This window comes from Cryptotermes secundus, unplaced genomic scaffold, assembly GCF_002891405.2.
Source record: "Cryptotermes secundus unplaced genomic scaffold, Csec_1.0 scaffold468, whole genome shotgun sequence".
Lineage (NCBI taxonomy): Eukaryota > Metazoa > Arthropoda > Insecta > Blattodea > Kalotermitidae > Cryptotermes > Cryptotermes secundus.
The window spans coordinates 1,465,983-1,535,965 of NW_019721526.1; the positions used below are offsets into that span (position 1 = coordinate 1,465,983).

Genomic DNA, 69,983 nt, shown 5'->3' on the forward strand with positions numbered 1-69,983 from the left:
GGTTGCACTGCCTAAGGGTTGGAGTTCGAGTCCCGTTACAGGGAGAAATTGTCTCCTCTCTGCGTCATCCATGCTGGTTCTGAGGCCCACCCGCTTCCTATGCAATGGATATCGGGGGATTTCCCTGGGGCTAAAACGACCGGAACGTGAAGCACACCATTCTTCTCCTACTAATGCCGAGGTTAAGGATATGTGGATCTGTACATCCACTCCCCCATTCGATTTCATTACGGTGTGCTTAATTAGTTAAGTACAGGGACAAATTTACGTTTTCCACAATAGTTGTAGTCTGAAATACGTGTATGTTGCTCTAGTGACCAGTTTCATGTCCAGTGCAATGCTGAAATCACATTGTGATTAACAAACATTTACGGTAACGGTGCTTCAATTATAAATGTCTATTGGATATATCCTATATCAGTGATCCAAATATTACTAAATTGAGGTAAGCTTGGACACCAGCAGCGTGTCCGTCGAGTCCCGAAATCAAAACCCGACCGTCACTTGTCTCGCAAGAAGTTATAAAGTTTCCGGCCGATGTTTGCTATGACTGGTCAGTCAGAAGATTTAAATACCGTTTAAATAACTATTTTTCCACCAGGCGGTTCAAGCACCGGAGGTCAGAACGAATATGCAACGAGGAAGCGACGCGTCAGAGAGAGAGAGAGAGGGTCTCAATGCGACAGAGGCAGAGACGAGCGCTGTTCTCGTGTCGGTACAAACACAAAGAACAGTCGGCTCTCTTGATCAGCTTAAAAAGGTTTTAATTGCTTGAACAAATCCCTTAGGTGCATCGTTACGCCTGGAAACGCGTAAGCAGCAGAACAGATTGCATTAGGTAAGCGGCAGCTAATTGTGGGAATTCTCTGCCTAAAATAATTCAACTTAAGACAAATAAGCAAGGAAATCGCAAAGGACAGTCATTAAGCATCTACATTAAAGAACTTCACTTCGATGAATATGGTTTTTTCCGAAAACTCAGTAAGAGCAGACCCCGCTAAGATTTACTGTACAACTGAATCTTGGTTTCAACTTCCCACAGTAATGTCCTGTACAGACGCTTCTTGCGAGCTTCCGTAACGAGCTTGTTTTTTTACGGTGAGGAGTTGTTAGTCCCACGCCCAACCTCCAAGCTGGAGGACCACTCCTTCTCGGCTGTCCGCGACTGCTTATTCAACATATTCGCAGCATCCCTCCGTAACCAGAGGGTGTCTCCTCCATCCGCAACCTGAGGACGCGTCATGCCGTGGCGACAAGGGACCCACCTAATATGGGAGAGAACAGGAATGCATGTAGGATATTGGTGGGAAAGAGACCACTAGGAAGACCAAGGCGTGGGTGGGTGGGTGGACAATGTTAAAATAAATCTTAGAGAGAGATAGAATGGGATGGTATGAATTGGATTGATCTGGCTCAGGATGGGAACCAGTGGATGGCTCTTTTGGACACGGTAATGAACCTTTGGGTTCCATAAAATGCTGAAACGTTCTTGAGCAGCTGAAAAATTGGCGACTTCTCAGGAAGGATTCAGCTCCATGAGTGATCTACCTTACCAGTTTTCATTAAGCTTTAAAAGTTTTTCAGACAGAATTCAGTAACTACTTCACAGATATAAAAACTCGTCGGTGGAAGTCTGAACAATTGATGAGATGAATATTGCAAATTAGTTAAATTAGGTATGAAACGTAAACGTAAAGTTTTACCTGTAATTAATAAAGCACCGCTCCATGAAGACTTATGATGTTGTGTAGGTAAACCTCTATACGTGAATACTTGGTTTCGCGCCCCGGACTTTGTACCTTCAGGTGAAAATCTCCCGCTAACCATTGGTTAGAATGGATTCCTAACCTGGTTAGAAAGCCATGATGAAGAGAAAGCTCTCTACGAAACCTGGGAATCTAAGTTCAGTTCGCCGGTCATCAAACCCCTATCCTTGTCATTGAGATGACACAGCCAAGCCAACTTAGGTTTTCTCGCGTAGTGAAATTCCTTAGATTTATAAGAATATTATGTTATAATGTTACAGTTTATTTAAAATAACCAAATTGCCAAAGAAATTGTCGCACTAAAGGAGCGACAGACGGAGAGTTTCATGGAGGTAGGTCTAGGCCCAAATGAGGGCTGTAGCGCCAATGAAAAAAATAAGGAGCGACAGTGCTAACAAACGAATACTGTAGCGGACATATACAGGCCTATGTGTGTTTTGTGAGCAAAATGCGTGCTCTTAGCTACAGGTATGTCTATTTGGCTTCAAATGGCACATAGAACTTTTCCAACCAACCACATAAAGTCTGAAGTTTGAAGTGAAAAATATAACTACGGACCTTTACCCTAGCCAACGTTTGAGTGGAGTGCACGCGGTAGTGTAGTTGGGTGAGGCATTAGGCTACAAACCGGAAGGTAGCGAGTTCTATTCCCGATGAGGTCATTGGATTTTTTTTTTCAATTTATCTAATCCTTCCAGCCACACTATGGCTCTGGAGTTGACTCAGCCTCTAACAGAAATGAGTAGCAGGAATCTTCCAGGGCAGTAAAGGGCAGTAAAGGGCGGCAGGCGCGTAAGGCTGACAACTCACCGTCAACTGTGTGCCGATTGTTTAGATAATGTGGGACCCTCCACATATCACAAACCTATGGGCCTTCACGGCCTGTTATAGGGATAGCTTTGCCCTCTTTAGTACTTCTGCAAGATGTCGTGTCTGCTGAACTGTACTTACAAACTTGACTCATTGCATAAAATTTCATGTCAATAATTGCCAGAAATTGGACAGAAACAAAAAGTAAATTTTGCAAAAGAATCCAAGACTAACTTCCTCGAATATAATAAAAATTTATTCCAATGTATAGAGTATAATATAAGATTCTCGAAATGAATTGTTAGTTCCATCCCACATGAAGAATATGACTTGGAGTACAGTGACGAATGTTATTAAATAATGAAAGTGTAAAACCTAGCATTTCTGTTGCTAACTCGTCACAGGTACGAATTTCAACCTCCAGATCTATTATATTTATTGATTTTTCCTCAGCCCCTTCAGATGATGGCCGAGGTAATACTTTGAAATGGGACACGAAAAATTCCTCCTCCATTCTGAATGGCTTTTACACTATCCCCCTACACTTTTACATATTTACAAGACCGATGCGAATTTGGTAGACTATGTTTCCTTGGACACATAACAGGTAATTACTCTGACTTTAGTTCTTATCTGTCGTTTCCTTTTTAAGGAATATACACCTGTAGCTCTTACGTGCCTGTTATATGAAGAATTGTTCTCAGAACTCATCCATTCTGAGACCCCCCCTTTTGATATATTGACATGTATACCTATTGCTAGGCAATGACTCTGTGAACACATTCCCGCGCGAGCCAATCCGCGCGGCAATAGGAAGTCTATTGCTAGGCAACGGCACGGTAAACACTCCTCAACAACACAGGATTTTTCTGCGTGGTCTGTGCAAAGTGGTTGAAAGTCGTGTTCGGAAGTATAGAAGAGTAAAGGAGAGTAGTCGGAGGCGAAGGGTCGAGTTTCGGAAAGCCAGCCTGTCGGAGTATGAGGAACTGAATCGAGTTGAGTCGAGTCTTCGGCAGTGGCAGCTGCAGAATAATAAGGGGAAGAAAATTAAGCTGTGAAGAGAAGACTTCATATGTGCTGTAGTACAGTGACATTTGGAGTGTGAAGTGCCAGCGAGACTGTGATAAAACCGTTGCCAGGATACGACTAGTGAAGCCTGAGAACCCTAATGCGTGTGTAACGGTGAACTGGAAAGCGTGTAGAATAGCAATAGCGCTGTATTGCCTGTAGTCTCGATTTGTGTGAATGTATAAGGTTCAATAAAACCAATCCAAACCCCGTCTTCTAAGTCACACCTTCGAGGAGTGAAAATATAATCAGAAGAATGTTTAAGATTATTCAATCTAGAAAAAATTACTTAAAGTGTGGTAATCAGTTTCAAAATATAATTATTAATATGTCTTTCTGATGTCGTGAAGCAATTTCTTATTAGATTGTACCCGTGTGTTTACAAATTAATTCAGTCTTTTAACATTAAAATTAATTTAGCATTTCCTTTATCGTCCCATTGTCTGCTGTCCTCTTAGAAAGCTTCGTGGGGTTTTGGGGTCCGTGGTCCCGACTTTGGGAAATGCTAATGCAGAGTAAAACTCGAAAAACATCGTCAGAATCACCAAGCACAAACTGGATATTACTAGCAGACCTGTGGCCGAAGTAGACTGCAATTAATTACCAAGTTCATGACTGTATAAGATGCCGTTTTGTATGAAGTAAGCCTGTATGTTAGCCAACTGGGAATACAAGGACGGAGGCCACTGATCTGTGCGTCTTTATCTGAGTGAACATGTGTTCTGTTCCCGCCTCTATAGGTGGATGCATCATATTACAATTTTTCTTTGCACGCGACTCAACACTGCGGTATGCAGCGCACAGGCACAAACGCATCTGCAATGCAGAGCAATCCACATACACTGTACGTACATCGCGAGCAATAAATTTGTCTTCATCCTCTGATCAAACAGCCTGTCAGCAACTTCGTTCATTTAAATCTCTATACATCGGGGGGGATTCGAGATGCATCGTTTCCACTTCAGGTATACGTATAAGCAGATATACGGTAAGTCCATTTGGAAAACAACGCCTCTATGCATGATGCTTCACAAGCAACAATATAGTCACCACGTATACTGAGAACGTTAAATTCAGGTTACAGGGGTGTTTAGGTACTAAACCAAAACATACAAGCCTAAGAAATAGAAATTAAGGAACAGGATGAAGAAAATTACAGAATGAGAAATTTCATTCACTTATTTGTCGTTTGTTTAGCGCCGTAGTCAGTACCTCAGGATATGTAGCACCGAATGATTAGATGATCGTAAATAACGAACGTTAGAAAGGATGTGAAAGGAAGCGGTCATATTCTAAGTAACGGTACTATCCCGGTATTTGCCTGGAAGAAAACAACACATGCCTAGATCTTGTAGAAATAGGTTATTACGGTGTACGTTAAATTCAACTGTCTCATGATTGTGTCTAAATGTAGGGTTGCTTATACACGGTAATGAGTCTTTGGATTCCAAAAATTGTTGGGTTCTTTCGACCAGCTGAGCAACCTTCAAGGAAGACATTTATCACGGAGGTTCTAAGATAGCCAACCCTTAATTTAGTTGAGTACTTAATCAGTTATTCAACTAGGTAACAAGGCTAGTCAATTAGCTAATCATTTTTTTTTTGCTTGTGGCGCTACAGCCCCAATTTGGGCCTAGGCCTACCTCCATGAAACTTTCCGTTTCACTTCGGTTTACTAGACATTACACATACGGAAGGATTCCTCGGGCGAGTGAGCAGCTCGTCGCAAGGCCTCTACCTGTAGACAAACACAGAAAAACGCACACAAACATCCATGCCCTGAGTGGGATTCGAACCCACAATCTCGGTTTCCGAGCGAACGAAGACAGTGCATGTCTTAGACCGCTCGGCTACCGTGACCGGCAATCATTTACTTAGTTATCCCAAATAAATTTCCGATAAAAAATATTACTTACTTACTTATGGAGCTGAATCCTTCTTGAGGAGAAGCCAAATCTGCAGCTACTCAAGAATTTCCCAGCATTTTATTGAACCCGAAGGTTCATTACCGTGTTCACAAGAGCTCTCCAATGGCCCCTATCCTGAGCCAGATCAATTCAATCCATACCATCCCATTCTATCTCTAAGGTCCATTTTTACATTGTCCACCCACTTACGGCATGGTCTTTCCAGTGGTTTTTTTCTTCTGGCTTTCCCACCAATATCCTATATGCATTCCTCTTCTCCCCCATTCGTGCTACATGCCCTGTAGTAAAATTAAATCAAAACCGGTATGTAATTGTGCCAGGTAAGACATGGAAAGTAATTTGTTCTGCGCTTTCCTTTCTGTGGTTGGTAAGTAGCAGAGGAAAATCGCCTAATGTCGTCCAGTAATTATACGAATTGGTGAAAAAGTGCATACACTCACCACTTATTTAAGAAAACTTGGCACATTACAAGTTTCAGGGTCCTTTTTCTTATTTACAAAAATGAGTGCCTTGGCGACATTACGAACCTGGGTCTCCCAATATTGCCCACCTCCAAAAGTACTTCGAAACTAATATTTATAGTCATAGCAGTTACAAAATTAATTTTCAAGCATCGTTTTTAATAGTATGGAAATTTAACAAAAGAGATGAAAATGCATAAAAAAGATAAAATCGATGAAACTTTATAATGCGGAAAAAATAAAATTGTTTAAATTAAAAGCATGTAAAGTCTGACCATACCGAAAACTAAAATTTGAAAGTAATTCCATATAAATCCTTCTGGATGCCGAGAATGTCACTGCAGGTAAACCGAGTCCAGTCTTCACTTTCGCCTCCACACTCCTCAAGGCGTCATTAGCAATATTTAGTGCAGCGCACCCATTTCTCTCCTCCCCGATCCCCTGAGAAGATATGTCCACACTGCAAACATTGTCCTCACTGAAATCATTACAATTTCTTCCAGTTATGATCTTGGTATACTGAACATTTCCGAAGCCTTCAGTAAGCCCATCCTCTTATCTTGGACTGCTTTAACTGCCCTCATCATTAATTCTGTTCCTCACACTTTGCATTTGCACTATTTGACCACATTTAGGGGAAAACAAAAATAATTTTCAAAGTTTTGCGTGAACAGCGTGGATTCCTAATACCTTCCAATGAACTATATGAGTACTGAGATATAGCAAGTGGATGATTGTGTGAACCGCACACATTGAAGCCATCGCTAGCCAATCACAGGCTAGGAACTATCCACTGCTAAGCAAAGGTTTAGTAAACATGTTTCCTCAGAGATGATTTCCTTGAATAAAAAGTTTGTGTTGATAGTACAGTAGCACAATTGGAAATTACCCATCATCTTGTTTTTATCTAAAAAAACATCGTCCTGTTTATTTTTCAAAGAATTACGTTTCGGAGACGGGATTCTCTCTTCATCTTCAGGTAAAATTACTGCGTTTGGCCCAATCCATCCTTAGGTAAAACCTACAGCTCAACTACAGGTATCACTGCTAAGCAACGACTGGAAATCGCGTCTCCGTGGAAGCAGTTCAGCAGAACGAGGTAACAGAAAGGCACACCCAGATGTGCACTACACGGTCGGGGCGAAAGCTTCTTAAGGAAGGCCCCCACCGGGATCAGATGGGGAACCTGACTTGAGCCTACTTACGTCTTCTTCAACCAGCCTACCTGCAATCGGAAACTCCTGCCTTCAAATCTTCAACCGAAGTAAGTCTCTGTGTTCTCGTAAGAATTCGCATAGAAGTATAAGAAGTGGTTGTCTCTTCATAAATCGACATCGCACACGTTAGTAGGAACCTCTTTCGGAAACAACATGGCGCCCACTTTACGGGAAAAACTTTATTGTAATTGGCCAATAAGTACTATAATGTAACTAAGTATATGTAAGAAGCTACCTATGCTTTAATATGTCTAATATACAAAATCAAACGTTATTTGTATGCTTCAAATTCTTTGCCTGAAAAATTTCTTATATTCGCTGTAAGTCCTCTTCTAACAATAGAAGTAGCTACGCTGATTCACAATACGACCAAAAATATAGAAAAAAAAAAATTCACTTGGAATCGACAAATTGCACCACAACGGAAGAAGAAGACAATGGAGAAAGGAACTAGGAGATTGTGATGATGCTAGCGACTTCCCTACAGTTACTTTGAAACAGCAGTTGCATATGTTAAGGCAAATATTGGCACTCAAATAAACGGAGACAATATAAATGATTACTTTCATGTAACAACATAAATATGTTAATACTCTTGGATTCGTTAAGGGGCACGCGGTAGCGTAGTTGCTTGAGGCACTATGCTACAAGCAGGAAGGTCGCGGGTTCAAGGTCCGATGAGGTGATTGGATCTTTTTCAGTTGGCCTATTCCTAACTATGATCCTGGGGTCGACTCAGCCTCTAACAGAAATGAATACCAGGAATTAAGTAAATACTTTCTCCTGGGGAATAAAGCGCGGCTGGCGCGTAAGGGTGACAACCTTACCGCCATTTTTGAGCCGATTGTCTAGGTAATGTGGGAGTCTCGACGTCTCACAACCCTATGGACCTTCACGGCCTGTTACAGGGATAGTTTTACTTACTCTTTTTTACTGGATTCGTTAAACAAGGAGCTTAGGACACACAGACTAGTGAGAGCAGGAAGAAAATCAAATTACTAGTGAGATTTCAGATTTTCAAGTCGGCAAATTATACAGATTACCACATTCTGGGGCGTCACGCTCTATAAGCACCTATAGGACTGCACAGCGTAATGTTACAGAAAGCTGTACTCTCAATAAATAATTAATTAAATGCACCGGGGATTTCCTTTACAAGTTAAAGTGTCTCTGCAACAGAGAAATATATCTCCTTTCATAGTAAAGGTCATAGTAAAGCGTTAGACTATCAAGTAACTTACTAGATCATACATTAAGTATCCAATTAATTGAGAATTAAGTGACTAATAACACAGAATAAGTAGGGGTTCTATATGGTCTATCTCGAGCTGCCAGAAGAACTTGAGGCTATGACAGTCAGCTGTACAACTGGCGCTGCATAACGGATCTTCTGCCACGAACTTCACTGACCCCAGAACGTAACTTACACCGCGGTTTATGTAGATTGAAATGTAGTTATGTGGAATTTATCGCATAAGCACAGAGAAAATATATTCGACACGTAGGTCTGTTAGGTTCTACACACGTTTTCTTGTTATCTGCCCATCAGCTGTTACTTTAAACATATTCACCGTAATGATGGGTTAATGTAACGGTAACTGCTTATACTTTTATTCGGGAGATGATCTATTCGCATCTCAGCCGAGACACGTGCATTTTGTTGTTTTCCTCAGTCCCTCCAAGAAAATGTCTGGAGATTACTCCGATTCAGCCACGACCACCGCCTCCCAAGGAAACGCTACATAAACTAGTTCAAATCTCATAAAATCATTTCCAGTGGCTGTATTTGGAATATTGTTCTGTGGTCAGATATCTCCGAACTCATGATATTTATATCTATACGTACAATAAGATAATGCGTCCGTCTATTTCTTCTCTATACGTCTGCATACAACTACATAAACTTCGACCAAATTTCGATTGATTTGGACGCTGTAACCACAAAACAGTTTCACATAAACTGTCCGAAATTTTAGAAACCCCAAAAGAAGACTTTCTTCCTTATTGCTCGCAAAATATTCCTCCTAATTTCCTGAGATATTCTTCCTTTGTGATCTTTCTCGGCGACTAAACCTCCTCTGAGATGCATCACGTCTCACCGTCCCGCAGGGGATACAGGGGGACAAAGTGGGTTGGAGTGCGAAGCTAACTGCTCACCTCCATCTCGTGGTCTATGACTACGCGTAACTGATTCGCCCTCCATCCCCTTGTACTCCTCCGTGACCTGCTCTTTCTTTACGGCCAACCTTAATCCGGCACTGAGCATGCGAATGGGACCTGAAGCAAGCAAAGAAACCGGCCAGGCCTGTATCGTTGAGTATTTCTTCATTTATCAGGCAGCAACTTCAGCTGCATCGCTGTTATTCTATACAAGCTCGCTTGTAGATTATTCAAACTAACTACCTGTATTTGCTACATTCCTTTTTCGAAGTCTGCATTATGTTTGTACCGTACGCCGTACGTGGAATAGTAATGTGATGTTAAACATGGTGGATAAATATGGTTACAGGATCCTACAGGTCAAGGGTTCGCAAAACAACTCTTCCTCCTCCGCCTCCCTCTTCTGAATCAATAAGCTGCAGTAACCTCTCTGCGATTTCCTCTGTTCCTAAATATGAATTGTTAGATTCTGTCATAATAGTTGAACCGCTTGTTACTAGTTGACAAGGCTGGGTTTATCAGCTTTAAAGACAATTTAGTTCACGTTTTAAACGTATAGTTCAAATAACTAACATTTGGTACAAGATATTTCTTCAACAGCTAGGAGTTCGCTGGTTGATCCTTTGATCAAAATAAATTCCCTCCTTGCGGAACCCGAAGGTCCCTCACAAAAGCAGCATATGGCAACGTGTCTTGATCCACATCAAGCAAATTCAGACCGCGATGAAATATATCTTTAAGAAATGCTATATTTTAATTAGTAGATCAGGCACATCTGGAGAAAGAGAAGGATGAAGAAGATCAGTTGGACCGATTATGTGAGAAATGAAGAAGTGTTAATTAGAGTCAGTGAGCAGAGGAATATCCTACACGAGATAAGAAAACGGAAGGCTAATTGGATTGGTCATATTTTACGCAGAAACTGCCTTCTAAAAGAAGTTATCGAAGGAAAGATAGAGGGGCGGATAGAAGTGACAAGAAGACGAGGAAGAAGACGTAAGAAGATGCTGGATGACCTTGGGGACAGAAGAGGATACTGTCATTTGAAGGAGAAAGCTCTAGATCGCATTAAGTGGAGGAATTGTTTTGGAAGAGACTGTGGACCTGTCGTCTTGACAGATTACTGATGATCATGATGATATTTTAATTCTTTAAATTACGATGGTTATCACAAGTACCAAATGCTTTATCATTCGAAATCTCACATCTTTACCACAGATAGCATTTTTGGTAAGGTAAAAGTAAAGTTGTCTCTGTGCTTAACTAATTAAACACTGAGCCATGAAGGCTTATGAGGGAGTCGATGTATACATTCATAATTTCTTCATCTCGGTTGTCCACCACAAATCCCACTTGACCAGACCCGGGATCGGACCCGGGCCGCCGCGGTGGGAAGCCAGCGACTAACAGCTTGAGCAATAGCGCGGCCTTTTTACTATTACACTTAGATCCATAATTAGACAAGTAACCAGCACCGCACATTGGCAGAGCTTCAGGGTTAACAGGGTGACGCGTCTGAAACAAAGCATCTTCCCTCTCTCTTTTCCCTACCTATTTTTTTCTCTGCGTTCCTTTATTCTATTCTTCTTTCCTTACTTTTTTTTTTAATCTTTGTCTTCGCTTTTCTCTTCTTCTAATTCTTTGTCTGTCTTTCTATCTTGAACCACTTTACCGGAATGCTAGTACTTATTGCCCCTTCTGCACCTCTGGTGTTTAAATTAACTGCTACGGCTTAGTTATATTCCGGTCTGAGTTCGAATACCACGCACAGTGGCTACGTGTCAATTAAGGCAGTCTTCTTAATTTATATAAGACACGTGTTGAGGTGCGGTCAGAGACGGTTGCAGTTTGTTATAAGCAGACGGAAGGAAAGACTGGACCCTAACCTACTCCACCCTGTTCAGTATTGTGAATACAGGAGATTTTAATCAAAGTAACAGAGAGAGAGAATCATTATTTATGTGTAGAAATATTCTGTTTTAGAATTGTAAAGTTCTTGGTTAGGTTGAAAACAGAACATCAACTTCCGTTCTTCTGACGTATCAAGTTTTACATCTACCTCACGCATCTAATAGATGTGGTCAAGGAGTTCATGTATGATAAACATGACTATCAATATAAGATGTTCCTTCCCCCCCACCTTGGCACTACAGCCCCAGTGGGCCTACGCCTACCTCCATGAACGTCTCCGTTTACTTCGGTTTTTCTAGATCTTACACATTCTGTAGGACTCCTTGGGCGGGTGATCAGTTCGCCGCAAGGCCTTTACCTGTACACAAATATCCATGCCCTGAATGGGATTCTAACCCACGATCCCGGCTTCCGAGTGAGGGAAGACCGTGCACGCCTTAGACCGTTCGGCTACCGTGACCGGCAAAGGATGTTCCTTCAAGTAAAAATTCCTGAATATCCAAAGAAAAAAAGTTTTCCTGGAAATAAGGAATTATAGTTTTTGCTGTAAAACTAGTTGCGTAAAGACCAACAGGGAAAATACGTGAGCAGATAGGGGAACGGAATTTTGTTCGGTTACTTAGTTATGAGTGTGTTACTAGCCGATAACGGCCTGTAGCATCGAATGGTGTACGGTAAAGTAACTGTAAATGTTGATTTAAGGAAGATGTTGGGAGGAATCATCCATGACCTTTCTCAGTGCAGGCCTCTTGTCAAGGAGTTTCAGGAACTGAGAGAAACCAGAGAAAAGTCTGAGTGCTCTGCAGTTTGAGGTATACCTACATCATCCTTTCGCTTAATTCCATCGAAAATCGCCCACTTAACTGATAAAGTGAATTCCAACGACACACGAACCGAACTTAGAATTTCAATGTTGAAATGAATGACAGAATTCTGTGAGCTAAATGAAATTCGTATTACTGATTGTAAAGTTTAAGTTGTCGCTGTACCACATTAAGCATCGTCACATTGAGAAGTGCGGGAGAGTGCAAATGTAGTTTCAAGTTTGATTTGTTTCATTTTGGTCCGTCACAGCGGGCCAAGAAATCATAACGGACAATATTAAAAATCTCCCTACTCAAGTTACATAGGAGGCACAACATCGACCACCTTGAAGAGAGACGACAGGGGTTATTGACACGAACCGTATGGTTTATGTATTTTAATTTTTAACAAAGTTTTTAAAACTTTAAAACAACTTTAAATATTTCTATAACCAGAAAGGCTGCTGTGAGTGATAGATGGAACATTGTGTACTTGGACATTACATGTGTATTTGATATGACAACTGTTGTGATAGTGGTTTCTAAAAAGTGTTTGGTGCCTCTGAAGATGATCCAAATGGATCGAAACGTGTAAGGCTAGTGAATCATCTAGTGAGAAAACTGAAATAGTCACATTGGACGGACTTGTCTTTCGTAATTGTAGTTTGAAGTGTTCTCAATCATGACAACAGATGATGATGTATGATTACCTTTAACGCCTCAGCCGTTTTACTCAGAAGAAAAAATTATCCATAAGCCAAAGGACAATTGATGGGCCCTATAGCCTACCAGGACGCAGCAATAAAGAGAAAAATACCAAGCTGGAAATCGAATCCCTGCCGTCCAGCTTTGTTGCCTGGTTACTCCACTAACTGAGTTTCCCCTGATTCGGAATCCATTTTTATGTATTCCGTTGCGTGAAAATTTTGCAGTAGGTTAGGCTGCATAATCTCGTTATATAATAGCGTTTCATGGGACCGACTACACAACAGTTGTATCAACGAAGGAACAGTGTCTTAACGTACAGGCATTCGTTTATTTAGCAAATGCGTCGCTACATGAGTTGACCCTTACGAGGTCATCATCAAGCGAATCTACAGAAATGTGATCTTAGCCACTGAATTGTATTTCCTAATATAGATCCACATTATTGTACGTATATTTTACCATTTCTTTAACAAATACATATTTTTTAAAATATAATTTAACAAATACTAAATTAAAAAAAGAAGTCTAAAAATTAAAATTAAATTAAAATTAAATTTAAAGTATGGTTCAGATTAATAGTAATATAATTTTAATCTTAAAATTAATTACACGAATTATACTTTCATTTTAATGATTAAATTTAAATTAGAAATAGAAACCGGGTTAGCGTAGTCTGTATAACGGGTAGCTGCGGGCTGGACGACAGAGAGGTCGGAGTTCGGGTCCCGATAGGGTCAACAATTTTCACTTCTACACTTCGTCCAGACCGGATCTGGGGTCCACCCAACCTCCTATACAATGGGCACTGACGGCCGCGGCGTCAAGTTGACCACTCACCTCCAGCTAGTGTCGAGGTCAAGAGAATATGGATCTATATATCCACTCGCCCATACGTCCTCATGGCGTAGTGCTCTATTAGTTAAGCACAGGGACAACTTCACTTTCTAAATTAGAAATTCAACGTGAATTTTACAAGATAAAAACGGCGATCCCTTCGCATACAACTCAATATTACAACTATATTTGGAAAGCGAAAACATCCAGAAGTGACATAAAGAAAGCACTTAGGAGTTCACCACACGAAGCTTAGGTATGGTGAAGAAGTAAACAAATTCGACAGAGACGCCTAGAAAGGGCCCCCTTGCATTTTTCGACCTATTTTTTTTTTTAATTCGCTTAGTGGGGGGTGGAGTCCAGCTGGATCCACTCGGCACGGCGGCCACTGATTAGCCTCTTGTACCTGACCCTGGATATTACGATGATGGAGAATTTGGAGGAATGAAGTTTGGCAGGGGAAACCGAAGTACTCCGAGAAAACCCGCCCCAGCTCCACTTTGTCCACAACAAATCCCACTTGACCAGACCCGGGATCGAATCCGGGCCGCCGCTGTGGGAAGCCAGCGACTAACCGCTTGAGCTATGGCGCGGCCTCCTGCTTCGACCTAAGCCTCAGTACCTGACAGCGACAATAAGAAACCCCGACAAACCTAAAACTTCTAGGTTTTATATAATTTGAAATAAATTCTTAAAATCAAATTATAAATTGAGTAAATGATTTTAAGTCTAAAATTATATCAATATTAATATTAATGAAAAACATATTTTTATTTAACTTAATTTAATTTTAATTTTTAATCTTAATTTTTTAAAAACTGTATATTTATTAGATTATATTTAAAACAAGGGTATATTCGCTAAACAAATAGTAAAACATTAAGAAATCCAATTCAGTTTCTAAGATCACATTTCTATAAATTCGCCTGATGATGACATTGTAATGGTCGAAACATACGGCGACGCCTTTGCCAAATATCCCAATGCTCGTATGTTAGTATCGTCTTTATTAGTTGATATAATTGTTGTTCAGACGGTCCCATAAAACGCCATTACATTATACACAACAAGATGCATCCCATGAGAACTTCGGTACGGTTGCACTTGAAATGAACTACGTGACACATGGGGCAGTGTTTTGGTTCACCCTGCGCATCACCGTCTCTCCGATGCTACACAACCCTTGAAGAGCGCTGCGGACCGGTCGTACTGTCTCGGTCCTTGGCCGGTAACTTTTAGTTTTGTTCTCTTTTGTACATATCGATGTGTCTGTTTTCATAATTTAAGAGGAGAGAAAGCTTCTATTGCATTGGTATGTGTAAAGGACAAATTCAGGATGTTGTCAATTATGTTCTAGTTTCATAAGCTCCATTCGTCTTCGGGGTGATATACTTGATCGGTCGCTATCCAGCAGACAGCTGCGACAATTCTGCTGTCAGCTCATCTTGAGCAATCGACAATCGATCAGCCTCCTTTTTGCTGCAGATTCTGCTGTTTGAAATGCAACGAAGCTCTGACTTGCAATTCAGTTTCAGATATTAAATGCGAGGCATATTCAGTACCGTCCAGTTAGGTTACTCTCTCCATATCTAATGACGGTCGTTCTTCTTCTCTTCCCCCCCCCTCCATCCCTTTAGCTATTTTTTTCCTTATCGTCCACTTTTTTCATTCTCTATGGACTCTCTTTTTATTCGTTCATGCTCATATTCCTTCCATTTTACCTTCTTCTTCCTTTCTTATCCTTTTCTTTCCGTTTAGTTCTAAAGTTCCTCATCCTTTTTAGCTTCAATCTTTTCTTTATCCCTCTTAATATCAGTGTCACTCCATTCTTTCTTCCCTTAATTATTTGTCACTTCCTTTTTCTACTTCTACAACATTTATTCTTTCAGTTCTTTCCTTCCTTTTCCCTTCCCGTTCATCATTATTTCTTAATGTTTTATCCTTCCTTTTATCAGTAAATAATTAGCTTCTTTCGTTAGTTATTCGTATGTTCAGACCGCATATCCTTTCTTTCTTCCTGACACTGATCAGTTCCAACCCATCTTTGATGATGTCGGCTTGGCTAGAATAGCACCATCCCAGCTACACATTTCTCTACCTTCCGATAGGAATGCTGATATTGTGGAGGAATTTGATTTATTCGGGTTGGGCGCCACTGCAAGTTGTGCTTACAGAATCAGCGGAAGCTGACTAAGGATGTAGATACGGTAAACTTTCGGGGATGGTGTGTGTGAGATTCAGGGTACGGATGTAGGAATTCACCAAAAGACAATGAGTTAATTCACCTTATCTTTGTTCAGATGTAATTTCCTGTTTCTTACACTACCACAGGATGCAGTAACCTGTTTTCTTTAATTATGCGTAATTAAAGACAAACTTCGTTCGTTGATTTCAATAATTACATTTACTTAATTAATATTTATGCCCTTTCAAGTAACTGAGCTAACTCAATGGAGCTGAGCCTTTCTTGAGAAACCATCATTTATTCAGTTACTAAAATTTTTCCAACTTTTATGGAACCGTAAATTTCATTAACGTGTTCGCAGAGTCCTGCATTGGGCCTTATTCTGAGCCAGATCAATCCAGTCCATAATGCTCCATCCTATTTATTTAAGATCCAGTTTAATATTAGTCACCCACTTTTTTTTTCCCCCTGTGGCGCTACAGCCCCAATTTGGGCCTAGGCCTACCTCCATGAAACTCTCCGTTTCACTTCGGTTTACTAGATCTTACACATTTGGTAGGACTCCTTGGGCGAGTGATCAGCTCGTCGCAAGGCCTCTACCTGTAGACAAACATAGAAAAACGCAGACAAACATCCATGCCGTAAGTGGGATTCGAACCCACGATCCCGGCTTCCGAGCGAGCGAAGACAGTGCATGCCTTAGACCGCTCGGCTACCGTGACCGGCTTAGTCACCCACTTACACCTATGGAATCCTAGTGAACCCTTTACTTCTGGCTTTCCCACCAAAATTCTATACGCAGTCCTGTTATCCCCTTCATTCGTACTACGTGTCCTGCCCATCTCATCCTCCTTAATATTCCCAGTCTAGTTTTACTTGACAAAGACTACAAGTTATGAAATTCCCCATTGTAGAATTCTCTCAAACCTCTTATTGCTTCATCCCATTAGTTTGAAGAAGTTACTAAACAAAATTCGGTGAAACTAAATAAAAATTTAGAATTCCTTTACAAATTATTCAGACTGCTGAGCGTCCGGTGATCACGTCCATATATTAGAAAAGGTTGATGAGACGTGACAAGCTCGGACACAGCTCCCACCCTAGCACATAAGAAACTTCTCCCAGGTGCTGTTTTATGCACGCAATTCCATTTCTCATTGAGACGTCTGAAGAAGCAAGCTGCATCGCAAGGTTCCTTCCGTAGTGCTCATTTCTGACCTGTCTTTTCGCTGACTTGTGTAGGCGTGTCCTTTCCCCTGTACCCGAAACAAAATCAGAACTGCAGGCTTCTTGGCACCGCCACATTCTGAATTCTCTACACCAAAACACCGTACTGCATGACCAAGCCAATGGAATGCGATATCATTTATTCACAACAAATTTTACCTAATATCGAAATATGAATTCTTAAATTTAAAGTAACGATAAACAAGTATAAATAAAATTATCAATCATCTAATTAAACAAATTCAATCGAAAAGCGCCAGGAATGAACATCGTCTTTATTTCTTTCTCTTTTTGTTGGGGCACACGATAGCATAGTTGGTTGAGGCACTATGCTACAAGTCAAATGGTCGCGGGTTCGAGTCACGATGAGGTGGATTTTTTCAATTGACCTAATCCTTCCAACCGCACTATGGCCCTGGTGTCGACTCAACCTCTAACATGACTACCAAGAACCTTCCTGGGGATAAAGGGCGGCCGGCGCGTAGGGCTGGCAACCTTAACGCCATCTATGAGCCGATTGCCTAAATAATGTTAGGCCCTCAACGTCTCACAACCGTACCTGCCTCCATGGCCTGCTACAGGGATAGCTTTACCTTTTCCCTCTCTATTACTCAATTTCTTTCTATGCTTACTTTCATTTTGATTCCTTCCATTATTTGTTAATATTTTAGCCTTTATCTTTTCTATACTATTCCATCCTCACTTTCTTCATTTCTTAACCTTTTTATTTCTTCTCTTCTTTCTTTTTACCTTTATTTCTTTCTTACTTTCTTCCTTCCTACTTTTCTTCACATTGAAATTTCTTCTCTGGTTCTATTTCTTCCTTCAGTCCCAGTACTTCAAGAAGCTGCCCTCCTCACAGCCTTCTGTGAAAGTTTATTCGCCATACCAAATCGTCTCGATAGTTCTAGTCCGTTCATACCACCAACTTTGTTTCATCCGTAGATTTCTCGCAGCCTTGACTCCATAATGCAACACACATAGCACATTTGCGTTGTGTATTGCCTGTATTACTGGCGCTTTCATTATTTTTGACAGATTCTGCATTAGCGTATCGGAACTAATCATACGCAATACGTTCCCCTAACACTGGTACTTTGATTAACGTGTTAACATTTCAGAATAACGTATGTCGTGAAGGTAACGATAAGAAAAAATCTCTTCGTAACTGAAAACAAAAAACTCGACGATATATAGCTTCGATACCGAGAGCGTCGTTACATAACAAGCCTAATGAGACACCTGAAGATTTTCTGTTAATGGCTCAAGTATCCTATTATCAGCCTAACAACTGAGTCTTCAGTGTATCTGGCAGGCTACGGGTCTTACTTCATTTAATTATGCTGTAGTTAAATAGCATAGAACTGTAGGATGTTTAATGAAAAATAAATCGGGGAAAATGTGGAAGGAGGCGACAGTGCCTTAATTTTAAGATATTTTTCCAGAATTTGACCTGAGAAACATTAGAATAATCGGTTTGTGCCTATCAAGATTCGAACAGGGAACCTCCAGGATGCTAGTCAAGGCGTTATGAATTGAGGCAAATAGCTCGGACCGTGGGTTTCAGGACAGTCTGCAGGTGGTAATGATATACTTAAGCCAGATATTTGCGAATTTCTGTGTTTCGCTCAGTTTGTCTGGTCCTAACATGGAAATGGGACCGCACAATGAGGAGTTTCATAACTTGTACTCTTCTCCTAGTGTAATTAGAATGATCAAGTAAAAGAGGGTGAGATGGGCAGGGCATGTAGCACCAATGGGGAAGAATAGAACTGCATATAGGATATTGGTGGGAAAGCCAGAAAGAAGGAGACCACTGGGAAGACCAAGGCCTAATTGGGTGGACAATATTGAAATGAATCTTAGAGAGATTGGATGGGATGTTATGGATTTGATTGATCTGGCTCAGGATAGGGACCAATGGAGGGCTCTTTTGAACTCTGTAATGAACCTTCGGGTTCCATAAAATTCTTGAATGGCTGCACAATTGGCGGCTTCTCAACAAGGGCTCAGCTCCATAAGTAAGTAACTAACATGGAGAAGAGAACGTTTTGCAGAGATTCGCGCCATAACCTTCCAGCCATTGTTCAGCCGCCTTAATGACATGTATACCGTCTCACACGTGACTACTGAAGATGCAGATCATTCAAGAAGATTAGAAGGAAATTTGGGGTTGCGATTAGACATTTTACTCGACGACAAAGAGCGAAGGAAGAAGTTTACCTCACAATAATGAACTTTTTATGTGTTTGAGTGGAACACTAGAATCACAGATCACGTCTTCTTTCAAGCATTTGAGATGCGTTTTATAAGTTCAGTTAGAAAAAGAGATATCCTTTCTTTGAAATTCAAATTCAAAGAGAACTTTGTGTGAACGGAAAATAATTCATGATCATTACTAACGGCGCCACACCCAATAACTCTTGCTGTTGCAGCTATTGGACTTACGGTGCCACAGCTGCTAGTATAATCAGTAAGAATACGAAGCCATAAAATGGACTGGGTGAGGATCAACATTTTTCAGCTTGCTTGTTTTCTCTAACTTCTACAGGAGCATTTTTGAGGTTACTGTGATTTCTACGCTATTTATTCTCCTTCCAGATGAGCAGCCTGCTTGTTCAGCTTCAGAATTAATTCAAAGTGAATTTTGTTTTTGGAAAGTTATTTCTGGCGCTTTCAGTATTGGAGACAATAATTTTGACGCTGCGGAAAGAAGAAGAAAGTGCAAGAATGTACCAAAATGAGATAACTGCAACACCAAAATCTCCTTAAAAAGGATAAAGTAAATAGCAGATTACATCCCGAAGCACAACACTCTTCCAACAGCGATGTAATAAAATTTTGAGTTAAATACGTTACAACGTAAACATCGAAAATTATTTCCCTCTACCCTGAAAAGTTGGCCTTGAAAACTTAACCTTCTTTGCCGCCACGCCACGAACACAGCGAGGAATGGTAGAATAACTAGGAAATGATAAATTGGAAAAGATTTCAAACGAAGCTGTCGTGGCTTAATTGAGGTAACATTTCCCTTGAGAGACTTACTAAACCAACGAAAACCTTACCCAGGAAAGTCAGCGTCCTGGCCGAGATTCGAACAAAAACCTACCGTAAGATTGAGGCTTTCGCGGCTGTAACTATGAAGAAAGCAGTCTTCTGGGATATGGTCCCATGTAGATGTGGTGTTAACCGACATTTCGGATGAACGTATCTCCTCCATCTTCAGGGTAGAAAGAAAAATAAGAAAATCCACAAGCGAAGAAACAGTGAGAACAGGTGCAAGCAGACTAATGTCAGAAATAAACTCAGCTATATGAAAGCAGGAACGGAAGGGACAGGTCTACATGGAAAATCAGCGGAGAGGGGGAGGGGAAGGGTCTGGGACAGGAGCAAGGTTAGAGCAGGTATAGGATATTGTGTCGGGGAGGCGAGACGTTCCTCCGAAACGTCGGTTAATACCACATCTACATGGCGCCACATCCCAGAAGACTGCTTTCTTCAAAGAATCTCCCAATTACATATCCAGAGTGTAATCGCCAGATCAACGTGTTCAGTTTGAAGATAGTGTAACAGTCTACAAATGGTAACAGAACATAATAAGGGCTTCATCTCACCTAAAGGCCTATCATTACAAGGTAACTTAAATAGGGAAATGTTTTGTACATAGTAGGACGTCTTGGCTAGGAGTTCATTCCTCCTCAAGGCCCATAATTTTACAAGGCAGATTAGATAGTTAAGGTATTGCACACATGACAAGGCACCTTGAGAAGTTCTTCCTAAGGCAAAGCCCTTGCCACTACATAGAAACTACATTGCATAATCTGTACCTGATAAGCGACTTATGTTAGGGGTTAATACCACTGCAAGGTTCATATACTAAATGGTAACGCAAAGTAAAGAAATTTTCTGGAACTGTTGAACTTAGGTATGGGTTCAAACCACAACAATGTCCATGCCTTCACAATGTAAAGTTATATGCATAGCAGAACAGTTTAAATATGGGTTCGAACTACAACAATGTCCATGCCTTTACAATGTAATGTTACATATATAGCAGAACAATTTAGATATGGGCTCAAACTACAACAGTGTCCATGCCTTTACAATGTAAAGTTATATGCATAGCAGAACAGTTTAAATATGGGTTCGAACTACAACAATGTCCATGCCTTTACGATGTAATGTTACAGATATAGCAGAAAAGTTTATATATGGGCTCAAACTACAATGCCCATGCGATTACAATGTAATATTTTATACATAACAGAACGGGTTCATACCACCGCAAGCTCCGTTGAATTTAAAGGCAACTAATGACCTAGAAATATTGTAGTCCTATGATGAATTCGAGGTCTCACAGCAGTGATTATGAAAGTTGGTTCAAATTTAGAAGGAACCTTGTGCCACCATCATCAGGGTGGAAGAAACAGTCAGCAGGAAGCACACGGTAAGCACTACACCACACGGCGATACAGCAGAGGATAATAGCCTTCGTTTTAGTCCTATGTTCCATATAAAATTAACAGTTTCACCCTTTGTGGACAGAGTCATTTCTCATCGCAGTCCAGCGGGTTAGGACACCGTGTACTTTGGTAGGCATGCACAATATATCGGAGGAATCTTCTGCCCTAACAACAGAGTAGAAATGCTTCTGTTCCCGCTTTGGAATGTTGCTACCTCCTTACCGGAAAACTTACTTACTTACTTATTCATGGAGCTGAGCCCTTCTTGAGAAGCCGCCAGTTGTGCAGCTACTCAAGAACTTCTAAATATTTTATGGAAACCAAAGGTTCGTTACCATGTTCACAAGAGCCCTCCACCGGTCCCTATCCCCAGCCAGATCTATCCAATCCATCCCATCCCATCCTATCTCTCTAAGATCCATATTAATATTGTCCACCCCCGTACTCCTTGGTCTTCCCATGGTCTCTTTCCTTCTGGCCCTCCCACCAATATCCTATATGCATTCCTCGTCTCCATATTCGTGCTACATGCCCTACCAATCTCATTCTCCTTGACTTGATCATTCTAATTATAATTCGAGAAGAGTACAAGTTATGAAGCTCCTCATTATGCATTTTTCTCCAACCTCCTGTCACTTCATCTCTCTTCGGTCCAAATATTCTCAACACCCTGTTCTCGAATACCCTCAGTCTATGTTCCTCCCTTAATGTCAGAGACCAAGTTTCACACCCATACAGAACCACAGGCAAAATTATAGTTTTGTATATTCTAATTTTTATGTTTTTGGACAACAGACGAGAAGACAAAAGGCTCTGGACTGAATGGTAGCAAGCATTACCCGAGTTCAGTCTCCTCTTAATTTCCTCCTGAATCAGGTTTGGATTTGTTATCATCGTTCCCAAACATCTGAACTGTGCCACATTTTCAAGACATCTGTTTCCTATCTTTATGTCATGATTTTGCCCTGCATTTTGGTGACGAGACAGTAACATATACTTAGTTTTCTCTGTGTCCTTATTGGACAACACGGTTTAATAATATTGAAGAGAAAAACACGAAAGTTCACGGCGGTGAAAAATTCAGATCCTATAAACAAAATTACATTTAACTGCGTTTATTTTCTAAGACCTACTATATTTTTAAAATTTTGGAAATTGTTTATTTCTGTCTCTGCATAATTTTAGCAATAATAATGCACATATACTTGCTATAAATGATACGGCATTATTATATACTTAAAAAGTATAAAAATGATTTTCATTTCTCGTTTTGCAGAAGACAGAAATGTGAAGCAGGTACCAAATGACAGGCTACATCCTCAAGCCTTCACAAATGTTCCACGTTTTCTCTTTGCATAAAGTAGCAGATGTTCTGCAGGTATTCTTCCCCTCTCCTCTCTCTCCTCATAAGCCAGCCCTCGTGCGCTTGTTACACGGCTCATGTCTTCAACGTTTCAATGCACTTCAGCATAGCAGCATAGAGGCGGCTCCTTTTCGAACAGCCGTGAGCAGGTTTGCCCAGCAGCAACGCATGTGCCCAGTACGAGTGTGCAACCAGCTACCAGATACATACTACTGCCACCTCTCTGGGTTTGGGACGTGTTACAGGAAACAATTTTACTGTCGAGATCAAATCCCACCTGAACCGAGGTAGTGAGTCTCCTGATTTTCACGAATCACTGATTCCGCCGGTTAATCATATAAACCAAATAACTGATATATTTACTTGTAATATTTCCTTCGTTATAAATTTAATTTCCTCCCCCCGAGCTAGTAACATAAGATTGTGGTAAGACTGGCATGCTCTGTTCATCTGGAGATCCGTAATAAAGGAGGTTAAGCTGCTGAAAGGTTCAGCTGCACTAGACAATTTGAAGGCTAAGGGTCAGACGAAATGTAACAATCAGTCTTGTAGGTCGAGGATTTGGTTGAGGCTAATAAACTCAGCTCTAATAAAAATTAATAAACTTAAAAAATGTCTGATGATGATTTAGGGAAACGGCTAACGAAAATGCATGAAAGTGTGAAGGCAAAGGGAAAGAGAACAAGAGAATATGCAAGTCAGAAAGAAAACCAAGTTCCTTACGGAACCGTAGAGCCAAAGATTATGTCGGTAATATTAAGTCCAATTTAAACATAAGTTTATTTTCCTTATGTGCTATACAAATTTGGAAAACTGGTCTATCCAACAAAGCATTAAGATGCCATTTTGTTCTTACCCCTGTTTGAATATTAATATCGAAGTATCTACAGATTGTGTTTGCAGAATTTTGCAATAGACTTAATGAAAAGTCTCATTTGAATATAATAACGAAAAAATGCGGGTGATAGAACAATTACTTTTCAAAATAATAAGAAAAGAGACTTTTCTACTAATCTGAAATTGTGTACAACACACTACGTACATATACAAAATGATTCAGCGCGGCCTATTCGTCATATAGAAATATTTTCCACTCTCTTAAGTTACGAGTAGAACAGGCCTTTATATTTTCATCTTCGAAATATCAGATGATGACAGGGAACATTCAATGATCATAAAATTCTGAACAAATATATGCATTATACTGTAGTTCCTGGAATGAACATTAAAGAATTAATTAAGCACGGAACCCAAGAGAACCGTTTCAGTCCAGGGGGTTACTGCACTAAAAAAATTGAAAATGTGGTCTCTGGTTTCACAAGATAAAATTCGAGCAGCCTTCCGAAATGGAAAAGAAGTTTTCGAGCCGTAAACCAAAGGAAGGAGAGTTCTAATAAAAAAGGATTCCATAATGATTTTTTTTAATTTTACGTATAATATCAATTTTTAACATTCAAAGCGTGAAATAAGTTTCTGTGCAATAAATCAACTCGAGTAAAAAAATCTGGTTATTTACAAATGACTAGATATGTTCTAGACAGAGAAATACTGAGTTGTTTTTTTTTTTAATTTGTCCATTACTCGACATTCAGAATTATAGATATTTTCTATGAAACTTGCCTGAGTTCTTTTCAAATCCATAGATTCTTTCGTTTATATTTTTTATAAAAATCTCCTTATTACGCCAGTTCTTATCTCGGAAGACAATGAAAGTTCTTAGCTTCAGTATGACAAAGCAATAATAACACCGAATTATTATAGAAGAAATAGACGATTTCAACGTTATATAGAACCAAACAGTTAAACAGGTGGATATGTAACATTTGCAGCAGCATAGACGAGCATAGATTTTGGATGAAAGGTTTTGCAACTGCAGCTTTTCGTAAAGTCAGCATCCCGTGAGCGCCCATTGCGACATTATGCAGAATGGTAGACGAGTATATGTTCCGATGTGTTTGGAACGAATTGGATTTTCTTATTGAAGTCTGTCGGGTGACAAAACGCTCACACATAGAACATTTGTTAATTAAATCCATTTTTTTTTTCTGTGGCGCTACAGCCCCAATTTGGGCCTAGGCCTACCTCCATGAAACTCTCCGTTTCACTTCGGTTTACTAGATCTTACACATACCGTAGGACTCCGTGGGCGAGTGATCAGCTCGTCGCAAGGCCTCTACCTGTAGACAAACACAGAAAAACGCACACAAACATCCATGCCCAGAGTGGGATTCGAACCCACAATCCCGGCTTCCGAGCGAGCGAAGACAGTGCACGCCTTTGACCGCTCGGTTACCGTGACCCGCAATTAAATCCAATTACCAATCCAAACCCCTTGTCTCATCACTTAACACGTGACAATATTATAGAAATGATAACCCGATCTCGGCAACGGTACAAACTCAGAGCTGTGCTGTGAGAACGAGTCCAAGTAGCGAGTTCCTGTAAATGAAGAACTGGTAGAAATTTAGAAGAAAACAGTTACGATTTATTTCAAGTTGTACTGTCCCATCATTTGAGTGATACTAAAGGCAACATGGAATAACCATAGGATAACCGGCCGCTGGAAATGAATCAAAGCCGAAAATACCATAATACACAACAGAAGTGCTTACTTAACATCTTGTGTGGTATAGGGCCTGGTTAGAAACGCCTCATCACTCCATGAGTTGTCATAGTGTGATGTCTAACCTACAGGCCTGTTTTAGACTACGTCGCTTATAATCAAAAGATGAACGAATTACTTATTACTTGTAATGATCCAGAACACTTCACTCAAGTATAGTCTCCGACCCGATGCAACCGTTCGGCGCAATACAAGCACGACACGCCCGAGATAAATGAATCTATGGCACGGTCAGTTAAGCGAATCCGAGAGACTGAGAGTCTGGTAGGGAAGAATATCCTCCTCACGGAATTCTGAAGAACCATCGGCTCCAACCAACTTCCTACAGAATGGATACTGGGGGAGCCCATTTGTGGGGTAAAGCAACTGAAGCTCGAAAGCTACACCCCATCCCCGTTGCCAAGATGTGCTTGCATAGCAAAGATACTTTGTCGTCTCCTATACACTTGGAAACCTGAGATTTAGACAAAGACGAAGCTCTGACACGTGGGTTATTACGGCGATGAAGAGGAGTATTAGCGTCTTAGGGGTTGTGATGCCGTGTAGTCTGGTAGAAAAACATCAACATTTCGGAGGTACTTTTTGCCTGTACTACTGGTGTGTGTATGGCCTGACAGGAAGTTGTCACAGTTTCGGAGGAACTTGCTGACCCTTCTCAGGATATGCTGAAGATGGGGACAGCAGATATTTCCGGAACTCTGCTGCTTTTATTTCAGACTATACGGTGTCACTTCTCAGAAGACGCTAATCTTCGAATGGGAAAATTTTTCCGTCTACAAACATAAAGCTTTCAAAGTGGTTATACGAGGTCATGCACAGAAACAGCAGAGGTGCTGTATGTGACGTCAGACCTCACCTGCTAATTAAAAGGAAATTGTGCGCCGCACCCACCAGTTGGTGCTGCTGATGGCCGTTGGATAAAGGTGTCTGCACTCACGTGCGCAGGGATTCTCCCGAGCTACGTAGAAACAGTTGTGTGTGTCTAAACTATTAGCAGTATGAATACGCTAGTCTGAACGGAACTGCACATGTATCCTTAGGCTTGTCGCGTATTTGTCATGACGTCCGTACAGTGTCTGTAATGTTTGTAGAGGCCCATAGGTAACTCTTTTGCCGGTTTGAGGGGCCATTCTATGTTTTCAAATGGGGTGCAACAAAGTGTAATTAACTCTCCAAATGAAGGTTAACAACTAAGTTTCCATTTTTACGCCTAAAAGTAACTGGTTAACAGATGGCGTCACTTCAGCACTTCACTTAGTAAAGTATTGACAAGCTGGTCACGGTAGCCGAGGGGTCTGAAGCACGTACTGTCTTCGCTCGCTCGGAAGACGGGATCGTGGGTTCGAACCCCACATAAGGCATATATATTGGTATGTGTATGTGTTTATTCTGTGTTTGTGTTGTCCTGTGTTTAGGTAGAGGCCTTGCGACGAGCTTATCGCTCGTCCAAGTAGTCCTACCACCTGTAAAATGATCATGAAACTGAGAAATCAGAAGCCTTGGTCTAAGGGGGTTGTAGAGCCGGTGAAAAATAGTACTGACAAATTGGATATGCAGATCAGAAGGGGAAACTGGAAATAGGGCATGGATATAAGTTGAGCCGAAGAAATCAAATTTCATGTCTTAATTGTTTGCCTTCATATTAACTAACTAGATAATTCAATATATTTCTTAGGAGATAATTAATCAAGATAATTCCCAGTTTCATGGAATCCGAAGGTTTATTACCATATTCACAAAGCCACATATTGAGCCATTTGAATCCAGTCTACCTTCTCATGTAATAAAAATCCTAACATTTGCTGTACTCGCAGTCTCTCGCATAAATGGCTTGATCATTTCCTTCCATACAAGGCAGAGTTTTTGTTCAAGACTGGGCATGTCGCGTATGCTCCTGAGCATGTTCATATTTAGTGTGGATTACTGCATAACTGACAATAGGCCCGCAGTGCAGATGTTTCTGGAACTTCGACTGATGTATCCGCGTTCGAATTAAAAGCATAGTTTCACGGTGACTTTACATCAGGTCCAACGTACGCTGAGGAAAGTTGTCGGGAACAGAATACTAATCGGCTAGCGCACTATGTAGCACGGTTGATGTGTACCAGCGCTAACTGCATTCCTGAGACTTCGTCAGTTGAATAGAACGTCTCCAGACGCTTTTTAAAGCTTTTACTACAGAGTGACAATCATAGCATTTGATCACGTTTAGTAAAAGAGACATTGTAATACCGTGGTAGGGCGTTGTTTGGAAACTGCCCTGTTTCTTTAATGGACTGCGAAGTTGTACAGACTAACCGGGACAATGCCTCAGCTCCGAGTGTCAGAATCCACTTATGGGAGCTGGGGATCATAATAATTAAATCCACATGAACTTTTTAACAAACGATAGTGATATGCCTAGTTAGTCAATGTGTTTAAACAGAATTTAATTTCACTAGACATTCTAAGAGGACTGGAGGCCAGCGAGATAGGCAGTAAGTTGTCCTTGTTTGTCACGCGTGCAAAACATATCATCTGCTATATTCTATTTTTACATAGTACTGAGGTCAATAATTCTTGGAGCTTTACTTCTACGCCCGCACACTTAATCATGTCCTCGTACTTAGGGAAACGATGGTATAGTGGGATTTGTGGACAAAGTGGCGCTGGGGCGGGTTTTCTCCGAGTACTTCGATTTCCTCTGCCAATCTTCATTCCGCCAAATTCTCCATCATCATAATCACTCGGGGAAGGCTACAATAGGCCAATCAGTGGCCGCCGTGCCGAGTGGACCCAGTTGGACTCCACCCCCACTAAGCGAATTTTAGGGAAACGATAGTTACAAAATAAATAGATTGTTCGCCTGTTAATTTCATCGCATTTGAAATGTCACCAAATTCAAAATTTTCTAAAAATTTAAGAGTTCATGACATAAGATGGGTACTTTTAAGTAGATTTGAATAGGTGTCTGTTTATAATATAATGTCACGTATTCGGGATTAGCCTTGACTAATGATAATGAGTTCTGGATTAGATGAATAGCTTTATTGGACACTCACAAATCGTAACTACAAATAATTGAAACACTCTAAAGATCGCTATACTACAGCCCATATACATTCTTCAATTGACGCGTTAAGTCTTCGCAGGCTGACTTCTAATTCTTCTGCTTAAAACTTCTGAACTCCCAGTTCCAATTCACTAATCCAATTCTGTCTCTCCCCTAGTCACAGTGCAACTGATGGTTAGTAAGTCAGTAAGTCTTGATATCGAGCCCCATCTGGGGCTCATGACCAAATATTTATTACCCTTTGACAGTTACGGTCCTCTTTTCGTGAGGTGTCCTCTCTAATGGGAGGACGGGTCTGTATTTTGTATATGCTGCTGGTCGTTGCCAGCGCAGTCTTTCTCGGGTCCGAGTCCCTTGAGACTCGCAACCGTATTTTACAGTCTCAGATTTGAGACTTTTCTTTTCGTTGTCTCCTACGACTCACAGGTCACTGTGAAGGAATTCGACTCCGCCTCCACACGGGTTTCCTCCCCTAGCTACAAAGAGACTGTTATATAGACTCGGCACGGACCCCAGGGAAACATCTTTCATTCTTGTCGCGTACAGTTAGAACCGCGTGTTTACAGCTCTGTTGTCTAGCACTGGATGTCATTATTGTTGAGTGCTGCTGTACGCGTTACCCACCAACGGGCTGTTTACAAAAAATCTGTCTTCGCGGGAACGTGTTTATCGAGCCGTTGCCTAACAGTCCGTCGATGCGTCACAATAATATTTTTAAAATATTCACGTTCTCAAAGACATGTCAAGAAATTGTAGGTTAGAATATATCGTTTCAAAAGAATATAAATCTCCTTAAGATATGTGAAGTGCTTCCTCCAAAAGTAAAATAAGATTAAGTGCCGTACTTCTTACATCCGAACGCCTTTGGAAACGACAGCTTCTGTCACTTCCCAGCTTTGTGTACATTTTCAGAGGGACAAGTAGTGTATCTACACTATGGAATCTTTTCAGAAATGAATGTGAAGAACGTAATAATCATCGAAACTTTGTAAGCCATATATTTCAGGAGCCACGCGTTAGATGTCAAACGCAATAATCAACTTTCATAAGTATGAAAACTAATATTTAACTGGCTTCTCTTTCATGAGTCAGGAACGAGAGCCTGGAAACTCCTTGGACTCCTACGTAATACATTAAAAAAAGTTAATATTAATTTAGTGGTCAGAAACAGAATATTGAAATGTAAGGTGAAATTAAAGTAAAGCTATCCCTGTAACAGGCCGTGATCTCACATAGGGTTTTAAGACGTCAAGGCTCCCACATTTTCTAGAAAATCGGCTCACAATTGGCGGTGAGGTTGTCAGCCTTACGCGCCAGCCGCCCTTTATCCCCCAGGAAGATTCCTGGTACTCATTTCTTATAGAGGCTAAGACGAACTCAGGTCCATTAAGTCAATTGAAAAATCCACGTACGTGTATAGGTATATAAGAATTTCACCACTCACACTTAAGGGTAGAGAAGAAATGTCATTGCGTGTATCAGTAGATGAGAGCTCTACATACTTGGACTGGTAGAAAAGAAATGGCCCCACGTATGTGGCTGAGTGCCTCAGAAGTCAACGTGCGTCTGGGCGGAGGAAATATACTGTGACGTATTTGCTCAGAGCAAAAATTGTGGAGGCAGAGGAACAGCCGTTGCTAGGCAATGGCCCAAAAACGCACAGCAGGGGAACGCGCCATATAATCTGTGACGTCATGCAACAACAGAACAGGTGTTGCAAGCGGCGTTATTATTTGAACAGAACTTCCTTGTTCACTATACAAAGACAGTTCTGGCATTTCCCCTGGCGATGTGGCATATTAAGACGATTAGGCACGTTATATAATCACAATATTGACAGCGTCGTCAAATAACCACCCAACTAATAACGATTCACCCAGTTAGTTCCTCGTCGCATGTCTGCGTATAGCACGATAAAACGTTTATTGTCCAGCCGGCTGACAAATTATTGGCCTCGTAATTATGCTTCCTCACTGTCTCTGGTGCTGCCATCTCTGTGTCACGCCATTCCTTTACCTTCCGCGCTAGCTCCCAGAATTCATGCAGACCCAAGCCTTTTCGTGTTGCTTGAGCTGCCGCGCGCACCTTTCTCGCTCTCAAGGAGATTTCTGCTTGGAGAAGACGCCTGATTTTCGGCTACAAAATTTTGTTAGATTTTGGTGCGTTTGGCTTTGAGCAAATTTTGTTTTAGTTGTGACAACATCCGGCAGGAAGTCCTCGGTACCGACGTAAGTTAAGATAAGCGAATACCTGTGCATATGGCAGTAATCCGTCAACTATTACATACTGAACGTGGTGTTGCCACGAAGTGTAATGGCACCTCTCATGTGTGTTGCCGGGAGGGCCTAAACTAAACGCGTATTTCCTTCAGACCTTTATCACTCTGTGTAAGTGCAGTTTGTAAAGAATACGTATGGGTAATTCTGTTTAACCTCGTGGTTACACTTCGCACGGATATGCAATTATCTTTGTAAATTAACACTGGTCTTGAGACCAGTTATTTTATTGGAGAGATTTCAAATAGTGTCCACCTTGTATTTTCAGTCGCCATGTTGAATGTGACGTGGTTCACATGAGTCTATGTCATCTTGAACCTTGAGCGCAGACGCGTCAGATATTTGAAGCTTATATTTTTGTGACGACAATATTAATATTTATTTTCTTTTGGGTGTCATTTAATTAATTGTATTCATTTATTTGTTTTCTTACCTTAGTTCATTATATTCAGTTGCGTTGAAATTTTGAAACATGATTTATTATTTCAGTAGCTTAACATGGGGGGAGTGGAGTTAATTTACACGACTCTCCTCTCCTTCAAACCTACTTCTCTAGTCCTGGTTCACCTGTCTCCTCCTACAAGTTTATGTTAGTTTGAGCCATATTCTGTATCATTGTTATTATTATTATTATTCTGCCTGCTACTATAGGATCCCTACGTCATTTTGGGAAGCCTGTAGTCGCTATGGCAACGAGAAGGTACACACTGAGCCCAGACGGTTCAAAGCAGATTCTTGAAAGTGGCTGTTAGTTCAGTTGTGTTTCTACTCCAAATCAAGCTTTAATTAAAGTCATGTTAAAATTTTGTGGAAGTCATTGATAAGAAACCCATACAAAGGCGGTCAGGCAACTCCATTTTAATCATACTGGCAAATGGAAATAATTTTAAAAACAGAATAATTAGGCCTTTATTTCTTATCATCAAAATTTGCGGTGTTTTAAAAAATATTTAAATTGATAAAAGATAAGTAAATCTTAGTTGTGGATAATGTTTACCACACAATATGAAAATGTATTTGATCAAACAATTGAAATATCCTAGCAACAACGTTTTGAACCATGTGAACACAATAATACTTACTCATGGAGCTGAGCCCTTCTGGAGGAGCCGCCAATTGTGCAGCTACTCAAGAATTTCCCAGCATTTTATGGAACCCGAAGGTTCATCACCGTGTTCACAAGAGCCCTCCACTGGTCCCTATCCCAAGGTAGATCTATCCAATCCATACCATCCCATTCTATCTCTCTAAGATCCATTCTAATATTGTCCACCCACCTATGCCTTGGTCTTGGTCTTCCCTGTGGTCTCTTTCCTTCTGGCTTTCCCACCAATATCCTATACGCATTCCTCATCTTCCCCATTCGTGCTATATGACCTGCCCACCTCATCCTCCTTGACTTAATAATAATAATAATAATAATAATAATAATTTTGGTATAGGGTTTTTGACAGAACTGAACGACAGCAGAAAGCTTCATAGACTAAAAGACACGACAAGAAATATATCACTTCACTTCATTAAGAAATACCTCCGAGATTACTGGAAACCAGCCAGAGAACGTTGTGAGACGTACAGCGATAGAATTTAGCTAATTCCTTTTAATTGCGTCGGAATGCAGAATGCTGCAACCGAGCAAACTTCTCTGTAGATTCCCCGCATTGTAGTGCATGTTTATGAAAGATAAGAACCAAATTCCCTCACATATCCGGATCGGAATAGAACCTGATCCAGTCATATTTCCTTTGGATCTTACTGCTTTTATTATGTGACGGCAGGGTGAAAATCTTGATAGCGTTAACCCTTGCCCTCTTCACTGCATGCAAACCCGATTTCCAGATTCGTCAATATATCCATCTGAAATTTCCATTCATAGTCGGTGGAGAAAATTTAAACACGTCTTACTGTTCTCGAGATGGTTACAGAGAAGCGAACAAATACTGCAGAATCCTTACCCTTTGCATACATTTTCTCAAATGTACATTCAGCAGTCGACAATGATCTTGGGAACAGATTCACAGATGACCGAATCCTGTTACTTGTACATTTCTACAATTAGCATAATTTCAGCTCTGGTGTGTTTCTTATGTAAAACGTAGGAAGATCAGATACGTTTATTTAAAAATTATAACAACGCGTTTAAAGCGCATTTATGTTTGTTATTTGCTCGAATTATGAGTTTTACGTTTATAGTAGCTATCTTCTTAGTACTACTGACGCTGAGAAATTCGCACGTGGGAAGCGGTGGAGTAGGTGCCGAACAGGTAAAATATAAAGTTATGGTAATTACGTTATTTCTGGTGACGCAAGTAATTTAGAGGTTATTATCTCTACCAGTTGGACCGATTATGTGAGAAATGAAGAAGTGTTAATTAGAGTCAGTGAGCAGAGGAATATCCTACACGAAATAAGAAAACGGAAGGCTAATTGGATTGGTCATGTTTTACACAGAAACTGCCTTCTAAAAGAAGTTATCGAAAGAAAAATAGAGGGGCGGATAGAAGTGACAAGAAGACGAGGAAGAAGACGTAAGAAGATGCTGGATGACCTTGGGGGCAGAAGAGGATATTGTCATTTGAAGGAGAAAGCTCTAGATCGCATTAAGTGGAGGAATTGTTTTAGAAGAGACTGTGGACCTGTCGTTTTGACAGATTACTGATGATGATGATGATGATGATGATGATGATGATGATGATGATGATGATGATCTCTACGTCAGCTTTGCCAAATCTAATGTTTCATTTGCAATAATGTCCAAATCTTATCACTATAATGGGCCTGAAACAAGTTCACAAGATTGACTTTTGATTTTGTTTTCAGAAATAAATATTTAAATTCCTTCCAAGGTTAGGCTTTTCTTTCGTTTTTACAAATAAGTTTCTACGATTTGCAGGTTTAATTTGGCAGATAGTACGATGGTAATGTTTTAAATTCACTTTTGTTACCTCTTAACGTTTAAATATCGAAGTATTTTCAAATACATTTGACCATTAGCGTTTGAAAAAAATGACATGCTTTATATTCATATCTACAAACAACTAACATCATAATAAAAATAAAAGTTGTGAAACAGTATGAAGGAACAACAAATCCACAATTTTATCTCAATCACAATAAATGTGACACTCAAAAACTCTGTTAGGCTCTTCCGTTCATTTTCTTTTAGAGAATATAATGAACTATTCTATAGGGGCTTTTCACAATATGGCTCGTTTTAGATTGTTACAAAATTAGCTTTTCTTCTATTATATTCATCTTCAGATCTGGTAGTGTTGGGAGTTACTTTCTTGCACATAGATTACTCCACATTGAAACAATATTTCCGGTAATAAAATAGAAATGTAATTTAGATGTAATTATTATGACACAATCCAGGCCAGCATAGCTTCGGCTGCGAACTGTTTCACGATAAATCTGAATCGATTCTATTATAACTATCTTCAGCCCCTCAGATGCATGCTTTAGGAGCTTCGGAATAAACTAATTAGTTAATTATGAAATATAATTTATGTTAGAGTCTCACGCTTTTACTGCTAAGTGCGTTTAAATGTCCATTCCGATGTCGAGTGTGACAGTAAGTCCATATCAACCCAACCTACTGTCACAAAATAGCAGAAAGCCTGCACACACCCAGCCTATACAAACACACACTATTTGTAATCTTCTCTCAGGTTTGACCCACGCTCCTTAGAGACAAAAATAATGATACAAATGAAGTACATGTCTTACGCTTCATAAAAACAGTAATAACTGATAATGAAATTATCATTTCCAAGACATAATTACCAAGAAGCAACACGAAGAAGAAACACTACATCTAAACAGAAAAAATAAGAAAATCAGAACATGGAGGAAAGAATAATCACTCTCTCTCAACTAACAAAGGAAACAATATAACTTACAGATATATTTAATATTAAGTCCAAGATTAATTTTACTTAACATTGTAATATAAATTTAATTTTAACCTTTTTTACTGCTAGTGGGGTGGGACTAATTCCCTTGTACTTCGGTCACTTCTGGCCTATTGTACCAGCCCCAGATGATAGGTGAGGGTGATTGTGGAGCAATTGGTGGAATGAAGATTGGCAGGGAAAACCGAATTGTTCGGAGAAAACCTGCCAGAGCACCACTTTCTCCACCACAAATCCCACTTAACCAGACCTGGGATCGAACCCGGGCCGCCGCGGTGGGAAGCCAACGACTAACCGCTTGAGCTATGGCGCGGTCCTAATTTTATCTTTTATCTCTATTCATAAGATAGAGAAATGACAGTGCAAATGACCGCGCAGAAACTTCTATGTCAGAAAATATAATCAATGTAACCCGAAGATGACTTCATGATACGTGAAAAAAAAAATCATTCCTTTAAATAAATGATTGAATAGCCAGCATTAGGCGAAAATTACTTTGTGATTAAAGGGAGGCGGGAAGGTGTTCAATATCTCTCATTTCAGAATTCATGTTATCACGTTCCACCTCTAATGCCGGTCGCCGTTCAGCTCCAACAGAATCGATTCTAGTCTGCGTTTCTTTGTCTCGGGCAATTGAAAGAAAGTGAACACTGCTCCAGCAAAAGAAACCCCCGAAAAGCCAGAAACAGCCATAAACTCCCAAGGAACCAACTAGAACGTTGTAAAACTTTGTCGAGAGGAACGCTAACATCCAAATCGTAGAACTCGTAATCCCATAGCTAAACCTCGCGCTTCAGGTCTGAATATCTCAGCCATCATCACAAACAGAAGATTAGCAGGACCAGCAATAACACAGAAGCTGTAAAGTGAGACGCATAGGATAGGAGTTACGCTCACTGCTGAAACATCAATGCCAACACTGTCCGTAAATAAATACGTCCCAAGCCCGACAAGACAAACGCCTTGGAAGATCTGGGTGCAGAGAATGGGTCTTCTCCCCGCTAGGTCAGAAACGAAACACGAAAACAGCGAGCCTGACAAATTCACAAAACCAGAAATAATATAAGATATATGAGGTGAAAGATTACTTTGTGACATTTCAAATATGGACTTACAGTGTCCGTACACAACGTTCATGCCAGAGAATTGCTGGACGACAGAAAGCACCAAGGCGATCATAAGAGCTTTTCTGGTGCCACGTACAGACATCAAATCTAGTACCGACACTTTCTGAGTTTCCGTTGTATTTACATTGACAACTGCTTCCAGCTTCTTCATCTCGGCCTCAGCGAGAGCAGTGTCTCCTCGCAGCCATGAGTAAGCTTGCAAAGCCTTCGCTCTTCTTCCTTTCCCCAGCGAAAACACAGGTGACTCTGGAGGCCAGAAGTATCCGAAGAGGAACAACACGGGATTTGACAGGCACACCATTCCAGTATTCTGAACAGAGAAGTAAGAACCGACTGCATGTATAGTAATTGTGCCGACGCCAGCGGCTATCCCACGGAAGTTACCGAGAGCGCCACGGATGCTATCTTCAGATATCTCGCTGACGTACGTTGCTGTGAAGATATTTACGCCGGCAATGCAAAGACCGAAGATAAACCTTGCAATTAATAGGTAGATAATGGAGTCACCGAATATAATCAGCATATATGCAGTGATGGCAGGCAAAGCGCTGAGGTAACCGGCAGCTTTTCGTCCCAGGTTCTGGTTCACGTAGCTGTAGGCGGCGGAGAACAAGAAGGCGCCAAGGAACGGAAGTGATGCCAGCCAGCATTCCTGTTCTTGCGTAACTGGATGACCGCCAAGTGCAGTTGCGTTAGATCGCAGTAAAGGAAGTGTGGGTGACAGCCAGCCCGGCACAACTCCATACGTCAAAGTGATAAAATTGGCTGAAAAACACATCACGACCAATTTTGAACTTCAAAATTTCATTGAAAAAAATAAGAAACACAACAGATAAGTTACAGTTGTCGATCGATTCAATTAATTACTACGTCAAGGTTCTAATCTTTAATTCATACTATTTTAAAACACGACTGTATCCAGACCCTTAATCAGTGAACACTTTCCCTGGGGTACAAAGACCGGGGCACGAACCCGAACGCACTTTCATCTTTCATCCAGTAAAGGAGATAAAATTGCGTGGATCTAAGTGTAGACTTCCCCACTTGAGTTAATGGCGTCGTGCCTAGTTAAGCATTCAGATATATTTCCATGTTCTGATGCTTAATTGAGCATATGGACAACTTAATATTTCACGGAAATCATAAGATTTATTTCAACGCCTTTATCTTATTTCGGGAATATATGAATAGCACCTAGCAAAACGTTTCTGGAATCATCCCTCTTATATACATTCATGCAGATGGCAGGGTTGTAACGAAAGCATGCTTAATGGCGCCATCGCCTATGTACCGTGCCTTAACCTAGCAATGGACGTTTAATCTCGTTCCAGAATTCTGCCTTAGGGCTCTCATATCACAACACGTAGAGGTCGGTTCCTTTTCCAGTTGGCTTAATTTCCCTTGGATTCATTACATTCAGCCCGAAATCTTAAATTACTCTCATCTTGATTAAAACATCCACAACTTGGATGATATAGATCTGCGGAACCTTGCATCTACTGGTATCACTGACACTTCTGCTTCGCATATTCGCTATATTATCGTCATAGATATTATTATTATCATTATTATTGCTGATATTATTATGGTGGCAGACAGCTTAAACAGAAAATTAATTGGGAGGCCTCTGTTGCATTGATATTTTGTAGAAGTTTCATGGAAACCTGCCTTTTGTTTCCAAGTTTACAGGAACAGAGACAATTACAGAATCACATAAACCTGTCTTTCCAAGTCAGATAATAAAGGTAGCTTGAAATAAATTCATTCGCTTTATCACCGTTCCATATCCGCACAGAAAATTTCTTCCTATGCTGTGAGTAGTTGACGTCTACAAAATTAAGCATATACTTGACTAGATTTTTCAACTGAACAATTTGCTGTTAACTGTATCGTCTGGCCGTAAGAATACAGTTGACAGTTGTTGTTGGCTTTCGCTTGGCGCGGACCACATAAGAAACACAGTTTCCCCTATATTTTTGTCACGTTCTTAAGGGGGGTGTTTGCCGGCCGTCGCATAGAAACGGCAGTTCTATTGTTGCCTGTGTTCGTTGCCGTGAGACTGTTTGTGGACAATCTTCTATTGTTCTAGAAACTGCCCCTATGTCACACTATCATTTTCCTTTATTCTCATTAAATCCGAAACAAGATTTCGTTGCTTACTAATATTTTCTTTGCGCTCATGTAATTTGAGGACAGAAATTCCACACGTATATGTATACCAATGATGATTGTTTCCTTACTATAAAAGCAGCGACAATCTGTCGTACCTTCCCTGTTCTATTCTGTGCTGCTCCACATTTCATTGTGACAAACAGTAAACTACCTTCAGAAATCAGTCGACTGTTTGCCTGAAAGGAAAATTCTGATAAAAATTATCTGTATACAAATGACGTCTTTCCTGTACACTGAAATTTCCTGCTACTGTTTCCATTATCTTCGAATAGCTCAAAAGAATTGGATGCTTAAGTTTTCTTGAAACATGAATTTTTCGAGGCAATAGATGAAGCAGCCGAGATGGGTCCCCTACGCGCTAAAGATAAGTTGCGGCTAGCAAGATTGAAACTGAGGGGCGTAGCAAGGTCCCTTTATTCCACCCAAGCGTAGTCGAAGGGTGATGATGTAGAGTATTCAGATTTTAAAGCAGTTTCGTGCATATATTTAAGGGAAAACAGATAGATCAATATAACTATACAAGGTCACAGAATGCTTCTCAGGAGAAAGACGAGAGTCCCGAAATGTATGCAGACCGTCTGCGTAAACAGTGACAGAAGACGGTCCAACATATAGAAAATCCAGTAGAACAAGCCATAATGAATCGAGAAGCAGAAAAACGGTTATTAGCCCCTTTCATCAGCGGGCTAAGGGAGGTTCCAGGGAATCACCTCAGATTACAGAGGCCGGACACAGTAGAGGGGGTTTTGAATATGGCAATAGTGGCCACAAATGCAGAGACACCCGAACGGGATGGTACCAGAGATCATAGAGCCTCCAGACAAAAAGTATTCGCGTTAAGAGGTGACCGTGGAAATTTAGAGGGACCCCGTGTTTGGAAACCCCGGAATAAATTCCAAGAGGGCAAATACCGGGTTGACCGTGTATTCACCACCACGGGTCAGTACTCCCGGGGCAGAAGAGCATGGAGAGGGGCTCGCTCTTTCCGGACTGAGAGTCGGACTTCCGTAAGGGATAGCGCAGCACCAGGGATGGGAGTCGGACTTTACAGATGGACTTCTGTGGAAGGGGGCACGGCACCATATCTTGTCCGGGCTGGGAGTCGGACTTCCGCAGGAGCACAGCAGAACCGAAGAAAGATGACGATCTTTATGTGCGCTACGATCTTAATGGGCTTCAGTATTATAATTGTGGGCTTTATGGGCATTTCCGACGAGAGTGTCGAAGGGGACGTGTCCCGGTTCAAGGAGGAACCACCCAAACGGGTTAGGGAGGACGAAATAGACCCAGTCGTCTTACCCGAAAGTAAGCCGCCGTCAGGGCCTGTTCTCATTGTGCCGTCAGCAACTAAGGGGCGGGTGATAGGGCCCTTGCTGACAGTTGAAATAGGGAGAGGGAGATTTGAGTTCGTGGTAGATACCGGCGCCACGGTTTCGTTGATGAAGCCCAGTATAAGTAAGGCACAAGTGAGAAAGAGCAAAGTGCAGGCTAGGGGAGTGTCTGGTACAAACTTGAAAAGAAGTGACATCTTGATTAAAGTCTCCTACAGGAAGTATGACGTTCATATATCCATTTGTTGTTTGCCCGTTAGAAATGTGTAGTGCTGGCATTCTCGGCTTGGATTTCTTGCAGGGAGTGGGAGCTGAGATTAGTCTAACCGACAACTTATTGACCTCCGAAACAAACGCTTCACGCTTTCGAGCGCTGACCTACCGGCCAGGATCTCATCCGACTCAGAGGTCCTTCACGAATCCGCTCTTGGCCTGATCACCCATGAGCCGGAGAAGGCGCTGGATCCGACAAATGGTTGGACGGAGGATGAGAGTTATATCGGTACTGTTGAGCTCGCAGAGGCTGTCTCAGTACCCCCCCTTTCCGAAAGAATAGCCCGGGGTCGGGTCGTCAGACGTGGCGACTTGACGGAATTTGAAGCCCCTCGGAATCAAGTAGTAATGGCAGATCCTGGGATATGGCTACGAGGAATTATATAGCGCGGGTAGTAGCTACAATGGGTAATGTTGTAAATAACGAGACCTCGATTGAAGCTCAGGGTTCACCCCGTTGGTCAAAAGTCCCCTTGGGTAGCGATAATGCTGAGTGGTTGAACTCTCCCTGTGGAAAATTGAACAATTTAATGACCTCTCAAGAGAAAGCTGGATGGGATTAACGCCAGCCAGAACCGCCACTGAACAGACTACAAGAAGTAGCTGTTGATAGTCTACAAGGGGTAGCTATCGGATTACAGGAAAAAGATAGTTTCCTTCCAGTTGGAAACAGATTCGGTAGCCATACTGACACAGCAGTACAAAATTCAGGGCTTAAGAACACTAGAGAAGAGCACACCAGGGACACAGAAACTAAGGAATCATAGAAGGGAGGAAGCCGAATTATGGGGTACGTACCAACCCAAATTATTAATCTCTCACTAGAAGTCGGAAAGCTGTCTAAGCCTATGTATGTAGGCATAGCCTCGCCTATTGAAACTTGTGTGGAAAGTTAACTGGCTAAAGTACAGAGTGTACTTGAAACAAAAGATATGGAAGCTAGAGATATGGGGCGAGGTGAGATAGTCTTCGACCTCCATTCAAATGAAAAAGTAAAGAATACGAAAGAAGGGGATAAGGGGCGAAGTGAAAAATTAGGGCATTTGTCAGAGCAGGATCGAAGCAAATTAGAGCCCACTTAGAGGAAATTTTGTCACATATTCTACAGGAAGGTAGTAGTGAAACAAGGAGTACTAGCGCGGTAAAACATAAAATAGATATAGGGGATGCGCAGCCTATCAAGGAGACTCCTTATAGAACTCCACATTCATTGAAACCAGTTGTTGAAGAACACATTAAAGATATGTTACATAAAGTTATTATTGAGTTAAGTGTGTCGCCATGGAGCAGTAGCATTGTGTTAGTTAAGAAGAAAACGACAGACGGATCCACTAAATACAGATTTTGTGTTGAATGTAGATCAATGAATGCTTTGACAAAGCCAGACGCGTATAAAGGAGTTGTATCGTGTATTGTAGACTGCGATGCGCCAACCAAAGCAGTTGGAGCCATTTTGTCACAGGTTAAAGACGGAGAGGAGCGGACTGGCGTACTGTAGCCGCAGTTGAACTCCGCGGAATCCAAGTATAGCATAACTGAGTTAGAATTGCTAGCGTTATTTTTGCAGTTAAACAGTTCAGGTGTTATTTGTATGGGCGACAGTTTAAAGTATATACTGATCATAGGGCTTTGACGTGGTTGTTGACTTTACAGGATCCGAGTTCTAGACTAACGCGTTGGGCTATGAAATTATATGAATATGATTTTATAGTGGAACACAGACCAAATTCGAAGATGAGGCACGCTGATGCCCTGTCACGGTGTATACAAATGGTTACAGGAGACTACTTGTTAGCAAGGGAGAAGATAAAGGAAGACCAGGAAAAAGATTCCATATGTGAAAGATATAAAACATATGAGAAATTTTTATTAGATGAGGACCAAGTATTATATTATGGAGGAAATGAAGGTTGTCCACTTATCGTAATTCCAGGGACACAAGTTGGAAACGTGCTAAAATGTTATCACGAATTGCCATTTACCGCCCATAAAGGCATTGCGAGGACAATTACCGCTGTTAGAAGGAAATATTGTGGCAGTCTTTAAGCAGAGATGTTACAGAATATATAAATGCTTGTGAAGCATGTGCAAAGAGGGAAACAGGAAATAAAATAGTCGCACCCCTGGGAGAATCCTTAGAAATAAAGGAATTCTTCGATGTAGTATCATTGGATGTGGTGGGGCCACTCCCGGTTACAGATATAGGAAATATGTCACAAGTGATTTCATTCCACAAACTGTTATCGACTTTCGTCTCTACCAAAAACCATTTAACTTTAGACTTGTCCTTATTCATAATATATAAAAAGACAGAAATTTACTATGGAAATATCCCTGTAATATTATGTAAAAAATCCATAATTTTCGTAAATATATTGTATATTGTTGGTATAATTTACGTATAACTACAAATTAATTTTGTTATAGTTACTCGTATAAACTTTTTCACATCTCATGTTAATTTTCTGCTACTGTACTTACGTTTGTCCGCATTTCCACCGTGATATTCTAATGGTGATTTTTCATTGATAATTTAGATTCCATCTTCTTAATATATTCTTTCAATTCAAAACCATTTCCCTACTTTTTACGTTCTTACGCTAAAATTAATGAATTCTCTCGTTTCATGTCTAGTTTCAACTGAACAATCCATACCATGTTGTAGCATGATAATGATGAGGGACACACACACAGCTTGTCAACACCGTAGAGACGTACGTACCTACGAGGCACATAAAAACAAGACAACACTAAACCGACGTTCTTATAATCTACGGCTCGCAGTCCTTTTGTTAAGACTTTGACCGCCTTTTCAGTTTTCTTATCCTAAACACAGGCGATAGGACTCCTTGGACAGGGGGGTCAGCTGTTCGTAAGGCCGCTACCTTCGCCCGGAACAACACAAACACAGAATAAGCGCATACACAGACACCCATGCCTTGAGCGGGATTCGAAACCACGATGCCAGAGTTCAAGCGAACGAAGACAGTTCATACCCTAGACCGCAAGGCCACTGGGATCGGCACCAACGTCCATACGAACTACAAAATTTAGGGCAAAAAGAAAACCCTGACGCCACAAAGGGAATAAAACGCATGGGACAGTAACGAGTGACCTTCTAAAACAAATGTTTTTTAATGAGCGGATGACGGAAATGGAAAACACTGAAATATTTCAACTTAGGGAATAATTCATCTTGATTATATCGAAAATACAGGGCAGTAATTTTGATAAACTGGATAGTTACCTGCAGACGGCCGAGTACGGCCGAAACAGGTGGCCAATATAATGTTCAATTTTTAGTTGTTAATCTTTAATTTCAATTTTTATTTTTAAAGAGTAATTGTGAATAAAATTACATTTAAGACGAAAGTGAATGTCATTAAATTTTTTTTTTTTTCTTTTCTTTGGCACTACAGCCCCAGTGGGCCTAGGCCTGCCTCCATGAACTTGTCCGTTCACTTCGGTTTTTCTAGATCTTACACATTCGGTAGGACTCCTTGGGCGGGTGATCAGCTCGTCGCAAGGCCTCTACCTGTACACAAACACAGAAAAACGCACACACACAAACTAAACATCCATGCCCTGAGTGGGATTCGAACCCACGATCCCGGTTTCCAAGCGAGTGAAGTCAGTACATGCCTTAGACCGCTCGGCTACCGTGACCGGCCCTATAAATAATTACGATCTACTTATAATCGTATAATAGTACAAATATGTCCCTTCACTGGGGAGATGGAAATGAACCGCGCTTAGCTGCGAACGAGGAACTCAGGAAGTACTAATTCATAGATCCAGAAAGGATGACGAATATAGGCAATGCATGACACCATGTGAAATTGAACTTCGTGAAGATATGTACATATCAACTAGTATTTTTATATTAGTATTGGCTAAGACGGTCACGGTAGCCGGTAGGTCGGAAGCCGGGATCGTGGGTTCGAATCCCACACAAAACATGGATGTTTGGTGTGTGTGCGTGTTATTCTGTGTTTGCGTTGTTCTGTGTTTAGGTAGCGGCCTTGTAACGAGCTGATCACATGTCTAAGGAGTTCTACCGTCTGTAAAATGATCATGAAACTGAGAAATCAACCCTATGCTGCAAAGTGGGAGTAAGAAGAGGAGAACATGGCTAAGGAGTTTATTTGTGGATTTTCTCAGTCCTTCCAGGTAAATGCTGGGATAATACACGTATTTGGATCAGGCCACGACCTCTTCACTTTATTATTCATTAGTCATCACATTATCCGATACTGAGAGCGCCAGTAAATTTCCTAGGAGAAACCATGTAAAATGTTACATTAGGCTGAATATGTAGACGCCATAATTGTAAAATCAAGTAGGAGACCGGACGGACAGAGACAGTTTCAGAATGGAATATGGACTGAAATGTATCAAAATCTGGTTCAGTGGCAACTTCGATTAACTTCAGTGTTAAAGCTCCATATTTGTTGAGTGATTGTCAAACGTTTGTCTGTTTGTGATAGACAGACTGCATAGAAAATGAAGCCTCCAAAAATCCTTCTTTATCACGGGAAAGTGCTTACAGAGTTGTTACCTAGTATGGATAGTGGGACTTACAGACAGACCCACAGACACACGCGTCCAACAAATCTTGTATTGTTCCGTGTATCATTTGCCGCTGGAAAGTGTTTACTGAGCCGTTGCCTAGCAGCGAAAGGAAGTATACACATTACCGGGGTTCTAGGTAGCAACGATTGGGAGGAAGGGGGATACCCATAGAGAGATGCAGATTTGCGGGATGTATTATAAATGGGATTGAGATGGGTTTACATGTCATGATATACGTACATACCAAATTTCATAAAGATTGCTTAAGTCTTTGAAAGCTAATAAGGGAAGTTGGCACAGCTACACAAACAACATGGTGATCATATAAGCCTATTCTCACTTTTCAAAATAAGGATATAGGTTAAAAGGAGATGTTTGCATCCAAAGAACGAGAAAAATTGAATCTGATTATATCAATACTCTTGAAATAGCACTGCATTCCTGTACTGTCTGTTGCATTTCAAGAGCTAGTAGGAAAGTACAGTGAATATTTCATCCTGCTTTCAACGTGAAGTAATATAATGCTATTTGTCTGGAACAAATCTGCTGCATGAGTAGTCTCTCATTTGTATATCATTTGTATTTCTATTTCTTCTCCTAAGGTAATTCCCCCGTCAGTTTCGAAGGACAGATGTAGAATTCGGTTCCTTGCTTCTGGTAACTCGAACAAAACAAAACCAGCTCCGGCATATACATTACAGGGACAAACGTACAGCAGCTGTCATGGTCCAGAAGGTCTATAAATGTGGGATGGAGCTTGATTGAAAGGGAGGTCAGACCCAGCGGTACACATCGCTACCTCAGATCTGCTCATGCAGTCAACAAAGATCGACTTGGTTCTGTTAAAATGCGAGGCGGTTCCTAACATTTCCCAGGAGAGTACAAGCGCAAATATCTGACAAATCAACATGGACTACTGAGCCGTTATCACCACAAACATGGCTCTGTTTTGTGGGGACGAGAAGTGGATTCACCATTATGCTCCAGAAAGGAGACACCATAGTATAAAACGGAAACGCCCTACATCTTCAAGCAAAAGGAGGTTGAAAACTCAACCACTGGCGGGAACACTAACAAAAGAGGGCTTTATAGTGGAGTGTTTCGGGACCCATTGAAACCACCTATTCAAACAAAACTCAAGGGACTACTTCCGAAATTTGTCACAAAATTGCACGATAATCCCCGTCCGTACACTGCATCACATGCTGTTGAAAACCTCTGCTATCTGAACTCTGAGGTATTGAAGCACTTTCCGTATAGCGGTAAACTGGTTCTTTCTAAGTATCACCGTTTGCTCCACTCAAAATACATTTTGAGAAGCCTCCATTTCACCAGTGACAGGAAGTTGAACGCAACTGTGCATGCGTGGAGTGTCACTGTACCAAAACCTTTTTTATGAGAGCATTCAGAAGCTTTTTCGAGCTGGGTTATGTGTGCCTAAAAGGACAAGGTTTGTACAGAAAAAAATATGCCAATATGCACACCCATTATACATATTATTTAATATAGATTAATTTTGTATATTTTGTGATTCACGTTTGTACTTTCCATAATTTCAAATGTTTCAGCAGTGTAAATAAATATTATATTTACCCCAGGTAACTGCTGTACAATTCCCAGTACCTTAAAAATCGTTAATGTTCTTGTAGAACCGCGGGTACACTCTTACTTTCTACATCATTAATTATTTGGCATTCACAGTTCTGTTCTGTTTAAACACTTCCCGCTGATGGAGCCCTGTAACCCCACATCGAAAACATAAAAACGACTGCAAAGAATTTTGAGCATTCTTGCTCGCCAATACGTACATTAACGGCTCCGGTACGCAGACCTCTAGTGGGCCTATCACAGCAGCCCTCGAAAATATATGAGTACGGAGCAGTCGGTGCAATGAAAATTGACGTATGAAGACAGAAGTATCCGGAGAAAATCTGCAACAATGGCCCTTCTAAATAATAAGGAATTGAGATGCACACAAAATCTCACGTTATGGAGCAACTTATTTCGAAAAGGACATTCCACAAATACTATCAATGGCTCGCCTAATGCTGCATCCCGAAGTGACCCCTAAGTATACTGCGAGGAAAACAATACCGAAAAAGCAGTGTCCTGTATTTAATTTGTCGATATGGAGAGATACGTACGTGGCTGCTTTCATGAAGTTGACAAGGAGACATCCAGTGAATATAGGCACATCGCTGACATTTCCGACCGCTTTCCACCGGAACAGTGGTACAGGTGGAGACCACCATCGACCACCATCCCTCTGCTACGAAGTAGGTGACCGCAATCAAACTGGCCTCAACAGACGTCATGCAAACTCTTCAGTAGACCAATGAGTACGATATCGAGAAAGAGACTAGGCAGCGTCTGCGCAGTGGCTGTTGAGGCCAGACAGAGGCCGTCCTGCTCGGGGATTATGTTAACAAGAACTAAGAGTCAATCTAATACTGAGATTGGATATGGGAGTTTACTTCGCCACCTTACTCCTGTACCTTTATGGCAATTATACTGATAAATTACAAATTATGACAGACCCTCTTTTGTAAAATTTGAGGTTTTCACGGCGGTGACTATGAAGAATGTCGTCTTCTGGGATGTGGTGCCGTGTAGATCTTGTGTCAATCGACTGATTTTCTTCAGAATCTCTTTTATTCACCAGCGAAATAAACTGACAAAATAAGCGAATCTACATTACTGTTTTCGATTTTTTGTCTCTATACAGATGTAAGTAATTGTTCAAAGCAGAATGTGGACAGAGATATTACACTAATAGAAGTTTATACGAATGTTTTCATAACTTGCGCATTTTACGTTCTGATATATTATTGACAAAGAAGTTCCGTTTTATTCGTAAGATCGGGTGAGACTGAGTTCAGTTTGTACATCATCAACTGTTGGGCCCTTGTGTCAATCTCGATTGATGATGATTAAATGATGATATAGCAGTTAGCAGATTGGTAATTGGAAAGGAAACTGAAATACTCGGAAGAAAGCCTGTCCCACTGACACTTTGCCCACCACAAATCACACATTATCTGATCTGGGATCAAACCTGCGTCGCTGCGGTTGGAAGCCGGCGGCAATGGAAATAACTGTGTGGGCGAATTCAGAACCGTCTAATTTTTTGACGGATAATAGGCGACTTCGCACGGATTCGAGCACAGAATATTCTGTGTCGAATACGGCGGATAGGACATTGGTCCTTTGCACCGAGGCCGCGCCATAGCTCAAGCGGTTAGTCGCTGGCTTCCCACCGCGGTGGTCCGGGTTCGACCCCGGGTCTGGTCAAGTGGGATTTTTGGTGGGAAAAGTGGCGCTAGGGAGGGTTTTCTCCTAGTAATTCGGTTTCCCTTGCAAAGCTTCATTCCACCAAATTCTCCATCATCATAATCACTCGGGGCAAGCTACAATAGACCAATCAGTGGCCGCCGTGCTGAGTGGACCCAGTTGGACTCCACCCCCCACTAAGCGAAATGGCCCTTTGCATTTAACCTCATTTATGCTTTGCTTCTGTAACCGTACGTCCCTCGCCAAAATTATTTCATTAAGGGCATGACCAACTTATGCATTGTTTATCACCATGAGAGACGCTCCTCCGGCGAGATACCATCCCAGGACCGTCTGGTTGTAATTCAGCTATTGTCCTCCTTAGGCTTAGGGTGCCACTATTGTCCCTAACGTCACCTGTTCGCTCCTAGTGTCATAAACCCATGAACTGAACTTGTACGAGACGGTCCAGGAGGGGTCTTAGGTTCCCTGCTCCCGTGCCCTGAAGACCTAAAAAAGTTTATGATGTGCCTCTCGAAAAATACGAATGTATGACAGATGTCGGGCTCGACCTTTCGCTTTCTCTGTTATTTTTCTTGTTTTGTTTTATGCCCACTGGGGACTTGTAAAGAGAGGGCAGTCGGTTATAGGGAGCGGAGGAGGACGGCTGTTGAAATGTAGATAGAGAACAGAGAAGTGTTTTACGGTAGGGGTAGTGAGTAGGATGGACGGAGCAGCTAGCTTGGAGGACAATGTAAATATTGATCATTGACTGAAACTTTAAATTAAAACTGCAATACACGGCGTGTTCTGGAACCCCCGGATTCATTAACCCCGAAGTGTGTTCCACTCCCATATCCGAAGCACCCGTAGCCTTGAGACAAAGAACTCAAGCTCGAGCGAGAGTCGTGGCAGCTGTACGTCGGAGGGCGGCTACACTTCTTTCGAAAGCCGAGGCTTACCTGCGCCAGTCAGCCATTCTATTTTCTTATCAAATCAACAAAAAAATCACATTCTCTCTTCACTTGCTCCAGAATATCTTACTATGTGACAAATGTTATCCCGTTAGGATATGAACACAGTTTAAAAAAGTGAAATAAATCGTACCATTTTAATAATTTCGTCTCTCCGTTGTACATCTTGAGCCAGTGCAGTCTAGTTCACATCCTCAACAATAGTTTCCCTGTGGCAAGTTTCCAAAAGGTTCTCTCGCCAAAAATTTTTGAGCATCCCCCCCCCGGTCTTTGATCAACATGGCCCTTCTTCTAAGAGCCCGGGGATATATCTACAAATCACGAGGTGCCTTGCAGTATAACACCCTCCGGTTTCCTCTCAAAATTCTCTTAAGTCGGACCACGCAAGATGCCCAGACATAAGGACAAATTCAGCACCTCCCTGCCTCTTCTGCCTCTCCTGCCTCTTACTCTACAACTCCACAAGTGAAAATGAATACTTAATAGATTCTTAGAAATGTAGCGATTCAACCTTTATTCTTCGTTTTTCTTATTCAGAGACTTTCTATGCCCGCTCGGAGACAAGGATTTCATGATTTTCTTCAGTCTCATCAGACAGATACCGACAAGTAGAGGCAATTCACTAGATTGTGGTCTTTCAAACAAAAACACGTTGTTTCGTACTATCATATATTGGGATATTGCCGTTTTCCTAGGACTTAAGTAAATATGAGGCTCTTAATTAAGAAGTCAAGTAATATAAGTAAATAACGAGTTTTCTATCCCTTTTACCAATTCAGCCACTTTAATCATCAGTCATTCACTCTCTCGTTTATTACTTATTCCCTCATATATTAATTAACGAAGATTCGCTAAAATTTCACTTCAGAAGAAACGCGGTAACAGCCATGGCTGGAAGGTCACTGTTAGAAGAGTTTCGCGGTGTGATAAAATGCCACAACTAGTTATGTAAAACAGCTACAATGTGAAACTTAACGCTGCTGTTATATGCGATGGTGGTGTAACGGTCAGCATAGTTGCCTTCCAAGCAGTTGATCCGGGTTCGATTCCCGGCCATCGCATAATTTTTTAATAACCTCATTTATTGATTCCACAAATTCTCGCATTATATTCCGGATACATTTCGGATTTAAAAATGGCGGATCCTTTTATTTATATTTATTTATGTTGATCGTAATAAATGTTGAACTTTGGAGTGAAAGAATAAAGAAAGGAAGGTAGTGTGCAGGTTGGATGGATGAAGAGTCACATAGGCAAGACAATTGGAAATAAGAACAAAAGGGACAAAGAACAACAAACAGCAGGAGTAATACTATAAGAAAGAAGATAGGACATGAACATGGAGAAAACCAGCGGGAGAGTTTGTTTCCGATCTCGACTGACCTGCCTCAGAAGCAGCTACATTCTGCAACGCACTCTGTTGGGTTCTTTCATGAGGAGTTGCCAACCTAATGTGGCATCATTATGCTTTCCCACGACGTTCTCTCCTCTGTTGCAACAACTGTAACCTGCGAACAGTTATTAATCGAGCCATGACTAAAATTATGTAATATTCAGTGTATATTGCAGGGCATTGTATCAGCTGCCGCGGTTATGAAGACTGGAATTTAACGATAAGGTGACATTATTAAACAAGACTAATCGGAGGTGGGAATGAAGCTGACGTGGAATTTTCTTATTCTCGTGTAATGCTGTGAAAATCTGTGAAGAATCTCGAAATTCGTTATCAAACACCAGATAATATTGCATCAGAAAAATAAAAAAAAATACAGAGGAGATAATTAACAAATTAAGATTCCTGGCTCAAGAAACGTATGAAAATGTGACTCTGCTCTGGTTAAGTGTAAGGTAATATCAGAAAAGTTCGAACCTAAATCGGCAGAAGAATAGCTCCTCCATTGCAAATTCAGATTAAACTGTTACAACAAATATTGTGCATGTAGTTGGTCTGTGATTTTCAAATCACTTTAAGCAGTGGCCGATATAATTGCAAAGTCACAGTACACCGAAATTACTTACTCGTCTTCTTGCTGACAACGCCTGCGATAAACTTGGAGCTGGTACGGAAAAGTTTACCATAGGCCAATAGGGTTGTGAGCTGTCGAGGTTCTTTTAGACAGTCAGCCCGCAGATTGCGATAAGGTTGTCAGCCTTACACTCTGGCCGCCTTTCACTCCCCAAAAGAATCTTGGTACTCATTTCTATTTGAGGATGAGTAGACCCCAGGGCCGTTGTGTGGTTGGAAAGATTAAGTAAATTAAAAAAATGCACCTCATCGGGGCTAGAACCCACGACCTTCCGGTTTGCAGCATAGTGCCTCAACGAACTACGCTACCGAGTGCCCCCTTAAAGGAATAGTTTTAAGTATATCTATAAAAAAGTAAAGGTAAAGTAACTGTAACAGGCCGTGAAGGCCCATAGGGCAGTGAGACGTCGAGGCTCCTACATATCTCTAGAGAATCGGCTCACAGATAGCAGTGAGGTTGTCAATCTAACGCCCCGGCCGCCCTTTATCTCTCAGGAAGATTCCTGGCACTCATTTCTTTTAGAGGCTGAGTCGACCCCAGGGCCATACTGTGGCTAGAAGGATTAGGTAAATTGAAAAATCCACCGCATCGGGATTCGAATCAGCGACCTTCCAGCTTGTAGCATAGTGCCTCAAAGAACTACATAATGCAAGAAACATAAAAAGACAGAGGTGTTCGGATTATAAAGGAGAAAGCATCTGTCATGCAGGCATAGAAACCAACGAGCACAACTCGAAAACAGAACGGATACACAAAATTGTATTTATCACGTAAATGAGCAACGTACTTCGCTATTCTTCAAGGCCGTTTACTTTCAGAGTAACATCAAGGTTTCAAAGGCATATTTCTCTACCCCACAACTGCTATTGTCCTTCCAGATCCACAACCCACGAGAGATATTTCATGCAACCCAACCTGTAAAACTGAACATAATTAAAAAAATACAGCGTAAACTAAGTTCTGAGATTCGACACAATGACCTGCAGAATGCCAAGTTCTAACTTAAAACAAAGTCATCGAGGCTGTCTCTAGCCTTTCCAATTTCAATTCACATGTTAAAAAGAATAAATAAATAACACTTTTCTTAAGGAACGGTGAGAAACTTAGAGCTTCAGCGCCTGACTTTCAGGCTACCCACCTGGCAGCTTTGTACTGTTGGTTTCCAGCAACAGGCGAATCGAATTCTCTGATTCCATTTGTTCATCCGATTTCAGAACGCAAGAAATATCGCTAAATTCTGTGTCCCTTCCTCAGCCCTTCTGTCTGAGTTTCTGTGGTCCTCTGGGTTTAATTTGGGTCCAGTTATTTAGTTTACAATGAAATTAAGTTTCGGAGAAATGTGCGGGATAAGCAGTATTTTCCATGGGACCCGTTGAGAACCTGTTACAGGTATGATGACATACGTGGATACATGGTGGATTCAAACAGTCATGAATTTGCATTAATGAAGAACTAAACCGTAAATCACATACTCGAACAATTGAGACATATAAATCGCAGAATCTTTACGTACAGTTGAACAGTCGAAATATTGTTAATGAAGAAAAATTAAGTATGGTGAAGTTTGTTGTTTTTTAATTTGGATTCTTTTGATAGATGAGTTTCCTAAAATACTTTAATAGTGGCCAACGGTTAATATTACACAAGGAAGGCTTGAATATTATTACTCTACATCAATAATTACTATGAAGAGCCTGATGTGCTCAAAACTGTTTTCAGCAACTATTTGATGGTAATTGTCGGTCACATTAGCCGAGCGGTCTAAGGCATGTACTGTCTTCGCTCGCTTGGAAACCGGGATCGTGGGTTCGAATCCCACTCAGGGCATGAATGTTTAGTTTGTGTGTGCGTTTTTCTGTGTTTGTCTACAGGTAGAGGCCTTGCGACGAGCTGATCACCCGCCCAATGAGTCCTATCGAATGTGTAAGATCTAGAAAAACCGAAGTGAACGGAGAAGTTCATGGAGGTAGGCCTAGGCCTACTGGAGCTGTAGTGCCAAGGAAAAAACAAAAATTCGATGGTAACTCACCAGAACTGTCAAGCCGAGCGTACGTTTCTTAATTTTTAAGGCTGTTATAATTCGTGTGTTTTAATTGCGTTACCAGGAGACGACTAGTGTGTGTGTAACAGTGAATTATGAAGTACAGAAATAGCGCTAGCGCTGTATTTATACGTAATTATCGGTGTTGAGTATAAGGAGTAAATAAACCCATTGATCCGCTCCAGAATCCGCGTAATTAGTCACTAATACACGTGACAATAATAATAATAATAATAATAATAATAATAATAATAATGGAAAGTTTCAAGCCTTAACAGTCCTTTCACACAATATTCTTTGTTTCTTTAAATTCTCATTGGTTCGGGTCATGTAAAGTGCTTCGGGTCCTCGTCATCACGGTCATGAGATTTGCGCGACTCCTAGTTTCGTGAGACAGTAAAATACGTTCATTAACCTGCGGGATACGGACCTAAGTGCGACTGTATTGACAAGGACCAGCACCAATTTACCCGACCGATAGCCAGCTGATTTTGGTTTCGGGTCCCATCACGAACCATGACCAAAATTTTGTTCTTTCCAAGATGTTCACGTGTTTTGTAATGGGACCTCCTCTTCGACGATTGGAGGGTTCTGCAGGATACCGATCAGTATCTCTACTGAACAAAATTCGTTTTTTAAACTTTGCATAGCGGGGTTTGGAGTCCAGTTGGGTACACCCGGTACGGCAGCCACTTATTGGGCTACTGTACCTGCCCCGGATGATTATGATCATGGATAATTTGGAGGAATGAAGATTGGGAGGGGAATCCGAAGTCCTAGGACAGAACCTACCCCAGGCCACTTTATCCGCCACAAATCCCACTTGACCATACCCGGGGTTGAACCCGGGCCGCAGCGGTGGGAAGCCATCGACTAACCGTTTGAGCTATGGCGCAGCCTATATCAAATATAAACTAAACAAGAAGTTCTGGGAAGAACGAATGACATGCTTTCCCTTGATACGACACGCAAAACACAGAAAACGAAGCGTCCAACAATTCTTCTGTTATTGCATGTATATTCGTTGCCTCAGGAACGTGTCTACCGAGCCGTTACCTAGCAACGAGAGCGGAAAAGACAGACACGGAACAAGGTGATCTCATAAGAGTACTTTTTCTCGTATTTTTCAAAATAGGGAAAGCATGCTAAAAAATTTGGACTTGCCTATGCATACAGTATAATGTAAACATCGTTGCCTAGCAGTGGGAGTAACGTGTTTACTACTCTTAGTGTCTTCTTTTCGGTCCGTCCTGATGTATTAATTAAATGTTCAGCACAGACACTCGTGTGGGAGTATCACTCAATAACACAGATGAATATGGTCATGAGTCCCCCGGGGCTCGGAACCAAGAATGGGTTGGCGAGAGCCAAAAACAATTTACCAGATCGGACGCCCATGCGGAGGTGGGGTCAAATACCTCCACCGTATCCCTGCGAGACGTAGGAAGCGACGGAAAGAGAACCCAGTGTCTCAGAGTACAACTGGGTCAGTCTGTTCCTGGGGGATATAAATAGGGGGACCTGACCCTCTAGGTTGGGGGAGTCTCGAATCTGAGACAGTAAAATGTGGCCATGATTCCTGCGGGACACGGATCTGAGGACGACTGCACTGGCGAGGGCCAGGAACAATTGTAAACGACAGACCCAACCTCTCATCATGGAGGATTGTATGTAAGGACTATAACGGCAAGTGTTCAGTTGGAAAATAAAAATTCTGATCGTGGGTCTCAAGTGGCTTTTTGTCAGGGCGAACTTATTTGTCGTTAAACCGCCAGTCGTAAAGTAACTTTGACTCTGAATGCATTCATTCGTGAGTCGTCATTCAGTATTCGTTATCCGTAAACCAAATTGAGTGACTCGGAAATCAGAATTAAGTCACAGTAGAAGAAAGACGAGAAGACAGGCCAGTCATAGAAAGAGAATGAGAATAGAGCAAGTCCTCTACATTCAAGGAAGAAGGGTTCGGCTGAAGATTCATTGTCAGTTATTGTAATTGATTGTAATTACGAGAGATTGTAAAAGAATGCGTCAATAAATCCAAGCATCATCCAAACCCCGTGATTATTAGTCACGAAGCCATGAGCTCATGACAATACGATGAAAGAAAAACAGAATGCATAGGTAACTTTTGTGAACGCGGTTATGAACCTTCGGGTTCTACAAGGGATGGGAATTTCTTGACTAGCCAAGTGGCTGTCATTTTTCAATAAGGGCTGTGCTACATTCACTTCTTGGTTTTATAATTTATAGCAAGTCTTCTGAAGAGAATGTGTGGAGTATGTCCCTTGACATTCCCCCCGCTGATTTCCAGGAGCTTCTTCTGATTCCTTCAGTCGTTTGTCTTCACCTGCAATACTGCTCTTCCGCCAGCCAGCTCACCGCCTTCTGTGTGACAGATACTATCGAGATATCGACACAGTGAATTAGTATCAGAAAGGAAGCTTCATAACACAGTCAGCACAACAAAATAGAGACAAAACTGAATAAACCGCGTAGGTAGAATGTCTCGTGAAACATATTCTGCAGTATAAATAAAAATGGGTCCGAGACAGAGGGAGACCTTGGAAAAGATGGAGTGAATGTCTTTTGTGAGGTGGGACAGACTTGGCTGCTTGTGCCATGAAGGAGAATAATACAAACGTAACTATAGTTAGTAATCAAATATTTGGAACTGGTATACATGACCTGTCTTATTTGGATTTATCGCTCTAATAACATCTAGCGAACAGCACAAACCGAGAATCTTCCCATTATCCAGTTTTTTCTGCCATAATATCTGTTCCTCTTATTCACTCCAAACATTACCCTCAGAACTGTCTTCAGACTGTGTTTCTCCTTTGGAATAAGGGACCGAATTTCATACACGAAATCATAAAATTATATTTTTAAAATTTGTACTTTAATTTTAAGGAGCCGGGATGGCGTAGTCGGTATATTGACTGGCTACTGGCTGGACGACAGAGGGGTCGGAGTTCGAGTCCCGGTAGGGTCAAGATTTTTTCTTTTCCAGGTCGTCCAGACCGGTTCTTGGGCCCACCCAGCCTCCGATCCAATTAGTACTCGGGCTCTTTCCCCAGGGGTAAAGCGACTGGGGCGTGACGCTAACCATTCACCTCAAACTAGTGCCGAGATCATGAAAACTTGGATCTGTACGTCCACTCCCCCATACGTCTTCATGGCGTAGTGCTTAATTAGTTGAACACAGGGACAGCTCTACTTTTGTACTTTAATTTTAGCTTCTTAGACATGAGACAAAACTGAACGGTGGCAAGCATTTCACGCAATGAAACCGGCCATGTTTATCAAAGACGAAGATTATGACTGTAGGCAAAAAAAAAATGAGAAAGGAAAAGTATTTCTAAAAATAAATTGCTAAATGCTACAAGAAACTTCCTTATGCAGAAATTTATCGTTACAGAAGATTCATGTTGTCACGTATAGGGGGTGGCGGAACAAATAATTGTAGATTCTAGGCTTAATGATTGGATTTATTGGACGTCTCTATTTCAGTTACACTGGACTATAACAGTTCTCACATTTAACTCCTTCTGGTTAATGAATTTCCCACTGTTGCTTAGATCTTGCACTGGTGTCTAACCTCTAGTCTTCTCAAATTCTGCTTAGCTCTGCCTAGCTCTAGAAAACACGTTGATTCACTGCTGACTCATTTCTTCTTTTCTAAAGTCAAAGTTATGTTACGACCGATGGTCAGTCGGCCAGTCTGTCTTGGAATAAAGCACCCATCTGGGGCTTAAGACCAGATTTTTATCACTGTATGACAGTTGCGGGCTCGTTGATACAGAGCGTTCTCTCTGACGAAAGGACGAGTCTGTCGTTTGCCAGAGTCAGAGTCAGCAGCAATATTTCTGTTGTCAGTATGTACAATACGCAATTTACATATTATTAAATGTGTGTATATACAACACATGCAGGGCCTCTTGTCAGTCCAGGCTCAGTACAACAGTTCATGCCCTATTATTAGTAGCTCCTGCTACAACAGCAGCTACCGTTACTGCTTCTACTTCACATCAGCTTGGCGTACCGAATAGAGGACACCGAGTCGAACAGTTCAGCTATCCGTTGTCACAAAAACAACATCTCCGGTGTGCAGAAAACGTCTGTGTGGGTTGCTGTGAGAACCATACTTTTCGAGCCGTTGACTGACAATGGACGCCTTGTATCGACTCCTATATTCCGGCTTTCAGGCAATGTTTACCAAGCGTTGCTTAAAAATTGATTGCTTCAGTTGGTCGTCCCGGATACGTGTATTAACAAGAAGTTAACTATGCAATGGTTTCACATATCACAATAATTTGAAAGAACCCCTAACGAAAACTACACGTAGAAATCGAGAATTATGCTCAATTCCTCTTTATACTCTCTTTATATGCTTCCAGAACAGTAAAAATATTAACAATATTTTAGGATGTAATAATAATCTATTTTAACTAAGCGCTTACTTGAAACAGGTTCAGGAGGTCACCGATATCTTTAAATATATATGAGAATACTCAATTAACTTCATAACCCAAACCTAAATACAAATAAGATTGCAATAATAAAAAGAGTATTTTTAACAGACGAATTCAGAAGCAGGAATTAGGAAGGGAATAATTAAGACCAGGAAGAATTCTCCCGTTATATCAACAAATATTAATTTAACACTAAAATACTCTCCCTTAATTTACGATTTTCTAATTTACAAGAAGTCAGAAAATATAAGTTTATTAAAAGAACAAACCATCAGAATTAGGGCTTCAATATTCGCTGTTATGACAGAATCTANCAGCTCCACGTCCCGGCCGCTTAACCCCCGGAGAAAGAACTCCCGTTACCCATTTAATAGGAGACTGTGAAGGCTCCAGAGCCGGTCTGGACGATGTGGAGAAGAAAAATTTCTTGACCCTCCCGGGACACGAACTCCGACCATTCGGTTGTGATAGACACAAAGGCATATAGTATTTGTCATTCTAAAGACGCGTCAACATTACTCGTACTCGTGCTCGTTCTCTGCTCATGCTCGCCAGGCTTATGCTCGTCGGAAGACTCATCTGGCTTTTACTTGTGCTCGTAAATCTTCGTCCACACTACTTCAGTTGCTCACCAGGCTTCGGCGCGTGAGGATCCGTATATTTACTCGTCGTGTGTATATACTGTAGTCGTATTTTAATTTATTGGCTATAGTTTTTAAATTTGCTTGTCTCGTGACTTGTCATATCGTCCACATTACTCGCGAGCATAGCGAGTCACAAGAGCACGAGAACGAGCACGAATAATGTGGACGCGCCTTAAGAAAAATTATATTGAAATGGCAAATGTGAATAATTGAAGAGAAATTAGTCATGGCCCATTTAATGGCACTATCCTAGCATTCACCTGGAAAAAGCGAAAGAAACAAGAGCAGCTGCGTAAGGTTACCTGGAGTCCCACTTGTGATTAGAACCTGGCAGTACCGAACAAAAACTGTCGAAGCCATTTGCTCTGTCATCAACACACGGGGAGATACAGAAAATGACTTATATCAGACTGCATTTGTTCTACACTGATCTCAGCACTAAACCGTTTTCATAGTTTCCTTCAGCACCTCCAGGCGAATGTTGGGATAGTAATTTAATACAATTCACTACCATATCATTTTGGCACACGATAGTGTAGTTGGTTGAGGCATTATGCCACGAGCCGGAAGGTCGCAGGTTCGAGTCCCGATGGGGTGAATTTTTAAATTTACCTACTCCATCTATTCGCATTATGGCCCTGGGGTCGGCTCAGCCTCTAACATAAATGAGTACAAGGAGACTTCCTGGAGGGTAAAGGGCGGCCGGCACGTAAGGCTGACAACCGTACCGCCATCCGTGAGCCGATTTTCTAGAGAAAATGTGGGAGCCTCGGCGTCTGACAGCCCTATGGACCTTCACGGCCTGTTACAGGGATATCTTTACCGTTTCCTTTACATTTACACTTATATGATATGGTTCTCACTTCGTTTCGCGCTATGAACATAGAATTTAGTAATCGTTAAAGAGCATCCAAACAAATCAACTACAAGGTATGAAGTAAAGAGACAAAATAGTTTGGTGGGAATTTCTTCATTACCTGGAGGGATGTTACTTTATCAAAATAAGCTTCGGTCCCTGAAGTTAGTTACTTAGCGGAAGTGACCGCATCTGTGCATTGGCTGCATCGTACAGGGCCGCTGAAGTGGCCATCCAGGGAACTACACGGACACAAGCGAGCGTTTGATTGATTGTTGTGCGTCCTCGCCCAAGAGGAGAGCGTGATTCTTGAAGCCAATTACTTCGGGTGTGGCCCATCCGACGTTAATTATCGGTCCCGGAGCATTGCTGCGCATTTGTAACAGGTAAAAATGCACAGAGTTTGCATGGCAAGGTTGACAAGGTAGCGAATCGTTTGCTTTTTATGTCCTCTCACTGTTAGCTGATACACACTTGAAGACACTGGAGAACCTATAAAATATTCTGCAGTTGTAAACCGAAAGGAAACAGAACTACTATGGATCTTACTAGGGCGTGTTAAGTCTTTGCAAATCTAACAATTTAAGTGGCTCTCAGATGCTTCGGGAAATGATAGTGTCTGCGAAGGGAACCAAAGAATGACCCGCCAGCTTTCCATTTATTTTTATTTGGAAGCTCCAGGACTACAGATAGAACTAAAATTATTATTATCGCACTGATTACTCTTGAAAAACTTAGCATTATTTGCTTTTATGACCTTACATTGTTAGATGATATACAATAGAAGGCACTAAATGACCTATGCGATTTTCTGTATTTGCAAAACAAAAGAACAGAGAAATAATGCAGACTGGACTAAGTCGTGTTAGGTCTTTGTAGCTGTAACAGTTTAGATGGCTTCACATATTTAAGGAACTGAGGATGTCTGGGACCATGGAATTGCCCGTCAACCTGTCTTTTGGGTCCAATTGAGTGTCTTCCGTCTGAAGACTGAGATAGAATTCAGTCTCCAAAACTTTGTGTGTTTTAACTAAAAATAGGCCGAAGGATAATGTCCAGAAATATAATATTGGTGTTAATATACCATCGTCACAAACATTTAGATCTCAACCATTTTTTGTTTAGAAGCATCAGGACTGGAAGTAAAAATAAATTATTATTGCTTCATTTTCTGTTTTTCAGAACATTTAGTTTTATGACATAAAATAACTATCTTTAAGATATCTGTACTTGTGAGTATTAGGCCTATAAGCATTAACTTCCAAATATTTTAATTAATTTCATATCCGAAGTTTGAATAATCTAAAGATTAAAATACGAAGAGAGTATACGGACACGACTTATAGTGATCCGAGCTGAATTTCACAACTTAAGGTTTAAACATCAAAGGACAAAAGCCTTAAAGCCTTAATCGATTAAAGGAGAGAAGGAAAACACCAACGGTTAAAAAAATTAAATTAATAGTGGAAACTGTAATATAAATCACTGTACTCCTATTATGGATTGGAGATCCTGTTTCGTAGAGTGGAGTGCGCTGGTTGCGACCGGCCTTCACCAGGAGTCCTTCGAGGTTTTCCGTAGTCTCGTCAGATACCCGGATTGCACCCTGTGTATCGCTTTCATTTCTTCCCACAGCCACTCATTTACCACTACAACTAAATAGAAAATTTCGCACACTTAGCTCTTCTCCAGTCACTATGATCGTGTCATTAAAGTGCTGTATGAACGAAGCAGTTGCCACAGAGCCCATCAAAGTGCATAAAGTGTCTTCGTTTGCTTGAACGTTGGGATCGTGGGTTCGATTCTAACTCAAGGTATATATGTCTGTATTGTGTGGGTTTATTCTGTGTTTGTGTTGTTCTGTGTGTAGGTAGAGGCATTACGACGGGCTGATCTCCCGTCCAAGGTATCCTACCGACTGCATATAGGACCAAGAAGCTGAAAAGTGGAGGAGGCCCAACAAGGGTTGTAAAGTCATAACAATAATAATAAAGTTGACGATAAGCTGCTGCATAGACCAAAGTAACGAACCCTGTACAGCGCAACTTCTGTCAGTTTCAGTAAGAGAGAATGTGTGCTTTCCCGGCTAGTCATATTGCAAAAGTATTCTGATTATTTTATTTTACATGCATGAATATAAAGGCATCCTCTTCAAATCTGTTCAAGTCACAGGCTCCGTTGATCACAACTCTTGTGATTTTACTCAGTGCCTCCAACCGAATACCAGATTAATAGTTTCGAGCAGGCCATGGTCACCTCCGTTCATCTTTTACTACCAAAACTGCACGACAGAATTCTCATCTCTTTTGACGTCGTATAAAACCTGTAGTTGAGACAGCGTCGTCGAATATCAAAATGGATATTCGTTTCCATAGCGCGTGTAGCCGCCGCCACGCCCTTCGCCTCAGTGTGGGAATATTACAGCAGATAATTGTGGCCGACTGCTTCGTGATGCGCGTCACGCCATGATTGACAGCCAACCGCGCCCCCGCTCTCGCCATATCACGAGCGTGGGTCAATCCCATGCGAATTCAGTGCCTTACACAATAATTACTTGAAATTTCGTTCCTAGTTAGGTAACAGATGCTACTTTTCGGTTGATTAATCGATGATTTTGTTGGTAAATAATCAGATTGCTGTAGTTAATGAGTGTTATTCTTGTAAGAGTTCGACGGTTCGAATACCGGCCAGGGCATGAATAAGTCTCCACATTTTCTTATACTGTGCTAGTTGATAACCACGTATCAGAAAATGCAGTGTCGTAACACACAAACCTACAATCTGAATATTCATGGGCAAGAGGACTGGTGCTATTCATCATCAGTGCATTAGCTGCGATTTCTGCAGTGAACTGAAAATTCTGCGCGTATTATAATGACGAGGAAGAAGAGCGGCACGCACATCGAAATAAATGATAATTAAAACGAAGACAATATCTAGTATGAACAAGGATACTATATTCATAATAAATAAAAATAAAAATACATTACACATTGCAAAAAAAAATAAACAGAATTAAAGAGTTCTGGGTTGATATCCTAGAGCCTCATATCCTATTGCAGATCTCAAGCCCTACAGATCTATTGATATTAATGTCACACTTAAAGCAAATTCATAATTCGACGTTATTATTATCTAGACAATCGTCTCAAAGATGGCGGTAAGGTTGTCAGCCTTACGCGCCGGCAGCGCTTTAATCCCCAGGAAAATTATTTAATTAACTCCCGGTACTCATTTCTCTTAGAGGCTGAGTCGACCCCAGGGCCATAGTGCGGCTGGAAGGATTAGGTCAATTGAAAAAATCCAATGACCTTATCGGGACTTGAACCCGTGACCTTCCGACTTGTGGCATAGCCCCTCAACTAACTACGCTACCGCGTGCCACAACCCTATGGGCCTTCACGGCCTGGTACAGGGATAGCTTTACTTTTTTACTTTTTCATAATTCGACAAGAAATTTCCATTTGCCTACTTTGGGGATTCATGCGCGGATGTCGATACAAAAGAATCCTAGTCGAAACGAACCTATATTATCCTAGTATTATCATTATTACCGTCATAATCATTGCTCTTTTTGTGTTTAATTGCAGTTTGTTTTCTTCTGTATTCTCTTCTCTTTGTTGTTTTCGTAACCGTGATGGGTCTGTAATTGGTCTCTGAACAGCTGAGGTCAGGACGTGAATAAATTAATAAATTAATTCAATCATTTTAAATGACTCTTTAAATTCGTACAGATTTTGCCTGCGATAAATTTCTCACATATTATCTCAGAACCTCACATTGTTATCCTGTGTGTAACTGCTGACTGATAGGCACAGTTTCATGTATTATTTACTGATACGTTTGCGGTCTGTGTAAGTACCAAATTCTTCATTGTTCTCACAAATGATGCCTGAGTTATCGCTGTCATGTTGAAAGCTAAATATAGATATTATGTATTAGTCATGATGTTCTGCATTCATGAAGTGAAAAATCACAAATCCACATACCTGATAAAGGTCTGTTCCCACGCATCACTTCTGGGTCCTGTGCTGAGTGTGGAAAGTCTCGCTCCCACCTCACCAATTCGCGCGTCTTCCATGTTGTTATTAACGACTGAAGGAAATTCAAACGTACAACACTGTGTAGACCTCTATTTACACAACATCCATACCAGGTTTTATAGAAATAGGTTACCTGGTTCAAAATAAAATGCGGGTCATACAGGCAGACAGCTGAGTCGAACAGACAAATACAGCATGCCCACAGATTATGGTCATTTTCAAGCAAATTTTCTTTTCGTAAAGGACAGTGTAGTCCAACAGAGAAGCCCTCGTTATATTCTAGGTAAGTCTTAGTCCTCAATTTGTGGACTGTTTATGACTATTATTACTATGTGTGTGCCATCTAACTGTGTGTGTTTGCTATGTCTTCCCAACGTACTAGTAATTGTCTTGTAGCTACACAGGTGGCAGGACTGTGCTGTACCATCTGAAGGATAAAGAGTTAAGTTGGCAACTGATTTAACGGAGAAGGAAGAAATAGACTAAGGTAAAACTGAAAGCCTGTGCTTAATCAGTCAAGCACCACCACACCATGAAGATATTTGGGGGAGTAGAGGTAGAACACCGTATTTGACCTGACAGTAGGTGGAGGTGAGTGGTTAGCTTCACTCCCTGGCCGCATTACCATTGGGGAACCCCCCTCCTCCCAGCGTACGTTTTATAAAAGCTGTGCCGTCCCAGAGACGGTATCGACTGTGTGGAATTGAGAAAATTTTTCCCTTCCCGGGAATCAAACTTTTGCATTCCGAGCCATAGATCGTTGCCGCATTTGCTAAGCTATGCCTACTCATATTAGACAGAGGCATGAAAGCGATATAGGACGGGGAAATGGGGTGATTGTTGAATATAACGAAAAGTGGCCGCTGAATTTTGACTGGCCATCTAAAATACTCTCTGAGGAAGGCAGTAGAACTATCTACGTTCACTACAAGGGCTATAACAGACGTTTAGAGCCTGGTGCACTGTACTACAAAGGGTCCAAATTTCTAACTCTGTCACAGAGGACAGGAACAGCTTGAATAAAATTAGAAAATTATCTATAGGAAAGACAATGTTGAAAGAATGTTGGCCGGGCAGTCGATACCTTGACCTACTTTCGGGAAGTGCAATCCAGGATGACTGCACCACATGGCCTTATTTACTTACTTACTTATTCATGGAGCTGAGCCCTTCTGGAGGAGCCGCCAATTCTGCAGCTACTCAAGAATTTCCCAGCATTTTATAAAACCCGAAGATTCATCACCGTGTTCACAAGAGCCCTCCACTGGTCCCTATCCTGAGCCAGATCTATCCAATCCATACCATCCCATCTCTAAGATCCATTCTATTATTGTCCACCCACTTACGCCTTGGTCTTTCCTGTGGTCTCTTTCATTCTGGCTTTCCTACCAATATCCTATATGCATTCCTCGTCTCCTCCATTCGTGTTACATGACCTGTCCACCTCATCCACCTTGACTTCATCATTCTAACTATACTTGGAGAAGAGTACAATTTTGGCCTACCCAGAATAACATCGCACCCGTGTTCGGAATTTAGATCTGTCCACTCGGCTGTTCGTGACTGCTGACTCTGACAAAGGTTCGTCCAAATGAACGCACGTTACAAATTGAACACGAAAGCTTCCTTTAAAATCCCTCCTGTTTCTTCAGTCACAGTCACCATACCATAATTAATTCGACGGTACGCAATATCAGCATTACAGTGACGAAACATAACCGAGTAAATGTACATAGACGTTTCAGTGCTTCCGGAGCGAGCAACTGGACAAAGAGAGCGCTCGTGTGCAGAAAGTAGACCACAAATCAGTACGCCATTTCGTGATAGCAGGTGAATGTGCGATGGTGCGATAGTGCCAACTGTCAGGTAAATGCTAGCCTTGAGTAACGAAACCTTCATAACGCCTATGAATACATGCATTCTAACAGGCCTACCCGATATATCACGACTTGGCCAACGAACGTATACAGATAAGATTACTTTAGGATAATTATTTTAATCTTTTTTTTAATTCACATAGTGAGGGGTGGAGTCAAACTGGGTCCACTCGGCACGGCGGTCACTGATTGGCCTATTGTACCTGCCCCAGGTGATTATGATGATGGGGAATTTGGTGGAATGAAGATTGGCAGGGGAAACCGAAGTACTCCGAGAAAACCTGCCTCAGCGTCACTTTGTCCACCACAAATCCCAGTTTATCAGACCCGGGTTCGAACCCGGGCCGCCGCGGTGGGAAGCCAGCGACTAACCGCTTGAGCTATGGCGCGGCCTATTTTAATTTTATTTTGCTTGTTATGAATATAATTCAATAGAGCTCCTATCTAAACAAAGCGTAAAAAGTAAATTGAGTGTCGTTGCCTATTAAAGGAACTACGCATTTTATTTACGGTTTATTTAAGGATATTGTCCTTTATTATTATCTAACACAAACAACCGTATAATCTGCATATCCCCATTACATCCTGAACACCCTATTGTGCAGGTCAGGAAATTGAAAAAAAAAGAAGGAAAATAAAGGGAGGAGGATAAAAGGAATAATAGAAGAAGAAGGAAAAGATGGGGAGAGGCATATAATATAAGAAGAGATGGAGAAGGGGAGGAAAGAAAAATGAGAGATCGAGGAGAATAAGTGGGAGAAGGGAAAGGAAGAATATGAGAAGAATAAAAAAGGAAGGAGAAAGAAGATTTTGAGGAGCTAAGGAGATGGAAAGGGACAATAAGATAAGAAAAGAGGAAGAAGGAAAAGAAATTAGGAAAGAGAATGAGAAGCATAGGAAGAATGAGATAAGAGTATGAAGAACAAAGAAAGAAAGAAAGAGGAAATTTGTTGGAGGAAAAAGTAAAAGAACAATAAGATAAGAAGAAAGGAGGAAGAGAAATTTGAGAAGAGAATAAGAAGTAAAGAGAGAATGAGATAAGAAGATGAAGAAGGAAGGAAGATAGAAGGTACGTATTGGAGGAGAGAAGGAAAGGAAAAATGAGATGTGAGAAAAGGAAGAAGGCAGAGAATAAGCGAAAAGGAGAATAAATTGGATAAAAGGAAAGCGGGAGCGAAGATATGGAAGGAAGTAATTAAGAAGCGGAAAACGAGAAGAAGATGAAAAAGAATAGAACAACAATGAAGACGAATAGAATATCGCCTCCTGATGCTTTGGTCTGAAAGTGTTACAGAACACTGCGCTGTGGAAGATACGTATTTCCTTCTTCTGAACGCGTCTGACGAATGCACTTTTAAGTTTGTTTTAATATCATGGAATTATCTATCGCCAGGGTTTATACTTGCAGCTCTGCTTTCCCGAAACTGGTTCCGTTTCCGCGTCAGATGCAATGGATCTCGAAAACTCAAGCCTTACTCTTTATTCTGAACCCGTCACTCTTCTTCAGAAGCCGCTAATCGTGCAGCTGTTCAAGAATTTCCCAGCATTTTATGGAATCCGAAGGTTCATTACCGTGTCCACAAAAGCCCTCCAGTGGTTCCTATCCTGAGCCAGATCAATTCAATCCATACCATCCCATCCTATCTCTCTGACATCCATTTTAATACGCCGACCCACCTATATCTTGGTCTTCCCAATGGTCTCTTTCCTTCCGGCTTTCCCAGACACACAGATCCAGTAGTACAACGCATGCAGTAACAGGAGCAAAACACAACACAGAACACGATACACAAATATATGTAGGAAGAATGCTCACATAAAAGAGGACTGGCGTAATTGGCGTGTTTGAGTGCGACGTAGGAAGAATCCTGAAAAGTTTTATTATTTAGAATTCATCGTCATATATGACGAATACAGATTTTAGTCATTTTAGAATGAAGACATTATGGCATGCAGTACAATAGTTTAACGTGCATAAAGACACCTGAGGATTGCACATTAGTGCTGAAACATGTAGTGTGGAAGTGAAGAATAAGGTGAAAAAGTGTATACACTGTAAGACGGTCAGCATAAACCATGGACAGAAATATCCTATATGCATTTCTCCCATCCCCCATTCGTGCTACATAACCTGGCCATCTCATCTTCCTTGACTTATCATTATAATTATACTTGGCAAAGCGTACAAATTATGAACCCGCAGTTCGCATAAAACACGACCCTGAACCGTCTGTTTACCGCATTTGGAAATATGAGACTGCACGGCATAACGTCTCAGTGGACAGTTTTCTTCAGAGCCACAGCCGTAAGGACCTCACACTTCACAAAAATTCGTATTTCCATTTCTTTCTGGAGCCACTCTTAATTCCGGTGCATTCGTAATGCAGTACTAACTTTAGTAATTAATTTCTTTTAGTTGTTGCTACATCTTCACTGGACTTGCTGGTAGCAACGCCTTTCTTCCGCTATACTCTGAACTTAAGAGATGGTTCTTGTTGCATTCATCACTAAATCATGTCCTTATTGCTCTGTCGGTCTTCGAAGTGCTCTCATACAGGAAGAGGACGTAGAACCTAGAAACAACGTCCTAATTAGCCGACCTCATTCACCCACTCAATTAGTAAAACAACTCATTCAACATTGAGAAAGGAACTAAATAAATGCTTCTGAGACAAAGTGACGAGTGAAGGAAAGGTAAATTGAGGGTAGAAAAATTATGAGAAAAATTAGTCTACATAGTAATTAAGGCTGTAACAATTAATATGGCAGAGCTGTTAACTCCTTTGCTATGTTATGTTAAGTCGGAAGAGGCATCCTGACTCTGGGGGCACCGTAATTACGTTCTTACAGAGATGTTATTGCTGAGAACAACAGATATTAAATGCTTCCAGTTCATGTGTCTGCCTCCTGCTGTCAGGTAGAGTCTGCATAACTTCCTCCGCATTAAAAGTCTGAATCAAATTAAACTTGTGTGTCAAAGGCACAGTTAAAGCACACAGACTCTCGCCGCTCCCCTCTTGCTCCCACTTTGGAGCATAGGGCAGATTTTTCAGTTTCATAATTATTTTAGAGGCGGTAGGACTCCTTGGACGGGTGATCAGCTCGTCGCAAGGCATCTACATAAACACAGTACAACACAAACACAGAATAAACGCATACACACTAAACATCCGTGCCTTGTGTGGGATTCGAACGCACGATCCCAGCTTCCGAGCGAGAGAAGACAGTACATGCCTTACACCGCTCTGTTACCATGACCGGCAAAGCACGTAGTGGGAATGGACATATTGAGTGGCATATTTTCAATATCGGTAAGATAAATGGCGTGTTTCAAATTTCGGCCTCCTTTAACCTTATAGGAGACTCCCGTTTGCCAGAAGGCCGATTGCTGTCAGGGAATTGATTGGTAACTAAATTAGTACAAATTTTATGTTTTGGGGCATTATCCATCGTCTTTTTCTATCTAAGAACCGTCCTGTTTATTTTTCAAAACACGTTTCGGATACTGGATTCTGTCTCTGTCTTCAGGTAAAGCCTACTCAGTTGAGCCCAATTAATAGAACTAACTGTTGTGTTTTGAAAAATAAACAGGACCTTTTTTTTAAATAAAGAGAAGGCGATGGGTAATGTAACAAAAACATAATATTTGTACTAATGTACACTTATCACAAACTTTTAGATCTTGTTGGTAATTAAGTCTTTGAACTGCTACACAATTCTTAACTGCGATTAATTATAACGCTATTGCTAATTAACACAATCTGTTTTTAAACACAACACGCATTAAGTATTCTTAGTCTGCCATGTCTTCATCAGTCGTTGCTTGGTAACGGCTTTCAACACTGTAGATTACTCAGCTTCAAATCCTTAGCGTCTCATGGCCGCAACTCCTGGCCATTGGCTCTTAGTCGCGTCTGGTTTCCACTTGCTACTGTTTGCCGTCGCAGGCAAGCACTCGCTTTCGACTCAGGACTCGTCTATCTGCAGACTAAATCTCAAATTCAAAGTCACATTACGATTGACGGTCAGTCGGGGTAATGTGTTTACAGAGCCACTACTTAGCAATGCTCAGCTGTTAGGTTGCTATAGCCTAGCAGTCGCTGTTTTCTCTTACTCCACGGTTCTGCCTATTCTAGCGTTGAGCCATCATGTCACAATATAAAACGTCGATTGGTTGGATGGTCGATGAATTGGAAAGGATTTGGGAGAGTTGTCTTTGCGCAGGAACTTGTGAGGTTGTAGAGATACTAGCAACAACAAATATGGGATCATGAAATAGTGTAACAGATCTTTGAAAAGCTTGCAGCTTGTTAAGATTTCTTCTTCGTAAGACAACAAAATGGCTGCTGGATGAAATTATGCAGGTAACAGATCTTTGAAAAGCATGCAGCTTGTTAAGATTTCTTCTTCGTAAGACAACAAAATGGCTGCTGGATGAAATTATGCAGGTAACAGATCTTTGAAAAGCATGCAGCTTGTTAAGATTTCTTCTTCGTAAGACAACAAAATGGCTGCTGGATGAAATTATGCAGGTAACAGATCTTTGAAAAGCATGCAGCTTGTTAAGATTTCTTCTTCGTAAGACAACAAAATGGCTGCTGGATGAAATTATGCAGGTAACAGATCTTTGAAAAGCATGCAGCTTGTTAAGATTTCTTCTTCGTAAGACAACAAAATGGCTGCTGGATGAAATTATGCAGGTAACAGATCTTTGAAAAGCATGCAGCTTGTTAAGATTTCTTCTTCGTAAGACAACAAAATGGCTGCTGGATGAAATTATGCAGGTAACAGATCTTTGAAAAGCATGCAGCTTGTTAAGATTTCTTCTTCGTAAGACAACAAAATGGCTGCTGGATGAAATTATGCAGGTAACAGATCTTTGAAAAGCATGCAGCTTGTTAAGATTTCTTCTTCGTAAGACAACAAAATGGCTGCTGGATGAAATTATGCAGGTAACAGATCTTTGAAAAGCATGCAGCTTGTTAAGATTTCTTCTTCGTAAGACAACAAAATGGCTGCTGGATGAAATTATGCAGGTAACAGATCTTTGAAAAGCATGCAGCTTGTTAAGATTTCTTCTTCGTAAGACAACAAAATGGCTGCTGGATGAAATTATGCAGGTAACAGATCTTTGAAAAGCATGCAGCTTGTTAAGATTTCTTCTTCGTAAGACAACAAAATGGCTGCTGGATGAAATTATGCAGGTAACAGATCTTTGAAAAGCATGCAGCTTGTTAAGATTTCTTCTTCGTAAGACAACAAAATGGCTGCTGGATGAAATTATGCAGGTAACAGATCTTTGAAAAGCATGCAGCTTCTTAAGATTTCTTCTTCGTAAGACAACAAAATGGCTGCTGGATGAAATTACGCAGGTAACAGATCTTTGAAAAGCATGCAACTTGTTAAGATTTCTTCTTCGTAAGACAACAAAATGGCTGCTGGATGAAATTATGCAGGTAACAGATCTTTGAAAAGAATGCAGCTTCTTAAGATTTCTTCTTCGTAAGACAACAAAATGGCTGCTGGATGAAATTA

General features: G+C 41.1%; 1 non-coding gene and 1 pseudogene across 1 annotated transcript; one reads left to right on the forward strand and one right to left on the reverse strand.

The window, feature by feature from the left end:
• Nucleotides 1-35,336: 35,336 nt before the first annotated feature.
• On the reverse strand, nt 35,337-36,674 carry LOC111875534 (annotated as a pseudogene).
• Nucleotides 36,675-49,477: 12,803 nt separating this feature from the next.
• Nucleotides 49,478-49,549, forward strand: Trnag-ucc. The gene has a single exon. It is a non-coding gene; the product is annotated as a tRNA-Gly (tRNA).
• The last annotated feature ends 20,434 nt before the right edge of the window (nt 49,550-69,983 follow it).